The sequence below is a fragment of the Oryzias latipes genome, chromosome 18 (genome assembly GCF_053564925.1).
Source record: "Oryzias latipes strain Hd-rR chromosome 18, Olatipes_Hd-rR_3.1".
NCBI lineage: Eukaryota > Metazoa > Chordata > Actinopteri > Beloniformes > Adrianichthyidae > Oryzias > Oryzias latipes.
The window spans coordinates 9,637,388-9,709,476 of NC_136254.1; the positions used below are offsets into that span (position 1 = coordinate 9,637,388).

Here is a 72,089-nt window from a genome sequence, read left to right on the forward strand (position 1 = left end):
AAGATTTCAAAATAAATCTGCTGGATAAAAGTCACAGTGGTGATTTTCAGTGCTGTGGTCTCAGGAAGGATTCAGATTATAAAAAGTGCAGCAACAGAGTCTCTATACGTGTATCAGGTAATTTCTTATTGTGTTTCAGACAAGACTCGTTTTATGAGAGAATTTATATTTAAAAATGTATTTAATGAATGCCACTGATGCAGCATGATTCTCATAATTGTTATATTGAAATGTCAAACATTGCAGACAGAGCCAGAGCCACACTGACAGCAGCAACAACAACTGTGTCAGTAGGAGACAGAGTGACACTGATCTGCTCTGTGGAGAAATCTGCTGGTTGGAAATATGAGTGGTTCAGAAGAACCTCACACACCTCTGAATACAGAATGAACGATGGACTAAATGGAAACATCAGAGTTTCACAAGGAGGAATCTACAGATGCAGAGGATTTAGAGGAGAACCAGCCGTCTACTCTGATCCAAGTGATGAAGTCACCATTCAAATAACCTGTGAGGGATTTCACTTTATTGAAAGCTTTTCACAATCATTGATTTGAACATTAAAAATGTGTTTTATTGTATCCAAATCTGATGGAAACAGTTTCCAACAAAGTCAGTTTAACCCAAAAACCCAGCTGGTCTCAGATCTTCAGAGGAGAGAGGATCACTCTGACATGTGAGGTTCAGGGAGGTGAAGGAGTTCAGTGGGAGTATGAATGGAGAAGACCTCAGTCACAGACATTCAGGACAAAGCAGAAAGACTGGACTATCACAGCTTCCATCAGTGGAGACTACAGCTGTAAGAGCAGACCCACAGATGATTCATATTCTGCTACAAAGTGGAGTAAAGCTTTAAGGTTATCTTTCTTAGGTAAGAATTTCATACTTAGTTGAATGTAAAGATTTTTTTCTTCTACTTTTACCAAAAATTAGAACTTGTAAAATGTTTCTTAACTTTTCTATAAACAAAAAATAAAATGATTTAAAAATACATCAACACTGATTTAAAAAGTATATCTTTGACAGGATTTTATTTAAAAATCGCAATTTTACAATCATGGATTTAAAAAACTGAGAAAATCCAGTTAGAAACATAAAAAAAAGATTGTTGTCAGAATAATTATTACTAAATAATTTATGTACAGAAATTGTTCATTTTACAACCAAGGAGAATAAGTTTACTGGGTTTTGGCTTAAAACTATGGAAGCGATTCTGTAGCATAAATAAAAAGCAAAGTCAAAACCAGAAATGCTTTTTCATTTTCAAAATGAAGCTGCATTTTTTGACTCAAAATTAAAATGAAAAAGCAATCCACCAAAATGCTTTTTCATTTCCTTCCTCAACACAGCTTTTTCTGTGACAAAATTAAAATTAAAATGGTATTTGACATTTCATTTTCAAGACGTTCTCTGGTAAATGTGTAACATAATTCATTTAGAAATGTTTAAAACGACATTTAAAATGGATTAATAGAAATGCTTTTAAATTTTCAAAATGAAGCTGCATCAAATGACTCAAAATTCAAATGAAAAAGCAATATTTCAAAATGCTTTTTCATTTTGTACTTAAATCCGCTTGTTCTGTGTTATAATTAAAACAAAAATGTAAAGAGGGGATTGCATTTGCATTTTCAAATCCACCCTGGGAAACTTGTTGCAATAATCATTTCTTAAAAGTATTAGCAGAGGGGAGGCGGGGCGATGACGTCACTGCTTTCTCCGTGTGTCCGGCCACTGAGAGACACACACAGACATTCAGGAGCAGACCGTTAGCGGCAGAGAGGACGGCTTTGAGTTGGTTGTGAACTTCTGATGAGTTTCCACAGCTTCTCAGGACTAAGTATCTGCATGTCCGCCTTCTGCGGTCCTCCTCCTGACGCACCGCGGACAAGCTTTGTTCTTCGGACCGCCAGCTGCCATCGCACAGAGGAGCGCGAAGCTCCGATGATCGCTGAAGGCAGAAATGCTGCTACGATCTGAGAAACCATCAAATGAATTTGTGTTTCCAGTGGTGTCCAGAACAAAATAAAGACTGATGTAATTCCCACATATTCACATATTTATTTGCAGCTTCACGCTGAATTTGCTGTTTGATGACAGCCAGAGCCCCATTAACAGATAGCAGATTTCACCATGCTAAATGTTTGCTGGTTGGACAAACACTCACTCAGCGCTAAACTGCAGGAGACTATCTTCTAAATGTGCTTTTATTACAGTTAAGACTATATTTAAGGGCCTGCTCTGCTCGATCATTTGTTTGTAAATCCGTGCGGTCAGACGACGCTGAAGTTTGGTTGCGATTCACAGCTTCTGATTTGCGAGGGCACTAAAGGAACATTCTGCTGCATTTTTCACATTAAGATCACCTAAAACCGGGTCCTGTTCACAAACCGCTGGACCTGAACTGCTCAAACCTGGACTCCTGGATCTTAATAAATCAAACAGCAAATTCAGCACGAAGCTGCAGATAAATTTGTAAATATGTGGGAATAACATCATCCTTTATTTTGTTCTGGACACCACTGGAAATACAAATTCATATGATGGTTTCTCAGATCGTAGCACCATTTCCGCCTTCAGCGATCATGATCAGGAGCTTCGCGCTCCGCTATGCGATGGCAGCTGGCGGTCCGAAGAACAAAGCTTGTCCGCGGTGCGTCAGGAGGACCGCAGAAGGCGGACATGCTGTTATGTAGTCCTGAGAAGCTGTGGAAACTCATCAGAAGTTCACAACCAACACAAAGCAGTCTTCTCTGCCGCTAACACAGTCTGCTTGTGGATGTCTGTCTGTGTCAGTCAGCAGCCGGACACACGGAGAAAGCAGTGACGTCATCGCCCCGCTTCCCCTCTGCTAATGCTTTTAAGAAAGTCAAAGTCAAAGTCGGCTTTATTGTCAAATATGCTGCATCCATAAAGACATACAGCACAGATGAAATTTCTTTCCTCTCACCCCACAGTGCAAGCAGCATATAAAATAATAAATAAATAAACGACTTAAAAAATAGATAAAAAGACAGCAATAAGAAGAAGAATAACAGTAGTCTAAACAGTGCAGAGAGCAATGAGATGGTTAAAGTGGCAGTTTAAAGTGACAACAGTGCTGAGAACAGTAAGTGGATGAGTCATTGATGGCAGTCTTTGGTGAAGGTGGTGATCTGAACTGTTGTGAAAGTTTTCAGTGTGGGCTTGTAGGATGGAGTGGAGGGGCCAGAGGGGGGAGGGCAGGGAGGGAGTTGAGTGTCCTTATCGCCTGATGGAGGAAACTGTCTTTTAGTCTGCTGGTTCTGGCCTGGATACTTTGCAGCCTCCTCCCTGATGGCAGCAGGTTGAAGTGTCTCTGGGATGGGTGGGAGGGGTCCCCTGCAATCCTGATGGCTTTGCGGGTGAGGCGGGAGCGGTAAATATCTGAGAGGCCAGTAAGAGGGACACCAACGATCTTCTCAGCTGTTTTCACAATGTGCTGCAGAGTCTTCCGGCAGAACGCGTTGCAGGCTCCGTACCACACGGTGATGCAGCTGGTCAGGATGCTCTCGATGGCCCCCCTGTAAAAGGTCTGCATGATGGGGGGAGGAGCTTTGGCCCTCTTCAATTTACGGAGGAAGTACAGGCGTAGTTGGGATTTCTTGGCCAGTGATGCAGTGTTTTGGTTCCAAGACAAGTCGTCGGAGATGTGCACCCCCAGGAACTTATTACAACAAGTTTCCCAGGGTGGATTTGAAAATGCAAATGCAATCCCCTCTTTACATTTTTGTTTTAATTATGACACAGAATCAGCGGTTTTAAGTATAAAATGAAAAAGCATTTTGAAATATTGCTTTTTCATTTTAATTTTGAGTCAAAGAATGCAGCTTCATTTTGAAAATTAAAAAGCATTTCTGGTTTTGACTTTGCTTTTTATTTATGCTACAGATTCGCTTCCATATAAACTAGAGCTGTGACAGTGTCAAATTTTTGATAACCGCAGTGATGAACCACCAGGGGGCGCGGTGTCGCGGTTAAGATGGAAACATGTTATGAGTTTTTCTCTATATTTTTATTAAAGGCATCAAAATACATGACAGGAATCCTTTTAGACTATAAAAGTTAACAAACATGTTTCTATCTAAGAAGATGGTCACATATTTTATTTCTTATGTTTTAACAAGAAATCATCAATTTAAAGTTTATCGTGATTTTTCTTGTAAATGTGTTTTAATATTAATAGAATCTGTTTCTTTTATTGTTTTGAAATCTATTCCAGATCCTCCAAAGGCTCAGATAAGTAGAAATGGAGGAACTCTGACCTGTTCTGTGAATCCATCATCATCTGGTTGGAGTTATTATTTTTACAGAGGAGAGAAAAACCAGGAAGTGCTGACAGTGCAAAATACTGATTCCCATTCTAATAGAGAAATCAGGGTTTCACAGGGAGGAGTCTACAGATGCAGAGGAGGAAGAGGAGAACCAGTTTATCACACAGAGTTCAGTGATCCAGTCACCATTGTTGGTGAGTTTCTTTGTGTTTTCTTTCTTCATTATTGAAATAATCAGCATGGAAACTTCCAGACCTTTAAGAAGTTCAGACATTCACATTTATTAGTCATTGAAGTCACTCACTGTTCATCTGAGGAGCTTCTTCACTTCTAACTGCTGGTGAGGAAGTTCTCTTTCTTTCTGTTCTGACCATCTCCAAGCTTTGACACAAACGTTAAATAACTAGACGTCATGTGATCAGATGCAAACGTCAAAGATCCAGTTTGGATCAGGATGGTGGACTAATGTCTCATTATTCAAAGAGAGTCTTCATGTGGTTTAGTGCTGATGAGTCTGGTTACTGCTCTGTTATTGTGTCAGTTGTGAATGGGAGCCCAGATTCCTGAGAAAAGATGTCAAAGATGACAGAGGACAGAAAGTGGGTCACCCCCCCCCCCCATGTTTCTCCATTTGGACATAGATTTTTATTTATTTATTTAAGGATGCCCATTTGTCTTATCCAAAGGTAAGACTACTCTTCCTGGCGTCCGCATTAAAGGAATCACTCAAAAACCTTTCACATTGAATGAACATAAAAAAATTATTAAAAGGTTTTCCACCTGATTAGAAAGCTTTACTTGAACAAAAATGAATCATATTGGTCCTACTTAATGTACTTAGGTTGGGTCAACTTGATGTATTTAGGTTCAACCTAATAAATTTAAGTTGATTCAATTTAAACACTACAGTTGTACTAAACTTTAACTTAATATTGTTGCTCACTCTAATAAGAAAAAAGTTGATCTAATTTAAATGAATCACTACAATTGGTAACACGTGATTGTTTAAGTTTATTGAACTTAAATTTGTATGTCTACCCAACTCAATATAATATGTGGATCTAACTTAACTTGTTTGTTATATTTTCTTTAGTTTTGTTTAAACACTTGAAATTGACACACTTTTCTAAAGTTCAACCTATGGGCCTTGTAATTTTCATATCAAATAGATGAATTAACCAGCAATGTCCCGCATTTCAGGATAGGAGTTCATGTGTAAATATCTCTGTCTTTCATATTGGATCACTGGTGTTTTACTGAACAAGGGGGTTGATTATCATCCTCTCCCAAAATAAACATAACACTTTAAATTACTAGTTAAAAGGGAGTAAAATAGCTAGACAACAAAACACATGGACAAAAACTCACACTTAATCACCAATCTGCCCAGATAGACAAAGAAAATGGTATCCCACAATGCCTTGGGATTAATAATATAATCCAATTTAATGGTATCATGTTGGATCAACATGATTGAATTTAGTTACTGCTAAATTGATTATTTTTATGTACAATCGACATGATTCCTTCACGTATGATTTACAAACATACAATTTTCTGGTTGAAATGACAAGTTACATTTCTGTAAAGTTAATTGGCTGGTAATTTCCTTTTTTTGAGTATACACAAAATCAGCAAAATACATACATGAAAAAACAAATACAGAGGAAATTATATATTCAAAAAAAATCTCAAAAAACAAAAATATGAGAATCTATTTCATTAAAACAAATGACAATTGTGCAGCGAAATTATGTTATAAAATTTCGATTTTTTTAAGATTAACTTTAAAACTCTTTTGGCATTTTTCTACTTTGGTTTCTGAAGGCAGCATGTTCCAGTATGTAATTGACATACATGACAGTTTTTTTAGGGGTCTGGTTCGTGGTAGAGGGAGAGTAAAAGTAACAGAAGCTTTTCTAGTGTTAAATGATGTCTTATATTGTTGGACAACAGCTGCAAAAATAAGCTAAAGGGTTTGTGCAGGGTCCAGATTTTATGCAGAAACAAAATCAGACTACATGCAAACCTGTCCTGAACTTTAATGCATGAAAGACACGGATGCATCCAGTCTGTATTAGTCCTAAAAGCACAACCCAGAGCTAATCTTGCAGCCCTGTTCTGCACTTTCTGAAGTCTTTCAAGGTCATCTTTGTTTGCATTTGACCTAATAGCAGAGCAGTAATCTAAGTGACACATGACCAAAGTCTTTGATCTCTCTCCTTCATAAGTTGATTTAGATCAACATCCAACCAAGGAGCTTTACTAGATCTCACAGTTACTTTCCTTATTGGTGCATGTTTATCACATATGGCTGAAAATAATTTATAAACATCTCTATAAATGATTCTGCATGTGTGTGACATAGTACTTTGTACCATTGCACTCTCAACATTTCACTATGATGTTGTTTATTTTCATAGTTTTTACATTAATGTCAGTTTAATGCATCATTTATAGACAAAACCTCTGATTGTATATTTTTATTAATAATAGATGTTCTTTTTTGTTGTTTCTTTACATGGTAAAATCAAGTTTTTTAATTCAATTGTGTGTTTGTGTTTGTTCTAGATGCTGTGTTGACCTTTGAACCCAAATGGTCAATTATTTTTACTGGAGAATCTTTAACCTTCAAATGTGACATGAAGGAAGGAAGAACAGATGACTGGAAATACACATTGAAGATAAATGATTGGACACTTTATTCTGACGTCACACAACAAGATTTCAAAATAAATCTGCTAGATAAAAGTCACAGTGGTGATTTTCAGTGCTGTGGTCTCAGGAAGGGTTCAGATTATAAAAAGTGCAGCAACAGAGTCTCTATACATGTATCAGGTAATTTCTTAGTGTGTTTTTGATATGACTCAGTTTATGAGAAATTATATTGAGGAGTAAATATCACTGAAACTGAAAAAAGACTTTTCACAAAAATACTCCTGAACACTTCAATAGTTTGATGTGTTTGTGTGTGATGTGTGTTTTTAACATTACTTATTTTACTAATATTGTCTTATTTTTGGTATTATTATTATTAAAAGTAAATGTTTTTGTTAAATACCAGAAGAAAGACCCAGAGCCACACTGACAGCAGGAACAACAACTGTGTTAGATGTTGGCCTCTGTTTAGACGGATAAATACATCTATTTCTGAACTCCACAGCACACAAACCAAAGGCTGAACTGAAGATCACAAAGTCTCCAGTAGGGGGCAGAGTGACCCTGAACTGTTCAGTGAAGCCTTTATCATCTGGTTGGAGTTTCTTCTGGTTCAGAGGAGAGAAACCCTCCAAACTGCTGAGAACACAAGATGCTGATTTCCTCTCAAATGGACAAATCAGAGTCTCACAGGGAGGAGTCTACAGATGCAGAGGAGGAAGAGGAGAACCAGTTTATCACACAGAGTTCAGTGATCCAGTCATTGGTGAGTTTAAAAAGGTTTTAATATGAAAATATAAAATGTTTAAAGTTTATTATTTTGAATAATATCTATAAAACTGTTAAGTTTTGGTTCTAAAGCTTTTCACTCTTATTTTTAAACACAATTTTTTCTTCACTTTTAACTAGAAAGTCACTGGAACAAATTTGTCTTCTAAAAAGGCCAAAATGAGCCCTGCTGTAAATGTAAACACATAAAACTAACTAAAGGATGTTGATGTGACACTGTGTGGTTGATTTGAAAACAGCTGTAAAATTATTTAGAAATCAACAATTGTTCTCATCCTTAACGATTAAACTACTGTTTCCGGTTTTTAAAGTTTTGATCGGCATCTATTAAAATGAACTGAAGGGAGGGGTATTGGTAACCATAGCAACTTAATGACAAGAACAATTCTTGATGAAAAACCAACATAACTGTGGAATAGACAGAATTAAAAATATTGAGTCCATTTCAGCTAAAGAGCCTTGCTGTGTTTCTGTTGCAGTTCCTGCAAAAATCAAAGTGTTGCAGGCTGACAGAGTTGGTCCATCATCTGTAAAAGTGAAACATTGACAATAAATGATCTCTGTTGAAGAGAAGCTGCTGATCATTTCTTCTAATAGTGTAGTTTGTCATAGAGCAGCAGAAGTCACAGCAGAGCAGCAGAGAGGTCAAAACAATCATGAAGAAAGTGAAAAATCTCCTGCTTCATTTCTGTCTGACAGCAGAGTTATCAGAGTTCTGTCAACCTGTGGAGCTTCTTCTATCAGAACCAAAGGTGTCACATGAAAGAGTTTGGTCAGAAACACAACAAAGTCACTAAAAACAACACTATTTCTCCCCCAGAACCTGTCCTGAGAGTGTCTCCATGGTGGTTGAGTCCTGGAGCCTCAGTGACTCTGAGCTGTGAGGTTGAACATGTGTCTGCAGGATGGAGCTTCTACTGGTATAAAGCTGTTCCTGATCTATCACACAAGTCTGGCTCTTACAGCTATGAGCTGCTGCCTGCTAGCTCCAATGGGACTGCAGACAACTCCTACATCATTCATGGACAGACACACACAGCAGGATATGTGTGCAGAGCTGGAAGAGGAGAGCCACACTTCTACACTCTTTACAGTCAACCCCACTTTGTCTGGTCTGGAGGTCAGACTTCTGATTGTTGATTCATTTCTGTCAACACTGAATGATTTCTCTTCACTTTTCTAATGCCGTCAGATTCTGCTCTTTAGTTTGCTTGTTTCCACTTATTGCTAACAGTCAACTCTCATTCAAAATGTTGTAAACAAATGTTTCTTTTTCATTTGCATAGAGCCATTCTAACTCCAAGCCATTGAATGAAAATCCATTGAAACACATTTGTTTTTGTGTCTCTTTGCTCTCCAAATGAAGCTAAAGTGTGCTGATCTTCATCCTGTTTGTTTTCAGATCTTCATCCATCAGCGTCTCTCTCAGTGAGTCCTGACAGAGTCCAACACTTCACCTCTGACTCTGTCTCACTGAGCTGTGAGGGAAACTCTGCTGAGTGGAGAGTCAGCAGGTTTCTGCTTCCTGACTTCCTGTCATTCTGTTCTGACTGGGGAACAATGAATGGATCAACATGTCATGTTCAGAAGATCCAGTCCAGTAATGCAGTGTACTGGTGTGAGTCTGGATCAGCATTCAGCAACGCAGTCAACATCACTGGACACTGTGAGTGGAAACATGTTTGGATTCCTATTTTTAGCTTGACTTTCATCATTGGATTGATTTGAAAGACATGCAGAAGTTGAAGATGGATTTAGATGATCAACTGGATGTCAAAGCAGAATGAAGCAGACGTCAAACATGTTGGGATCATATGTGATGAAGATGAATGTTGATGTTTCCAGATGATGATGAGCTTCTCCTGGTTGGCAGTAACATGTCAGCAAATCTTTCCAGTTGTTCTCAGCATGAACAATAACAGCAGCATTTAGTTCATGAATGTGTCCACTGAGGTTGATTCTAATCCATGATGTGTTCCAGCTGCATCCAGACCTGACAGCTCTTCATTTCCTGTGTTGGTTGTTAGACCAGTTTGTGTCTTTTTACTGATGATCTTCCCACTGATGTTTTATTTCTGCAAAAAGTCAAAAGGTGATAAATGTTCCTTTAAAATCCCATTGATGACGATATGATTGATATTGTTTTGCAATGATGCTGTTGACTTTAGAAACATGTGATGTTGTCATTTACAGATTCAAGCTCCATCAGGTTGGTACTTTTCAGCTTTTATTGATTGATGTCTGTGTTTATTTAGTTATTGATTTCTTTCATCTCAGCAGGTCTGATGAACAAAATCAGAATTGTGTTCCAGATGAGATTGATGCTCAACACAACACATATGCCTCTCTGCTCCATGGTCAGCTTGAAATCTGACTTCTTATTTTTCATGAAGAAATCATTGAATGAACATGTTTGAAAAGTTTGTCTGAAATTTCTAATTTCATTTTCTTCTGGTTTGTATTTGAAGGTGATGTTGCTCTTTATGAGTCACTCAGAGGCCCTGAAGACCCAGAAAATAATCCAGATTATGCCAATATAGGTAATCTGAGGGGACTTTTTGGTTGATGTGAAACAAATAATCATAAAAAAATACTTGTGCATTATTTCTACAGTATTGCAACGGTTCAGTTTGTCTAAGGTCAGAAAGTGACTTTAGAAAATCTGTCAGCATGAGACATTTGAAAAATGAAAACATGTTCCTGCACCAAAATATATGGTGAGAAAGTCATGTGACCTGAAAGAATGATGCAGATGTCAATAATCCTGTGTGGAAATGGAAATATGTTTTCTAGCAAATTAATTCTGCTGCATCACATCAGCTGATCTGTGAAACATTCCTGAGAAAAGTCAGAAATTTTTCAACAGAACAGAAGAATGAGACTAATGCTGGTGTTCTGTGGAACCATTGATGGTCATATTTTGCAGCATTCTAAGGGAAACACATGTCAGGTGTTCTGTTGTTGCAGCTGCAGGACCTTCAATGTTTAATTCTTTACTTTTCCTTCCTCGCAATGAAAAGTCAGTGAAGAAGAAGATTTTTGATTTTTGAAACGTCAATTCAACCAGGAATCAACAGAACACAGTCACATAAAGAGTAAAGAGGCCTGAAAGACTAAAAATCATGAGAAAGTGTCTCCCTTAGGTCACAAAAAGGGCAGCGGTCAGAAACAGTGGTTGAGAACAAAGATAAAGCAGTTCCAAATAACAGCCCCATGTCAGATCCTCCATTGGAGGTCACCAGTTCTCTTCAGTTTAGGAGCTTTTTAAAGAACTCTCCACTACGGTCCATCCTCCCCTCACTCAGTTTTTCAGTCCATGCACTGGAAAGGCGGTTTAGTCCTGTTCAAAGCTTTCACTCGGTTAATATACAACGTCCTCCTGTCTGCACAGTGAAGACAGCTGTTCGAGGGTCAGAACTACAGAGCTGCAAAATGAAGGTCAGGGGTGGTTTCATCACAAATCTCCAACCAAAGATCAACGGCTCCTTTAAGAGCCAAAACAGAGAGGGAGAGGTTTTTATTTATTTCACAACACTCAAACGGTGCAGAGACTTAAAAACACTCTCATACAAAGAAGGTAACCTACGTAAATCTAAAAGTTTAGTGTCCATCAAAAACAGAGAATCCTCCAGCCTCAGACCACTCTCATGCTTCAAGACAGCATTTTGTTGTCTGCTATCAATTCACAACAGTTTAAATAAAGAAATACTCAGAAATGTAGTTTTAATCTGAATTTCCTTCATAAATGTCCTCTATCATGAGAAAAATGCTACAAGAACATTTTAAGACACCAAGAAGGAGAAGCATGTTTTCTATGAGACTCAAAGGTTTGAGCAACACAAGTTAGAAAATTCACCAAGACTCTCAGAATCCATGTGATCTTCCTCAGGAGGAAGAGGATGAAGATCATAGATGGATTTTGATGTTTTCTGCTGCTTTTGTTTGACTCGTGCAGCTTCTACTCTCAGACTGACATTCTTCAGGTCTTTGATGAGGATTTTCTTCTGGTTGAACTTGACTTTGGTGGAACTGATGGATTCCTAGTTTGAATGCTGCCAGTGCTTTACTGTCTAACACAGGGGTGTCCAAACTATGGCCCGCGGGTCTGTTTTTATTGGCCCGCAGCAAATTTTGAAAATATAATTGAATATAGCCCGCAAATGGTGTGGAACTCTGTTGCACTTCTCAGTTTCAACACTAGGTGGAGTCAATCACTGAAAGGTGCTTCTCCACTAAACAAAATTAAGCAAAGAAGAATATTTATGAGTTACCAGAAATGGCAGCACCGAAGAAACGCAAGATAGCAAGTGAATGTAGAAGATTTTATACACGGTGGGAAAATGAATATTTCTTTAAGGCAGTGCTTCTCAAATAGTGGGGCGCGTCCGAAGCGATGCCGGGGGGGGGGGGGGGGGGGGGGGGGGGGCATGGGTGGCGGTTTTAGGCACAGGTAATACGGGCAATTGTCCGGTGCGCAAATGTAACGTGGGGGTGGCGGTGACAGCTGAAACCTTTGAATCCCCGTCCCTACAGCTGCTCCTGTCTGTGTCACACGCGGCTGCATGACAGAGAACGAAAGGGGAGGGGTGGTGTGGGCTCTGTCTGCCAGGTGAATCGGGGCACGCGGACCACTGCTACCACTGTCTGTTGCCCAACACCAGGATCACCACGTGCCTTTAGATTCCTCAGCTCATGCTAATAATGTCATTCTTTATGAACTATTGATTTTTTTTGTTCATAGATGCATATTTTGTCACAGAGTGTAATTGTAAAATGAAGCTTTTTAAATTGTGTGTGTTTAATGTTAAAATTGTCCTTGTTGGTCACCCATAAGCCCCTTTTTTTTGGTCTACTTTTCTGAGAAAACAGTCAACTCTTTATAAACTACAAAATCGTGCACTCTACCAGTCAACCACACTAACGGCTACGTATGTAAAGATCTGCTGGCTTCAGCTGCTCAATAAACCCGTTCTGAACTGCCTGGTTGGAATGAGGTTTCATTGTCTGAGTGAATGTTTCATTTTGACGTGCGCTTGTTTTATGTGGCAAAGATCAGCATCACTGCTCCCACTGAGAGCAATGTTCTTTATGTTCTTTTCATTATAGGTGAGTTAAAAATACACAGTAAACATGTGTCAATATGTCACCTCTTGTGTGCGGCCCGGACCTTTGCTCATTTTTCTTTATTTGGCCCTTGCCAAAAAAACTTTGGACACCCCTGATCTAACACTTAGAGCACAAACGAATCAAACAGCCTTGAATCACTCTGGAATTCTTCAGGACTCACCTGCATAGAATCTCTCACGTCAGAATGAAACATTTTCAGAAGAAAAAGCTTCAATAAAGTCAATGTCTCTGTCATCAGCAGGAGCTAAACAAAAATGAAGAAAAACTGGGCTGTCTGCTTTTCTATCCTGGAACTCCAAGAGCGCCACCTGGATTTAGACTTCTTGAAGATGAGAAACTCCTGAGGAACTCAGCTTCTGACTCTTTCTGCCGCTGCTGAACATGACTAACAAACTGCAGTAAACTTCTTTACATTTGACATGATTTCTAAATCAATTTGAGTCCACACAAGGATTTAGGTCACTGAAAGAACTTTTCTAAAGTTTTTTTCAGTTATGAGTGAAGTTACATATTGTGTTATATGAATGTGTTTTAGATCCTCTGTTGGTGGGCTGATTATTTCTGACTTGTTTTTGGCAGTCGTGCCAGGTATTGCTGTTTAACACATTTATTTGAATAAACTTTATTGAGAAGTGCACATGTAGAAACAGAAAAGACCTGCATGCACTCCGTTGTGTCATGTATCCCTTGTGCTATCCTAGGCACTTCAACATTGGGAGTTGGGTCATCTAGACCCAGAAGACAGTGCTCTGAACCTTTTTTCTTCAATGATTTGTGATCTTCACTGGTGTCCATGGATTACATGAAATCCTTTCACCTTTATCCACCTTTGTCATGGTAGGGAGAACACATCAGTGTAAGGGTGGGGTCATCTAAGATAGCACAAGGGTTAAAGAATTTGCTGCAAACGTCTCAAGTCAGAAGTTGCATCGCCGGTACGTGGTGAAAATTTGGTTTTATGACTTCTGATTTTGGTAAAAGAAATACATTTATCAGTCTATTATTTTCTGAGTTTTGTACAGTAATGATGGAATGCTATGCATATTTATATACATTAATTGTTGATCATTTGCTTTCCGTTTTACTCTTTAAATATCATTAAAACTGCTGACAACGTTCAACGTCTCCAGAGTCGTGATATGAGAAAAGTGTTCAAAACCTCCTGAATTGGGCATTTCTTTATCATTTTAATTAAGTGTCATGAAACATCACAAGTTTCATGGACAGACACAACAACACTAACAGATGTACATGAACACACACAGCTGTTTGGATTTTTGTCTTTTGTCATTTGATTTTCTAATAACTATCAATACTGCAGCCATCTTCTTCTCTTAGGGTGTATTCAGACTGAAAAAGTCTGTTGGTCTGGACCGAGTCCACTTAATTTGGTCTGGATCCAGTCCTGAACCTTCCTTTTGGTCTGGATTCACACTGCCTTTAACCGGACATTTCTATTTTGAACCAAAGCTTGTAAACAAAAGCACTTGACTGAAGATCTCTTCGTTGTGTTTGTTTGTGTTCATTGGCTCATACAAATGAATTTCAAATGTAATAATTCTAAATTGTTTTCATAAATTTTGACATTTTAAATGTTTATTGTTTCAAACACAATGCTTGCAGCTTTCTAGCATCTGTCTGTGTTGCATTCTGGGATCAGTGTTTAGTCTCACAGTAACAACAATCAATTGTCACACAAACTGCAGCTTATTTTAATCTCTATGGTTCCTCTGCTGTATAATAAATAACAAGATATGTGAGCAGTGTTCAGGAGTGTGGCTGTCTGTCATCCAGCTGTCAGCGCCACCATGTGGTCAATTTCTTGCAGTGTCTCCTTGTTTTTCCATTGTTGCAGTGCTGCTGTGTTGGTGTGTTGACAGAGTTTTTGTGTTTTTATTTGCAGGTGTTAAACTGTCCTGTAAATCGTGTGTTGCTGTCCTCATTTGCAGCACGTTGAGATCTTCTGACCTCTGAACATTTGAGTTAAACTGAATAGAGAGAATCTGCAGAGAGAAATCTGGAGGCTGATAGGTAGTTCCATCATATTCATATATGAATTGGACTGATGATTCCTGATGTCACCACAAGGATCCTGACAGGTGTAAATGAAGCCTGAAGGGTTGTGGCCATGTTAGAAATGTACAATTAGACAGGACAAAGTAAAGTGAGAGCTGATGTGAATTTCAAAATAAAAGCACATTTGGCCTGAAGGTGGCGCCAAAGAAAACATTTTCCTTTGTTGGGGAGCTGGATTAATGTTAATCTTTTCTGCTTTCTTTCATCTGATGAGGCGCTGTGTGGACGATCAGGTGGTTTATGGTGGTCGTGTCTCATTTAGGACTTTTGAGTCTGAGGATGAGATGCTGCCTCAGCTGCTGATTCAGGAGAAGAGACAGAAATAAAGCTCTTCCTCTGAGGAAGAAGAACTTGTTCTTACTGGAGAGGAAAATAGAAATGCAGCTGAATTCTGCAGACCTCAAGGTTCACTCTGACGGTCTAACCTGGTTTAAGTCCAGACTGAACCTCTAAGAAAACAGGTTTTAGGGTTTGACCCATTCTGACAGACAAACTCTGTTTTTTTCTGAGTGAATCTTTGTTGGAAGTTTGTACATTAACTTCTTTGAAGGAATTTTGACTGTCAGTTAAAAAGTTTTTAGTATAAATGTTGATTGAAAGAAGAAAATATTGTTTATCACAGAATTGTTGGAAAATGTATATAAGTTATCTCATATTTGCTTTTATGCATTACCTAGCTATAGGTGGTATAATCATGTTTGCAGAAGTGTTTGTTTCACAGGAAGGAAACTCTTGGGGGTAAACTGACTATCTTAGCATCTTCCCGGCATCAACATTAGAACTATGTGTTATCTGTGTCTAGACCTGAATCGAAGGACGCTCTGTGTCAGTTATCCGTGAGAAAAAGGCTTTGCAGGTCAAAAGGTGATGTGTGGAAGGCTGTGAAAAGACAGACATGTTGCAATTAATGTTTTCTGATCATGCTGCAGCCGTTTCTGTTTCCCCTCCTTAGAGCTCAGCGCATGTTTAATTTAGGGAATACCCGACAAAGAGGAGGCAGCAGAATATGTGCCAGAGCGGACAGAGATTGTTGCTAGGTATTATCTCTATCTGTTCTCCTCATCAAGGTACCTTTGGTCGGTTGTCTTTCTTTCCTTATTTTGTAATTCTGATGTTGGAGGTTGTTTTAACCCAACAAGAAGTAAATAAAAAGAAATTTAAATGAAAGTAAAAGTCTTAAGCGTTGACCACAACAACAGTTTACATTTTTTCACCAAAGGTCCAAAGAAGACATTTTTTTGTGTTTCTGAAGTGATCTTTGAGCACTTCTTGTTTGGAGGACAACAATCAGACTGATCTAATCCTGGAACCAAGACACCCCCCCCCCCCCCCCACACACACACACACAAACGTACACACAAATGTGCACACATACAAAGGGTGCCAATACAAATGAATGAGTTCAGTGCAGTCAGGTGACGTGTCACCCTCTGCTGGCCATGTCCCAGATTAAACATACAGGAGTCATTTCTCTCTCTTTTCATAACTTGTCCTGTTCAACAGCTGAGGAAACTGAGGAGAGCGTCAAGCATTTTGTGTTAGGCATATTTTACTTTTGTAATGGGGGTTATGAATCTTTTGACACACTAGGTTTATATTTGAATCATCTCCATTTGTAATTTAAGCTAAACTTGATTCATCTTAATTATATTTATTCATGGGACAGATGGTCTGAGGTCCCTCCTTCCTTGTGAAATGCATGTGTGTGTGTTTGTGAAGGTGTGTGTGTATGTGTGTTTGAATTGGAGTGTATATTTTGAGGGGTAAAGGGTGTGTGTACTAAAGGGTGTGTAGTTAAAATTGGCGGGTAGGGTTTTCCATACGGCAACCATGAGAGGGGGACCACTGCCAAGTAGCTCCTGCCCCAAGGTGCATCGCAGGCTGACTCCCCCCCCCATCACCCTAATAAGAGATTATATGAGTCTCTGACAGCTGGTAGACTGTCCTCCAGTGGTAAAACAGCCCCCCCCCCCCCCCCCCCCCCCCCCCCCCCCCTAGCATAGGGCTCAGGTCTCCTCAGCCCAGGGGTCCCATCATCCGAAGCACCGACCCTCCAGGCCCCACACCACCCATCCCACACAGGTACCGCCCCTGGGAGAGCTCGAGTCAAGCCTCTACGGGACCGAGGCAGCCAACGAGTCGGGGTGACCGCCAATTGCCTCAGTGGAGGCCCCAACCCGACAAACCTCTAAGGTCCCGTACCGATAGTGGACCCTCCGCCTCTACCAGGTAGCCCCCCCCTTAGGAAAGGGCCAACAAGCCCCGACCCCCCCAGACCCCACAGCCATGGTAGGTGTCAACTAGAGTGCCCGCGGGCCCCAAGAGGATTGCCCCACCCTGTCCCAGAGCCAGGGAAGAAGTGATCCCAGCCCTAGGTGCAGATGGACAGCCCATCCAGTGTCGCTGCCTCCCCTTTTGAGCAGCCCCCCCCCCCCCCCCCCCCCCCCCCCCCCAGCACAGGCAAAAAGTACACCCCCCAAGTCAAGCCAGACCACCACTCTACCCCCCCAACCCAACCCCAACCTCAAGTGAGTCGCAATGCATGAAGCGCTAAGGAGGAGAAAAGTTGGGGCCCTCTCGGCAGTGCCTGTTTGCATGTTGTTGAGTGCAGCAAACAGCGAGCTGGATCTGAAACAGCACATCAGCTTTCCCAGTCTTGGAGCCAGGGGGAAAGGTAATCTGGAATTGAAGTGAAAAGAGCAGTGAACAGCTTGCCTGGCAAGGGTTGAGTCGCTTTGCAGTACCGATGTACTCCAAGTTACGGTGGTCTGTCAAAAAAAATGAGTAGCAACCCCCCTCCTACCAATGCCTCCACTTACCAAATGTCGCCTTCATGGCCAACAGCTCTCGGTCTTCCACGTCATAGCTGTGCTCAGCATTGGTGAGCTTCCAAGACTAGTAGGCAGGCACAGGGGTATGTTTCGGCCGGCTAGCCGTGGCGTTGAGATAGGACCACCTCAATGCTGTTACTAGCGGAAACTATATCTACAATGAATGAGGACGTAAAGCATTTGCTGCTTCATTAACATTGTAGCTTTGATCCTTCTGATCAATTAAGTAATCTGGGTATGTTTGGTGATTTGTCCCCATTTTTAACGATGTTTAAAATTTCCAGAACTCTTTTTACATTGTTTTTATTTTTGTTAAGCAGAATAATAAAGTTTATTTTTTTGTAACATGGATCTCTATTTATTCTCTCTTGATCTTTGTTTAAGGAATTGTTTATAGAGGTTATTTTTATTTTTAAATGCGTTTTGTAGACCAACACCAAACCAGAATTCATTCCCCCCCCCCCGGTTTATTCCTGTTGCTCCAATTATAGGGGCAGTTGGAGCATTAATGGTGTCCAAATTTGTTTTTTCGCGGAGAAGCCGTAGTGACTTAAGGCTGGGAAACCGTCCGCCGGTAGGATGAGCCGTGTCCCACTTGTAAAACCAAGGAGAATCACATTTCTTTATGTGGGTGTGCTCTGAAGGACAGAAGTTTACATTTAACTGTAAGCAAGGATTTTTTGTTTTTACATGACTTGAAAGATATAAAACCGATGTTATGTATTCTCCGAGGGCTGGCAGCTACACGCTAACATAGATGACCCGCGACTATTCATGACATTATGGAGTGGTAGTAATGTCCAAATATTAGGTCACTTTTTCCATAACTCTCGTCTTGGAGGGATAAATTAAGAGGTAGTGAGAAGCCCTAAGGGCAGGGAATGAATGTGGATTTGGCCCAATATTTAACCAGGGACACTTTCAAAGAGAAGAGACTTATAAGAAGTGTCCACGTTCTTTAATTGTTCATAGAATTCCAGTTTAATCTGGAAATCATTATTGAGGGAGCTCATTTTTTTTCATGTGATTTTTTCATGATTTCATGTGATCACATCAGGACATCTCTCCTCAATATTACATCTGAGATCGATTCTCCGGGATGGTGTTCTTGTAGGTGAGTTGTAGGTGATTATGGTGCTCAAAAACATGAAGGCTTCAGCTTTAGGGACAGCACGGTTGAATTTAGCAACTAAAGGGAAGTAGTTGATTTTTATCAATAGTCCTTCAACTGTTTCAAGAAGGTTCTATGTTGCAACCTTACCACAGAACCACATGTGGTTTTATGTCTGATGAAGTAGGCTGACAGTTAAAACATTGCTCTAACATGCTTTTCAGATATTAAGTAGGACTTTCTTTTAACAAATATTATATAAATGTGAAGAAAAATTATATACGTACATTTTCAAGTTTTTAATAGATTTACTAGTCAGACTTTAGACTCAATGGTTTCTTAATTACAGGAGGAAACAGGCTGTCCACAGGTGAAAATGGGAAAAACTTTGAAAGATATACAAGTTGCATGCACAAAATTGTAGACCACAAGGTTGTAGAAGTACTGGTAGATGATTTTTAGCTTTTAACCCTCTCTTCAAAAAAATTGACGCTGTTCATATGAAAAGTGTGCAGCTTGCCTGTTAGAAATGAGGATATTACACAACAATATCACGCGTATCTTAATTGCATGCCTTACAAATACTTTATAATACATTTACCACACAACAATAGTATGTTCCACTTTCATGACGTCCTTTGAGGTGCCACCAGGAGGCTTAAGGGAACACATACGCATCCAATTAAGATGCAGCCGCTCCTCTCTACAACATATCATGGACCTGTACAACCCAAACTGCTTCGCACCTGTTCGGGTGCAAGAGACTGTGCCTTAAAGCAAGTATTTTTTTTTAAACACTGAAAAACTTAAAACTAATATTTATTCCATAGTTTCAACTTTGTAACACTTTACTCATATTTAAAGGACATATGCTCTTAAATGTTTCAAAAGAGGGGGAAGGCCTGAATCACGGGCAAACAATTAAAGAAAGCATCAGGGGCCTAGTTTAGAAAGAACCAAAGAGATGAGGAAGACAAAGGCTCCAACAACAAAGGTATGCTGGCAGGGTGGACTTACCCTTGCAGAAAGGTAGGCCATTACCTGGGGCCCTCAACTCTCTGGGGCCCTGAACTAATCACTCAATAAAAGTGTCTACAATAAACTTAACATCCATAATCATTTAACTAGGTCGGGGGTCGGTAACCCGTGGCTCCGTAGCCGGATGCGGCTCTTTAGCGCCGCCCTGGTGGCTCCCTGGAGCATATTCAAAAATGTTTTAAAATGTAAATAAATAGATGGGAGAGAGAAATATACTTTTTGTTTTAATATGGTTTCTGTAGGAGGAATAACAAGACACAAGCATTCTTTATTTTTTCCAATGCTGAAAGAGCTTGCAGAATTGATGATGCACTGCCCAGCAGGTACGTCACATGCTGTCGGAAAACGGAAGCCACTCTGGCTAAAAGTTGAGATGTCAATCAACTGATTGCGACTTAGCCGCACGAGTCCACAGAGAGAAGGGAGTAGAGATGAAAGCCAATGGAGGGAGTACAACTGGAAGCCAAATGCATACTTGACTTTCCGTCATTACTATTCCCAAATTGTTTTGAAGTGCATTATGTTTAACATTGCACTGTAGTGATCAACCTCTCTCCCTTCCACACTCATGGTCCAACAAAAAGAAACAAACATAACAGGAAGAATAAACTAAGGTGGAACAACAAAACTGCCATATGAAAAGAAACGTGGGCAAACAGAAACGCTCATGCTGAGCCCTAATTAGATCAGGAAACTGCGTCCCACAATCCCTCGCTGCTAACAGACCTAAAATGCACATGACCGCCACTAGCCCCGCCTTCACCTCCTAAGGCTCATGGGAAGTGGGAGTTATAGGGTAAAACCTTGAGTAAGAGTGTTGTGAATTGAAAGTCATGTCCATGCTGTTGTGCTGATTTTAAGTACTGGAACGAATGGACTTTAAACAGAGAAGGAGAATTTGCTTCTCCTGCTAGCAATATGTCGTTGAAACTGTTCTGGGTTGTAAGTTGTTAAAGATACGGACTCTTAAAAAAATCTGTCTTGGTAACCGTTTTAGCTGCTGCTGCACCACTTAGGTGACGATCCGGCTTACGACACACGTTTCTACCAGTGGGGCTTTTTTAATTTTCAGCGGACCACTAAATAGCTGGCTGATGTAAATGAAACTACCGTCAGTTCCGTGCATTGCTTGATGAAGTTGAAAGTGAAGTCCGATGGCTGTCCGGGGTGACGCTTTCCGTCACTTTGTCGTCTGTTTAGAACACGTGAAAACATTCCTGAAAAGCAACGACCAGGGGCCTCATTTATAAAACTTTGCGTAGGATTTGCGTCAGAAGTGGCGTACGGATGAAACATAGGATGTGCGTACGCACAGAAATATTTAGTTATAAAACCGTGCGCACGCACATCCTACGCATCTTTCTCTTAATAAATCACAACCAATTCTAAATGCTGCGCAGCTTTTGCGGCCTCATGACACATCATATTTGTCCTACAGCAAATATTTATTTTATAGATGGATAGAACACTCTTCTTGTTTATAAATTATTCATATATACTGTAAACAAATTAAAGTATAATACAGATGTGTTCAGCACACATTTGACCCTCAGTAACTATTTCTGATATTTTTCAAACTTCAAATTCTGGAGCTTTAAACAGTTATCAAATGTCTGTGAAAATGATCATAAAAATAAAAGAAATGATTTTACTTACATTTTTATCCACTTACTCCAATGTTATTTTTAAAATACAAACATTGAAAAACATGTTTGGCCTTACTTTTTGAGTCCATGTGTCGATCCTTCTCCAGAAAAAGCTTTATGATCTGTTGGAAAAGTCTTCCTTATTTTCCTTTATTTTATATGAGTTTCTTTCTCTCAATGGAGACAGGCGTTCTTTGTCTTTTTCTACGGCAACAGTGTAGCTACAAAGCAGCTGTCAGCTCACGTCTGCCCCCTGCTGGTAAAGCATTGCTTCACCTGAAGCCCTTTCTGCAGGCCTATACTAGTGTTTCCACCCTACGTCTCTGTTAACATTGAGTCCTGCCGTCAGACTGTGGCACAGCGCTCCCGAGCCTCACCAGGGGCCTGTTTCAGAAAGGAGGTTCAACCAACTCTGAGGTTAAACTTGAACTCTGAGTTGGTCAATCGAGAGCTTAACAACTCTGAGTTTTCTGTTTCAGAGAAGCTGATCGGAGTTAGGTCAATCAATTCTGAGTGGACTAATTCGGAGGTGAGCGTGCGCACTGCGACTATAAGAAGCCATTACCAATGGAGCGCAGATATCACGAGTCACCATGGCAACCGTGAAAACAAAGAGGTCTGCGTATTTTTCGCCAGCTGAACTTGACGTGCTGCTGCAGAGTTACAGTGAATATGAGCACATATTCCAGAAGAAAAGCAACACCGCTGCATCTGCAAAACAGAGACAGTTAGCGTGGGAAAACATAGCTGCTCAAGTTAATGCGTAAGTTTGCATTTAAGTCATTGTTGTAAAATATTGGCTGTAATAACTTTTTAAATAGCGTAAGGTGTGAAATAGAAAATGGCGATATTTAGGTGTACTTTTGAAGTGTTATTCCTGGTGTAATTTTATGAAATGCTGCATAGTGTACAGAACCAATCTGGGGGAAAATGCATTTAACATCTGTAATGTTTAGAGGACTTTTTTGTTAACCTTCCCTTCTTGCAAACGTTAGTCAGTTTAATATTAATACATGCAACTGTGTCTTTAAAAGTGAACCTTTGTCTACTGTTGAACCTTTCGCTGCGCGAAGACTTCTCCTTTCTTTTCTCTCGTCTTTCCGATCGACCGTGGTCAGAAGCCCAGGGGAGATTTCCTTCAGGGCTGAAGGGAATTCTCCTTCGGGGTTCACTTCCCGTTGGAAACCCTCAACCTCCAGAGCGGATTAAGAATGACTCCAAAACAGTTATTCTGGGAATGACACCTTCTCTTTATTTAACTAAGTGCTCCGTCCTCCAAACACACAATATATACCATGTCCCTGATTTCATTTTCATGTAGATGCAATCCTGCAGGAATTAAAAGAACATGGCAGCAGCTAAAAATGAAGTATAAAAACATAATTCAATCAGGTCAAATTTGAGCATGTCATGGATGGAGGCTTTGTTGACAATATTTGACATATGAAACATCTACATAGCAATATCTAATGTTGTTTTCATTGTATATATGTAATTGACTGCAACGAAAAACGGTAAAGCTCAAACAAAAACGTATGGGGAAATGACAAAAAATCGAGTCTTCTCAAAATCCTCGCACGAGGTAAATATAATTCTCTATGAATGAATGCAGCCTCCTCGTCTATTGGGTCCTCCAAAAAAGGACAAGCCATTCTTGTCACTTAGACCGTCTCTGTGTGACAGAAATGTGGGCAATGAAGGTTAAAGCGAAAAATACCGCTTCGTCTTTAAAAAGGGGAGGGGACCGGCAGAAACATGAGTTTAGAGGATAAAACCTGCTCCCGACCAGGTTAGGTTCACAGCATAAGTAACCATGGACACTGACTCAGAGTATAAGTTACCTCTCTTTCAGAAACGGGTTTGACTTACTCTGCTTTCTCTGGTTTAACAAACCTCCCATTCTGAAACGGAAAACCCAGGGTTTCCCTGATTTCAGGGTTAACGCACTCAGAGTTTACACTTAACCTCCTTTCTGAAACAGGCCCCAGGAGTTTCCGCTCCGTCTGTGATCGCGCAACACTCAAATTCGGCAATTTTAACCTCAGAAACTGTGAAAAATGGGTTGAGATGACTGAAAATTTATATTTAACACAGATCAATGGAAAAAAAAAAATCTAATTAATTTACCTTTTTCTATTTTATCATGATTATGACTGGTGAGGCGCTGTCTCACTTGCCTCACCTGACCGCACGTCACTGATGGTGGGGCCCCCACAACCGCTCCTCCAGTCCGTAGCCCTCCCAGTCATTAAGGTACTGCAGGCACCTGCCTGTGTGACAGGATCGCAGCAGGTGATGTACTGTGTAGGCTGGACCACTGTCAAAGAACCCGATTGGGGACAATGGGTTCACAGAGGGGGGCATCATTGGACTGGAGATCACTAGTTTACCCGTGACACATGGAACGTAGGATGGACCCATAATTGTCTCTGGAGGCAGTCACACTGCCACAGGGTCAACTACTCAGAAAACAGGAAATGGAGCCACAGAGTGGAGTCCCAGGTTTCAGTTTTTGAGCCACAAGGGAGGGTCGCCTGAGGACAGCCAGAATCTTTGACCTACAACATATCGCACAATGGTATTCTTGTCAGTGTACCTCTTGTAGCCAGTGCTCAGCAGTGTCTGTCGGGTGATATTCCATGCTCTGTGATAGCTTCAAAATGAGACCATGGGAGAAGGTATGGTCGCTTCCTTCTCCTGGAATTCAAACAAGAGTGACTGATAACCATTAACCTCCTGAAAGGGAGGCAACCCTGTGGCAGAAAAAGGGAAGGTGTGATGTGCGTGTTCTACCCATACCACATTCTGGGCCCAAGATGAGAACTAGTGGCCACAGGACAGTCGCATGGATGTCTCCAGCTGCTGGTTAAGTCTCTCCATCTGTCCATTAAACTGTAGATGGAAAGTGAAAGAGAGACTGACGTAATCCAAAGAACTTCGCAGAATTCTTTCCATAACAATGAATTGAAGACCCCAATCAAATCTGTGAAGTCTTTAAACATGCTTCACTAATAATAATAATGCCAGTGAGGGTGATGGCTAGACGAGCAGAGGTGGGTAAAATGAAATCTGGTTCAGGTTTAGAGTCACAGGCGTCATTTAGCAACGATCAGAAATATACTCTCTAAAAGTGATGCTGAGAAGCTCATCCATGCATTTGTTACGTCTAGGCAGGATTACTGTAACTCTTTGTTAGCAGCGTGTCCTAAGAGTTCCTTAAGAAGTCTCCAGCTTGTTCAGAACCCAGCTGCTAGATTGTTAGCTGGAACTAGCAGAAGAGAACACACATTACTCCTGTGTTAGTTTCACTTCACTGGCTCCCAGTTGATCCTGCTCACCTATAAGGCCTTTCATGGAATGACCCCATCCTATATGAAAGTCCTCATAGTGCCTTAGCACAGAAAAATTCACTCACAAAATGCAGGACTGCTTGTGGTTCCCAGAATTTCTAAAAGTACAGTTGGAGGTAGAGCCTTTAGCCACCAAGCCCCTGTTTTATGGAATCAGCTCGCAGCTCATGTTAGACAGGCTGACACAGCTTTTATATTCAAAGACTGAAAACATATTTAACTTACAGTGAACATGTGTAACCCTTGTGCTATCCTAGGTACTTTAACATTGGGAGTTGGGTCATCTAGACCCACAAGACGCGTCGCTGAACCTTTTTTCTTCAATGATTTGTGATCTTCACTGGTGTCCATGGATTACATGAAATCCTCTCCACCTTTATCCACCTTTGTCATGGTAGGGAGAATACGTCAATGTATGGGTGGGGTCATAGGATAGCACAAGGGTTAAATTAAACTTAGCAATAACAATTAGTTGTTAATAGGCTGCTAGAAGGTTAAATCTAGGGAAAATATGCTGCACTTGTTGGGTTAGGTTATCAGTGCACCTGCACTTGGCTGCGGTCCTCAACCCTGGTTCGTCTGTGCCCCTGTACCTGACCGTGTACCTTGTCTCTACTACTGCTCCTACACCTGGCTGTAAATCCTGCATCTGGCTCGTCTTGCGCCCCCAGCCATCCCCCAACTCCATCTGGATGAAGCCCATCTGCTGGACTATTCAAACATGTAGTTGTAGAATTAGATATGTTAATTCTTCTCTAAGAGTACTGGCACATCACCTGTCCATCCTGGGGGACGATCCCTCCTTCATGTGGGCGGTCCTGAGGTTTCTTCGTTTTTTCTGGAATCCGTTTTTTTTGGAGATTTTCTTTCCTGCAAAGGAGGATCGAAGGGCACGGATCCCCAGTTTAGTTTAGTCTGTTTAGTTAGAGTGGATAGTGGAGGCAACCTGAATATGTGGATCTTACCCACAGAAACCATAACCCTAGGAACCTTGTGGACTTAAGGTAAATGTCGCACTTCTCTGCCTTGACATATAACTGATTTTGCAATAGTCATCTCAATACCTTTCGCACTTAAATAATGTGTCCTTAATTAGGATGCCATAGAGATAGTCAAATAGAAACTGGTTCAGTATTTCTCCCAACACAATGTTGACCAAATTCTTGAACACAGCTGTGGTGTTTGTGAGATCTAAAGGCATCACAATGTATTGAATTTGTCCCATGGGAGTGTTAAACACAGTTATACACTCATCCCCCTCTATAACAGGCACTAGACTAAATGATAAGCAGTGTGAAGATCTAGTCTGGTGAAGGTGTTGGTGCCCTGAAGTAATTCAAAAGCAAGAAGGGGACAATGATTCTTTACAGTGACTTGGTCTAAAAGAAGCAAAACTACTTGACACAAACTCTTATCCTCCTTGACAAAGCTAAACCCTGCCCTTGCAGGAGTAAAAGAGGTATTATCAACCCAGCAGGGATTCATTGCTGTTGCCCTGGTTAGCTTTGCATCCAGGTGTCGACAGGGAGTAAAGGTGACCTCTAAACGGGGACGCACCCAATAAGAGGTCAATGCCACATTCATGAAATCAAGAGGGAGGCAGCGAAGACACACACACACTTTATTAAACACCTTATGAAGATTTTGATACACTGTAGGAACCATAGACTAATATAGGAAGGACTTCTGGCTAGAATGAGGACTGTGAGGTGAGGACGCTGCTTGGAGACAGCATGATAAGCACTTTGGTCCTTTGAAAAAGGTAGAAAATTACCATACGAGTATATGGCATTTACCATTTATGACCTTTGTATGTGTTCTTATGTTGTGTTATGCTGTGTTATGTTTGATCTCAAGTCAGACGAGACGACCTGCTGAATTTAGACCTGCTGAATTTAAGTAGATTTTTAATCAGAGAAAGAGAAACTATCCAGGATTCCCTCAGCAGCATGGAGTTTTTAGTTTAGCGGATCTAGCATATATAACTCATTGGGTCGGAAAACTTTTTGTGGTATTAATATAAAAACACTAGATTATGTGAATGCATATACTGTAAGTTTTGGTAGGATATTTACTTATGGTGTTGCACAATATTTCCTTTTATTACACAAAATAATTTTTGGAGTAATCTCAGGTACTTGACTTAGTTCTTTATGTTTTAATAACACTTGGAAAGTTTTTATATTTTTTACACTTTAATATAATTACAATTGTTTTTACAATATAATTAAAAAAGTTAGATTTTCAAATAGGGAAGTAAAAAATAAAAGATAATTTATTATTGGTAGTTCTGGCTAATGAATCACTATTTTGATTTTTGTTGGCTATTTTTAGATGACTTTTTGGATAGAAAACCATGACTATCTAGGAGCACTGACGGATATTAATGTGAAATGATTTGTTTTTATTCATTAATTTCAAGTTGTTGCATGAATAGTTAGCATAATTGTGTGAGAGGCTGTAAAAATACGAAAAGACAAAAGAAATAAAGCAAGACATTTGTTGCCATCCTTCCAAAAGTGCTGGAAAACAGACACAATAGGAAAAAGAGCAAAATCAATGACATTGACAAGTCAAGGATAAGAAATTTGACAGAGAAAAAAGGAAAGGCAAAGTGACAGACAAAAAAATGGCTAATGCGAAACGTTTCTTACTTTTCTTGTTCATGCCACTCTATAAGGTTAAGCTACTGTTTTGTTATATCATTCAAGTAGTTTTGCTTCTTTTACCTTCTTTAGTAAAACCTGACAAAATAAAAAAAAAGACACAAGATCATCATTTGTTCCTAGTAGGAAGTGAATTAGTGCATTTTTAGTGCCTTTTTTTCTAGTTGGTTTTGAAGAAACACACCAGAAGAGGAAGCAGAAATCGTTGCTATCCCCCCTGCAATGGCTGCCTGTCGCCCTCTTTGTCTGAGTTACTTTTCCTCAAGCGTTTTGCTGCTTCTCTGGCTCTGCCACCCCGGTGAGTTTTTACACTTATTCATGCAGTTCTACCTTAAACTTCTCAGCTCTGTCACATTTATATATTTAGTACAGTGATGAACTACATCTTTTTCCTATCTTTAGAACGTCTTGACATGCACTTGGCTCAGGGCTTACACTTTCAGATGTGTGGGTGTTTACTGCAAAATTATTTCAAAACTAGTACAATGCTGTATAAAAACTCTTAAACTCCTAAATGGATTTAATACCCAACTGTCCAAAAGTCCTTTTTATCACCCCACAAACGCGTGGAAAGAGCATTTTTTGTTACAAATGCATTTCCTTTACTGTTTTGGTGTTTCTGTTCACTAATGGAAAAACTTCAGAATGCCTGACATGTCAGCAGATTTCCTACCGCATCTTCAGGTAAAATAAAAGAAGGATCGTTAAGTTTCTGTTACTTCCCTTTTTTATAGAATGTAATAACTCTTGAGTAATTGACTGTTTCTGCTGATGCCTCTCAGAATGTACCAGTGCTTCTGCAGAGTGCAAGCATGGCTGCAGGTCTTTAATGTAATAGTTGTCCCAGCTTTAGAAAGCCTTATATTATAAAGGTTATAGAAGGACATCAAAATATGTCTGTCTCTGATTCTACAAGTTGTATCACTTCAAAAGATGGTAGAGATCTGTTATGTTCATCATAGACACGTATCAGCTGTGAGAGACTGAACGTAAAACATACAAAGAATCAAGGAAATCACATTGTATGACTTTAAAGGATGTATTTGTTTAAAGGTACAGAAAATAAGTATTTAAGCTGTTACTTCTTCCTTAAGAAGCTCTTAAATCATACACTTGTTACCTGTTTTAATAGAATTGGTCATTTGTATAAATGTACATGTCCACTGTTACCACTTGTCTAGGGCGGAGGGGGGAGGGGAACAAAAATAAAGACCCGAGGGTGGGGGAACAGACCACAGTCCACCCCCACCACCCCCATAGAAATGAAGATGCCTCATTTGAAAGCCATCATCCTACAATCGCAATCCAGAGCACCTGAAACTAAACAAAAAGAATTTATCCAACAAACAGAACTCTCACTCCATAAAGACATAAAGATAATTCACGTCTGCTGCCTCTCTTTTAACAAACGTCAAATTTACTGCTCAACACCAAGGACAAGATTGTAGACCTTAGCAAGACTGGAATGAACCAATCTCAAATAAGCAATGAAAAGAAATCAACTGTTTGATGATAGTTAGAAAATGACCGAAATACGAGATGAGTGAGAATCTACCTCCACCTGGGACTCTGAAGAAGATTTCACCTGGTGGGTACAATTATCCTGAGAACGATGAGAAAACAGCCCAGAACCACACGGGGTACCTGATCAATGCCCGAAAGGGAGCTGGGACCACAGGAACAAAGGTTATTATGGAAACACCACAGCTTTCTGTTCCTCTTGAGCGATATGTCTTAAACTTAAACTCCAATGACAATGTTAGTTTTTGCATGTGTGTTTTTAACACGTAATTGTGGTATTTTTCTGATGGAGGACAAATATAAAGAAAATTAAGAATAAAATCGCGTTTTTGAGCATCTCTTTATGGATCCTGCTGTGAATCAAGAGCAGATGAAAAAATGCTGTTTGAAAAAACTGGTAGCTTTTAGGTAGAAGCTGCATTGGGCGGATCACAAGCCCCCTGCTCTGCTTCATTCTGATCCATCCACTTGTAGGCGACTAGATCCATCTTCATTTTCCTTGTCTGAGCTGGCATGTGGCACAAACTTGTACAGCTGAAGAACTCCAATTTTACTTCCTATTTTTGTTGCACCACTAATGTTAGCTTGGGGTTGTGAGATGCTGTAAGCTAGAGGCAGAGAATGTAAACAGATGGAGGATGAAAAATAGAAGTGGGCTTACTCTGCGCCAACAGTCCAGTTCACAATTCAGGGGCAAATTTCTAATGAAATCCTGCTGCTTTGCAGAAACTTTGTCCTGGAAAATTAAACTGTTTTTTGGCTTTGGCTAAAATGGCATAATGATAATTAAACGACCACTGGGAACACTTTTACAAAATTTAAAAGATGATCGGAGTGGGACTTTAACACTTGTGCTATCTTAGATGACCCCACCCTTACATTGACGTGTTCTCCCTACCATGACAAAGGTGGATAAAGGTGGAAAGATTTCATGTAATCCATGGACACCAGTGAAGATCACAAATCATTGAAGAAAAAAGGTTCAGCGCACTGTCTTGTGGGGTCTAGATGACCCCACTCCCAATGTTAAAGTGCCTAGGATAGCACAAGGGTTAAGAAATGATGTCCAGATAACATTTTTGGAATCATTCTTGATGAAAGAGTCTTCACACATATGTCAGACACTTTTTTTACTGCGTCGTTGTACTGATGTCACTGGTTAAAACAAGAACTGTGAAGGAGCTGTAAAAGCAGAAGCAGTGTTATCTACCAGAAAATGTGTTGTTTACTAGCAGGTCTTTATTTGCATCGCCTTTCTCACCTCCATCAGAATCTGGGTTTTTTCAGGTTTTGCTTCCATCCATTTCCTGTAGAAACGTATTGCCTTGATGGCCGTGCGTAAAGGCCAGCTATCAGCTACTTAGCAGAGGTCGGCCTGGTTAGTCCTGGGATAAAAGATTCCCTAAGACAAGCAGGTGCTATAAACACTGCAAACACATTGGAGCATTATCCAATGCTAGAATGAAAAAAAAAAAAAAAACTCAGCATTCTTATTAAACAAAAGCAAACAGCAAAGCTATAATTGATTTGAAAATGTTAAATATATTTCTTTGCCGCACGGTTGTGTGGTGGTTAGCACTCTTGCTTTACAGTGACAAGGTTCAAGTCCAGAATAGGTCCCTTCAATGTTTACAAGTTCTCATCGTGCTTTTGTGGTTTTTCTCTGAGCACCTGTTCTTCTCCTCACAGTCCAAAACATGACTCATTTGTTGACCGGTGGTGACATGAAGCCTCTGCAGACATTTAGGTCTCTCTTGGTTTCATGGTTCCTTTCTTGAGGCTTCAAATGAACATGAGAGACCCCTGCTGGTGTCTGATGATAAAACCAAAAATGTTTTAAAGCTTTATTGCATTTAAAGCAGGCTTTGTTTGGACTTTAATTTTTACCTTACATGTAAAAAAACGGCTTATTTAGTAAGTTGGTACTTACTAAATACTTATAATAATGGTGGTTATTTACTATGACAAAGTAAAAGATCTAAAGAAGGGAGTTGAAATGTGCAGTAATGTTGTGGACCCAAAAAAGTGTTGAAAACATAAATAGTAGTTTGGATTTAAGAAAAGTTGAATTCTTAAAACTAATCTTAAAAATATGAGATGTGTCAGTGTTTGTGGAGTGGTGGAAGTTTGGTGGAATTGACAGCAAGTTGGTGAAGTTTCTCAATTAGTCAGGTGACATCTTGAAATTGATACTTACCAAAAAGTACCATCCTTGAAATTTATATTATAAAGTAATCTTGATTTAAGTATAGCAAGTAGACCAAATATGTAGTGTACTAGGAAGTATATGAACAGAATACTTCTTCAGACTAAATGGGAACATTTAAAGTTTACAATATTTAGATAGCATGTAAAAAATAAACATCAAGTATACTAAGTATACATAAGTAGTAAGGTGGTAGACTAAGTATACTTTGGTAAACTTAAAAAGGAGTCATTGCATTTGGACTTAAACGTCTTAATTAAAATGTTTCACAGCTCATCCAAGTGGCTTCATCACTCGGCCATTAACCCTTACACAAACTGTATACATTATTAATGTGATAATTGATAAAAAAAAATGACTATTCCAGCTGCAGATGATTGGTTTTTGGTGCATTATCTACATCTTATACCATGGTCCGGTTGAATACTCGATTCTGATTGGCTACTGGGTGTGCGTTAAAACCTGATAACCGCACGGTGAAAAAAGAAGTTCCGGTCACCTAGCTTAAATGTTTTGTATCACTGCGCCGGCTTCTTTAAAACAACCTTTTGCTTCGCGTCTGACAGTTCAGACTTCCACGGTGTACGTTAAAAAGTAATAACGCACACTTCGTCGGCCATGAACCCTTACGTGACTGGAGGCCCATTTCTAGCAACCATCACTCCAGTGTTCTAATGGTACAATGTGTTTGCTCATAGTGTCAGAAATGCTAACAGATGATTAGAAAACCCTTGTTGTTAGCACAGCTAAAAACAGTTTGGGGGTTAGAGCTGCTATAAAACGGATCTTCCTTTGAGTAAGTTGAGTATCTGCAGAATCACATTTGTGGGTCAATTAAATCCTCAAAATAGCCAGAGAAGAGAACTTTCATGTGAAACTAGACAGTTTGTTGTTCTTAGAGATGAAGAGTATTCTATGAGAAAAATTGTCAAGAAACTGAACATTTCCATCAACCTTCAATGTTGACACTGACGTTTTACGAGTACTATTTAATGAAGCAGTCAGTTGAGGGCCTGTGAGGCGTCTATTTCTCAAACTGGAGACTCTAATGTACTTCTATTCTTGCTCAGTTGTGCAGCGGGGCCTCCCACTTTCTGTTCTACTCTGGTTAGAGCCTGTTTGTGCTGTTCTCTGAAGAGAGTAGAAAACATCTTTGAGAGAAAGAATGTATTTCTGATTAATTTAAGTTATCTTCTCTGAAAAAAAATAGTGCTCTTCTTAAAAAAATTGGAACATTTCTAAGTGACCCCAAACTTTTGAGCAGTAGTTTAAGTGACCCAAATATGAATAAAAAAAAAACTTGTATTCAATGACTTATGCCTCTATTTCAGAACAAATATAACAAATAAAATGTATGTATTAATTTTTAACATGTCCTTTTTTCTCATTCATGGTTATTTCTTTCATCAGAGGATCTGTTTTAAATCTCTTCATTCTCTCTTTATGTTTCTGCTTCTTGTTTTTCAGGTTTGGTTTCCTTGAAGACTATTTACAAAAAAGTTGGAGACTCAGTGGAGATTTCATCAGAGCTTCCAACTGAAGGAGTTGATAAAGCAAGGTGGAAATATGAAAATCAAGATGTTGCAGACAGACGTCGCAACATTACTAACCACAAATTTGGCAACAGATTAAACTTCAACACCACCACCCTCAGTTTAACTCTAACAAAGCTAACTCTTCAAGATTCTGGGAATTTCAGTTTTATTTCTCAACAGAACAACAAACAAAGGAAAACTGTCGTCGTTACTCTTCAGGTTTATGGTAAACCCTTGTTTTTCTTTCTAGTTCTTTATGAAACTCTATAGTTTTTGCAGTTACTGCAAAGTAAGAATGCAAGATCTTTTTTACATAACAATAATTTCTCAAAAGTTTCAAATAAGGAAATGTTTAAAACGTAAACAGTAGAGCCAATTTTCAGATATTAAAATAATGTTTAATGCTTGAAGTCCTCAGACTTTATCTAAACTTACTGACTTTTAATTTCTATGTAAAGTCTATGTAAAGTCATACCTTTCATTTGATCTTATAAACATAAACATAAAATCAAACTACAAACAGCTAAAGTTGTAATGCTTACCAGGGTTTTAGAGACTATGGATGCAATGAAATCTTGTGTTTTCTATTGTTTTCTTTTCTCTCCTGTCTGTCCTCAGAGTCCATAACTGAAGACCCCATTCTGACTTCCACACACGTTTTTAGTGATTCCAATCAATTCTGCACAGTTTTAGTGACCTGCAGTTTAAAGTCCACCAACAATGTCCACTACGAGTTGATTGTTGGGAATCAAACCTACGATGGCTCCAGTCTGCAGCAAAACATCAGGAAGCAGGGACAAGTGCAGAAGTTCACATGCACAGCCTCCAACTATGTCAGTAATAGAACAGGATCCATAACTGCCACGTGTCCGGACTATTTAACTGGAGGTACGTTCACACACTATTGATGAACAGCAGGTATTGTTCATTTTTTTTAATTATGACTTTTTGGATTAGTCACAATCAGAACTCTGTTCAATTTAAATAGCACTTTGGATCAGAACACAGTTGGATCAGACTGCAGTTGTCTGGACTCTGTAATGCTAATGAGTCTCTAATGCTACGTTCACACCGGGAATGTGATGCACATTCCTGAACACACATTTAGGTCATGCTGTTCACACTGGACTACCCGATACTAGAGCATGTTTGCCACCTATAGTTGGAAGAGGCTTGGTGTGAAATGTTAAAGTGATGCAAATCTGCTGAATCTTGCTCTAAGGCTTTTTAAAATATAAAAGAATTTGATCAAAAATCCAAACGTGTACAGAATGTAAATTTTAAAGTATGTAAACCATAATGTCTGGAATCTGGAATGAAGGCCTAAATGAAGCTTAATTAAAACACTAGGGCAGGGGTGGCAGACAAGTTTTACACAAAGAACCGTAATTTTTAACTATGAGAGTCAAAGAGTCACACCACGCCCTGCCAATAATAATAATAACAATAATGGCTTAGATTTATCTGTGTATTTTCTTGGTGCTCAAAGTTCTTACAATGTGTCCATTATTCATTCACTCCTCTTTCATACTTGGTGATGATAAGCTACTGATGTAGTCTCAGCTGCCCCGGGGCAGGCTGACAGAGGCGTGGCTGTCGGTTCACGCCTACGGTCCCTCTGACCATCACCGGGATCATTCATACACATTCACACACCAGTTGAGCTGCACTGGAGGCAGGGAGGGTGAAGTGTCTTGTGCCAAGGACACAACGACAGCTGGCTGGGGGGAACGGGGAGCGATGCTTTGATCATTGGACGACACGCTCTACCACCGGAGCCACTGCGCTGTATTCATTTTGATGGCAGCCTTCAGATTTACGCCCCGCAAAGATGGAAAGTGGGATGGATTGCTTTTTTGAATGTGCACTTTGAAAAGCTTCAACTTGTTAATAAAGGAGAATACACTTTGTGTGAAATCAGGAAGAGTCTTTAATTTCCCCTGCAGGTCCAGGTTTAGTTTATCCAGGTTTGAAAGCATGACCGCCATAAAGCCAAATCCAGAAGCCAGTTGGGTCTGAAATCATGGGATACCCTTTGTCCCTTTCTGCCGTGAACAATTTTAATGCTTCCAAAAGCTCAGAAAAACATGACAGCACTCTACCTCTTGAGAGCCATCTCACAGAGCAGTGGCAGGTCACCATGCAAGTCTGCGTAAAGTCCAGCAATGAGATTTTTGAACTGCCAGTGATTAAGGGTTTGCGTACGGATGTGCGGGGCTGGTGAGCATGAAGTACCCAAAATGCAGAGACGGGAGGCACACGGTTCCAGGGCAAGGGGTTTATTAACGTAACAAAAAGCACTGCAGAGCAGTGAAACCTAAACAAAACTCACTGTGGGCATAGCATGAACACATGGCAGAAGACAAGAGGAGGGCAGAGACAGGACTTATTTACAGACAGGACTGACAAGACACAGGTGACAACGATCAGGAGAGATTGGAACCAGGGAAGTAAATCTCAAAACCATGACATAACAGTAAACCTTTCCAAATAAAACAGGAAACAGAACTCAAACATGACAGAAACAAGACGGAAAGCAAAAATCAATACAAAGAAACCCAAACCATGACAGGATGTAGTTCACAATCTCTATCGCAGGTTTCATGACGTGGTCTAAATTAAGTGTTTTGGACACGAGGTGTTAGGTTTTAATGCACGTGCACGTTAAAACATACCAGTAAAACATGCATGTTAGTGCGTGTTTAAAAAAAGGCAGTGGAAGCACAACTGAGTTGGTTGTGATTTATTTTTTCATTCATCAATCAGCATCCCAAAATCCTTGTCCTTTGTAGCTGGGCCAAATTTCTATCAAACACGCCAGGTTCCCTTTTGTCATTGTCAGAGTCTGTCTCGTTGCCGTGCGACTCCTCGTAAATGATGTTGGCTTTTCTGCACTTCGAAAGCAGTGCAAGCAGACACGTTAGCCTGAGCTTCTTCAATCCATTCACAAAGTGTGGCGTAACTCGCCCAGCGCTGTGTCCCAGTAAAAGGAGCGGAAGATGAACAGCTTTTCATTGTAATCAGCTGGTCGTTGCTGCGCAACTGTAGTTCTCGCCTGAATGGCAAGATGGCCCCGTTTCATCAAACGAAAGCACCAAGACCTCCTTGAATATGTTCAGTTTTCTTTTCCTCTGCCAGCATTACTGCCTTCAGTCAAGTTGGTCTCGGGCCACCTGGTATTAAGGTAAAAATGTGTCTAAAAGGACGAGCTCATAGATTTGATATGAGAACTTGTAAAATAATTTGTGAAAACTTGTTCACCATAAATCTGCATCTGTGTGTAAAAATCTTCTGCTCTGAACTAAAAAATTCCCATTTGCATGTGTTCATTCAGAGTTACAACGTCAAATCTGTGATTACAACTGCTTAAATGTGCTTCTGCGTGAATCTGCTGGCGCAAATCACAAGTGCGCTACAACTGCGCTCTGACTTCTGACACATTCTTAAAAGATGGAACATTAAAGATGGAATTTCTCACAAATTGTTGATTGTAGCATGAATATGCTGATGCGTTTTCATTACCAGCTCATATAAATGTAGACATTTATACAGAATGATGTTTTCACGGAGGTTACACTTTGTTGACGGTCCCTTGGCAGCCGTGCCGCTGGTGCAGTGTCTGCATGTACAGCTCGATTTCTCATTAAAACGCAGGAAATGCTTTCCTTTTCTTTAGAAATGTATTTATAGTTCCCTCTCTGTGTTAATACAAAAGGATTGAGATACTTGCTATGAAATTTGAACGTTTATCAGAAGAGTTATTGAGCAGGAAGTCCGAATCTGTGAAGCTCTTTCTAACTTTACCAAGTTCTCCGAGTCCTGCACTCTGATTGTTTTTTTTTTTTTTTTTTTTTTTTTTTTTTTTTTTTTCTAACTTGTCCTGTCCAACAGCTAGGCAGACAGATGAGAGCTGAGGGCCTCTTGGGTTGGACATATTTTACTTTAACAAGAGGGGTTATTAATCTTCAGACAAACCAAAGGTATGTCTGAATAAACCCCTTTTGTAATTGAGGCCAAACTTTATTAATTTCAAACATGTCTGAAAATCTTTGGTGTTGGACCGGACGGAAAAGGAAAGAGGGGAAGAAGAAAGAGGGACGTTAGAGAGAGGGGGGGTAGGGGGTGATAATAGGAGGGGAAGGGGGATAAGACCATGAAGCAGCATAAAGCAACAAGTTTACTGGTTGTTAATCATTATGGTAAGGTTCAAATGTAAAAAAAAAACAAAAAAAAAGGGCGGAGCCTGTCCACACACACACTCAAATGTTATAAACACACTTGTTAGTTGCAAAAATGTCCACCTGTCGACATGTACACAAAACAGATAGTGTTCACACGCATACTTATGCCTTAAAACCAACTAGTGTGAAATATTTCAGTCATTCAGTCTGTTGAGCTGACACCTGTGCTCAGGTGAGTGTTTATGTTCTTCTAAAATGGATGGTGGAACGTGAAAAGAAGGAGGGAGAGTGCCCAGCCATCCCCACCCCAAGACCCCCACCGCACCAGCAGCGGCAGCCGGACTCCCCCCAACACCACACGGGAACCGGCAGGGAACAACCGCCGCCCGGGCGACCAAGCCCGCCACCCAGGCCAGGGCCAGCAGGGCCGCCGCAAGGCCCCCAGAGCCAGAGAGCAGGGAGGCACGGAGGGAAAGAGGGCGCCGCCCCAGCCCAACCAGGAGAGCAGCCCCCCCGCCGCGCCGGGAGAACCCAACGCAGGGCCCCACCGGAGAAGGACGCCCATAGCCCCAGACGAGCACCCCACCACCACCCAGGAGTTCCGGGCATCCCCCCGCCCCAACCCCAGGTACGGGCCAGGACCCCCCAAGGGAGACCCACTCCGCACTCCAGGCAGCCATCCGCCCGGCCAACGGTTGGCCCAGGGAGGAGCGAGGCAGGGGCCCGCCGCCCCCGCCCAGGAGGGGGGAACCCCGGGGAAAAAAGAGGGCCCACAAGGGGTGTTGTAAATATGGCCCGACCAGGCTCGGCCACAGTTGGAAATTTGGCGGGGCCCAGCACTCAGGAGCAAGGACCAGAACCCACCCCCCAGGGACACGAACACCCCCGGCTCAGATGTAATGTGAACCCCCCCACCGCGCGGAGAGAGCACCGCCGGGCCCAGGAAGCCAGCACCCCGGGGACACAGCCGCCGTTGCAAAGGGGCCCGTACCCCCCACCAGGGAAGAGGCAGGGGACAGATGGTCCTAGGTCCCACCTTCCTTGCAAAATGTGTGTGCGTGTATGTGTGTTTGAGAGAGTGTGTGTGTGCATGTGTGTGTGTTTATGTTGGGATGTATATATTGAGGGGGGAGGGGTGTGTGTACTAAGGGGGGTGCGGTTAAAATTGGCGGGTAGGGCACTAAGGGGACGTCTCCTGATTACTCACAGTGACGTCCCCTCACCCTCCCCACCAAGGGGCCCTAAATGTCTAAGGTGCGGTTAAAATTGGCGGGTAGGGTGCTAGGAGGACATCCGCTGCTTGCTGGCAGTGATGTCCAAGCACCCCCCCTACCAAGGGCCCTACATGTCTAAGGTGCAAATAAAACTGAAAGAGGGGGGGCCCACTCCATACGGCAACCACAGGAGGGGGGTCACTGCCTAGTGAACCCCCCCCCCCAAGGCTCATCGCAGGCTAAGCCCCCCACCCCCTCACCCTATTATGAGGTTATATGAGGAAGGGGGTAAGTTGGGGACAGATGATAGACTGTCCCCCGGTGGTCAAACAGCCGTCCCCCGCCCCCCCCCCCCCCCCAGCAAGGGGGCCAGGCCCACCCAGCCCCGGGGCCCCACCCCCGGAGGCGCAGACACCCCAGGCCCAGCACCACCACCCCCACACAGAGAGAGGGGAGCCAGAAAGCGCCGGCCCCCCCCGGAGCAAGCCCAGGCCCCCACCCCCAAACGCCGGCCCTAGAAGAGCTCTGGTCAGGCCTCGACGGGACCGAGGCAGCCAACCGGCCGGGGAAACCGCCGATGGCCTCAGCGGAGACCCCGACCCGTCAACCCCCCCTGCCCCGTACCAATAGGGCCCCCCCCTCCCCCAGAATGCCCCCCCACAGGACAGGGCCGACAAGACCCCCACCCCACCCCCAGACCCCGCAGCCGAAGCGGATGACACCCAGAGCGACCGGGGGCCCCAAGAGGGTTGTCCCGTCCCGCCCCAGAGCCAGGGAAGGGCCGATCCCAGCCCCAGGTGTAGACGGGAAGCCCATCCAGCGCCGCTGGGCCCCCCCCCCCGAGCAGCGCCCCCCGCCAACCCCCCCCAGCACAGGCAAAGGGACCACCCCCCCAAGCCAAGCCAGACCACCACCCCACCCCCCCCACCACGCACCCCCACACCCAAGCCCAGAGGACCACGCAGCGCCCCAGGCCGCCCCACCCAGGCGCCGGACCCGACCCCCCGACCAACGGAGCCCCCACCACCCCCGGCCAGGCACCGGAGGCCCCGACCCCCACCCCGGCCCACGGCAGAAGGGCAAGGAGCAGCGACGACCATGCCCCCCCCACCCCCTAAGTCACGGAGTTAGCTATGGGAGACCAGAGAGACCGAATTCTTTCAAAGTTACTTGAACTTTGGGCTGACATTTTTTCCAAGCTGATATGATCAAGCAGCAGATTTCTGTGTTGACTTATATTTATATTTTTTTTGCTTTTCCAATTTATTAAAATAGTTTTTTTAGCAATGCAAAGAGTTATGAAAATGATAGAGCCTAATCCTCCTTCTACATCGATGGCACTCATGTCACCAAGCACACAAAGTGACGGTGAAGCTGTGATTGAAACCTTAAGCCAGACTGATAGATCGGCACATACCTGCTGCCAGAGAGCCTGGACAGGCGTGCAGAACCATAGTGCATGCATGTAATTGTCGGGTAGATTACTGTCACAGTGCTGACAAATGTCTGAGTTACTGAGACCCATCTTGAACATCCTCTGTCCAGTGTAGTAAATTCTGTGAAGAGTTTTGAAATGGATTAGCTGCAGATTTGGATTTTTTGTCATTTTAAAGGTGTTTAGACAAAGTTCTGACCAAAAACTTTCATCTGTGCTGATGCTCAAATCCGCATCCCATTTTGTTGTCGGAAGTGAAATATTGTTATCTAAATTACATAAAAGTTTGTATATTTTGGAGAGAGTTTTATTCATTGAGAAATTGATCAGAGTGGTAACTACATCTGGTAGCTTTAAATCGTTGTCTCTGTATTTAAACTTTTTAGTAATAATTGATTTAAGTTGCTGATATTCCAAGAAGTTATATATTCCATGTTTGTCTTGAAGTTCCTGGGGAGTTATGAATCTTCTATCAATAATTATGTGCTCTAGTTGTTTTATGCCCCCTGCTTGCCAATCTGGGAAGTGGATAATTTTTTTGTTTATGAGGATGTCTGGGTTGTTCCAGATGGGTGTCATTTTGCACGGTTGAATTGATGATTTTGATATTTTGAGAAATTCCCACCAGGCTGTTAAAGTGGCATTTATATTAATACTTTTGAAACAATCCTGTTTTTTAACTATTTGACTAATAAATGGAAGATCTGACAGGTTGATCTTTCCACATAACGCCTGTTCCAAGTCTAACCATGAGTTGGTTTCTGGATTATTTTTTAACCATTTTAAGATGTATTGTAATCTATTTGCAAGAAAGTAATTGTGGAAGTTAGGTAATTCTAAGCCTCCACAGCTTCTTGCAGATTTTAAAGTTTTTAGACTAATTCTTGCAGGTTTATTGTTCCATAGAAAGCTTGATATGGATGAGTCTAATGTTTTGAACCATTTTAATGGCGGTTGTGTGGGAATCATTGAGAAGAGATAATTAACTTTGGGTAAGATTTTCATTTTAACCGTGGCTACCTTGCCCATAAGGGACAAAGGCAGGTTGGTCCAGCGTGTTAGGTCGTCCTGTATGTTTTTCAGTAATGGGGTGTAGTTTAGCAGCACCAGTTCTGATATTTTGGGGGAAAAATAAATACCTAGATATTTTATATTGCCTGATTTAACTGGTATTGTGAGTCCTTGCTCCGCATTACTGTTCAGTGGTAATAAAACAGATTTATTCCAATTAATGGAATAGTCTGATATAGAAGAGAATTCATTAATGATTGTTGCCGTTTCATTTACAGAATGTATATTACTTAAAAACAGTAATATGTCATCTGCATAGAGACTAATTTTATGATGGCTGTGTTTGGTTTTAATTCCTTTAATACTCTCATTCTGTCTTATTGCTGCAGCTAGAGGCTCGATAAATATTGCAAAAAGCGAGGGGGAGAGTGGGCAACCCTGTCTAGTTCCTCTTCCAAGAAAAAACCTGTTGGAAGTCTGTTTATTAGTTCTAACTGATGCATTGGGGTTGTGATATAATATTTTGATCCAATTGATGAATGATTCTCCAAACCCAAACTTATGGAGGGCAGCAATGAGGAACTTCCAATTTACTCTATCAAAGGCTTTTTCAGCATCCAGTGATAGTATAGTCATTTCCTGGTTTTTGATGGTGGCAAAGTCTATTATGTTAACGAGTCTGCGGACATTGTCATCCGAGTGTCTGCCTTTGATGAATCCAGTTTGATCAAAGTCAATTATGTGAGGAGTGACTTTTTCTATTCTCTGTGCTAGTGCTTTGCAGATAATTTTTACATCTGCATTAATTAAAGAAATGGGGCGATAGCTTGAAGGACTCGTGGGGTCTTTGTCTGGTTTTAGAAGAAGGATAATGTTGGCAGAGTTCATGTTAGGTGGTAGAGATTGGCTTTCATTGATAAATTTTACCGTTTTATAAAACGTTGGTGCCAGTTGTTCCCAGAATTCCTTATAAAACTCTGCAGGAAAGCCGTCAGGCCCTGGTGCTTTACCATTAGGCATAAGTAACAGAGCTTCATGAAGCTCAGACAACGAGAGCGGAGAGTCTAAATTTGTGATTTGATCTTCGTTTAACTTGGGCAGGTTTATATTGTTGAGAAATGAGTTGATGCTTTGTTCTGATGGATTGATCTGTGGAGTGTATAAGTTTTGATAAAAGTCTTTAAACGCATTATTAATTTTTACCGGGTCATGGGTGACATTCCCTGTTTGGTCCATAATCGAAGTGATTGTTGATTTTTCTTTATTAATTTTAAGCTGATTAGCTAGAAATTTGCCAGATTTATTTGAGTTTTCATATCTTTCCAGTCGAAGCCTTTGTATCTGGAATTGTGTTTGTTTATTGATGATGTCATTTAACTGCAGTTTTAAATTTTTCAGGTCGCCCAGTATGTGTTCCTGTGCAGAAGCAGCATAAGCAGTCTCCAGAGTTTTTATTTTATTTCCTAATTCTAATAAATCTGCTTTCTCCTTGCGTTTTTTATGCGTTGAATAAGAGATGATTTTCCCTCTCATGACTGCTTTTGCTGCTTCCCAAAGAATACTTGGTGATATTTCAGAAGTATCGTTGAATTCTAAGAAGGTTGCCCACTCTTTTTTAAAGAATTCAATAAATTCCTGGTCTTTTAACAGAGACGTATTAAACCTCCAGGTTGAACCCGAGGGTCTGGGTACTTCCCTTGAAATAGTAACAGAAACTGGTGCATGGTCACTGATAATAATTGGATGAATGTTGGAACTTTTAATTTCTTTCAAAAGGGAGTTACTGACTAATAAATAATCTAAACGAGATTGTGAATGGTGAACTGGAGAAAAAAAGGTGAACCCCTTAGTGCTTGGATGACATGAGCGCCAAGCGTCGCAGAGACCCAGATCATTCATGTACTGCTTTAGAATACTTGCAGACTGCCATGTACGCTGGTTTGCTGCTGTGCTGAGTCTGTCAAGTTCAGGGTCCAAAACAAGGTTGACGTCTCCTCCTATAATGATTGTGGAGTCAGAGTGAACTGAGAGTGAGGTGAAGAATCTGTGAAAGAAGGAAGAGTCGTCAACATTCGGGCCATAGATGCTGGCGATGCAAAAGTCTTTATTCTGAATGGATATATTAATGATTACAAATCTGCCTTCTGGGTCAGTAACTGTATCCTTATGAGTAAATGTAACATTTTTATTAATCAAAACTGCAACCCCTCTTTGTTTGGAGTTGAAACTGGCAGAATACATAGCTGGATACTGGGAACAGCACAGGAGTTGACCAGCTGATAAAGATAAATGGGTCTCCTGCAGCAGAGCTATATCTGCTTTAAGATAATTCAGGTGATTTAACACTTTCAATCTCTTTGAAAGATTGAAAGTGTTGAGATTTCTGCACTCTGATTGGTTGACTCCCCCCTCCTCTGACCCTCCCTCCCCCCTAGTTCCAATAGTGGACACAGCTTTAACTGGGATAATGATGATTGTGTCTTTTGTGGAAATGATGTAAAAACTGTGAAACATCTTTTCTTTGAATGTTTGCATATAAAAGAGTTTTGGTCTTCTTTTCATAATTGGCTCAAATCTAAAAATATCATCATTAACCGTTTAAATTGGAATACAATTAAAATTCGATTACAATTAATTGACAAAAATCTGGATTTTCTGATTAATGTACTAATTTCTAAGCATTTTATACATACTTGTAAATTCTTAAAGGTGAAACCTCACATTAATGGATTACTAAACCGTCTCAAAGTAATCTTTAAATCTTTACATTACATGAATCATAAGAATGCCCAGACATTGTGTAATTTATTTGATCTATTTAAACTTGTGTAATAGCCCCTTATTTTTATTTATTTATTTTTTTAAGTTATATTTGTTTTCACATTTGGTTTTTGTCTACCTTTATCTCAGCATTGATATTGTTATCATTGACAGAAATGCCGCGATTGTTTGTTAAATTGTTCCTTCAATAAAAAAAAATTTAAAAAACTATCGGACGCTGATCAGTTTTGACACAAGTTTCTTGCAAGGAATGTGTCAGAATTCAGAGTGCAGTTGAAGTGCACTTGTGATTTGCACCAGCAGATTCACGCAAACCCAGAAGCACATTAAAGCAGTTGTAATCACAGAATTGACGTTGTAACTCTGAATGAACACATGCAAATGGAAATTTCTCAGTTCACAGCAGAAAATTTTTACACACAGATGCAGATTTTTGGTGCACAAGTTTTCACATTCTATTTTACAAGTTCTCATATCAAATCTACAAGCTCGTCCATTTAGACAGATTATTAACTTCAGTCCTCGCTTTATTTCCATGAAAACTCAGCTGCGTCATCTTGTCTTGTTAGAGTTTGTTTTCCACCATCCCACAGTTGTGAAACATGGATTCATTCATCTTGATTTCTCTCACAGCTTTTCATTTCCTCCGCGTAGCTGATAGCTTGCAGTTTAAACTGAGTTTGAGAAACGTGTCTCTTTGCATTGTCAGGGTTTCCGAAAAGATGTTGATCTGCATTATGCACATACCTGCACTTTGTACTATTTGGGGGGTGGGGGATGTCTTCTTTTACGTCCCCACTTCTCTCCTTACCGTTCTCATGCTGTCCTCTCCTAGGTCCTCTTTACCAACAACACATTAGGTGCACCGCAATATAGTCGTCTGGTCGTGAAAATACGCTATATAGAAAATATGGCAAGTTGTATGCTGACACGTCTCTGTAGCATTGAGTGGCAGACGAGAACCGTACAATTGGACCGGCAGATATGGTGGATCCCCTATTCAAGAAGTGGGACCGGAGGTTGTGTTCTAAATAAGTGGGAATCACCCTCCTCAGCCTCCCTGGAAAAGTCTATGCCAGGGTACTGGAGAGGAAAGTTCCTCGAAACTCAGATCCAAGAGCAACAGTGCAGTTTTCCTCCTGGTCATGGAACAGTGGAACTTAGAGGAGGCGTTCGACTGCGTCCCCCATGGTGTCCTGTGGAGGGTGCTCTTGGAGTATGGGGTCTGGGGAGCCTTACTTAGGGCTGTCTGGTCTGTGTGTGACTGGAGCAGGAGCTTGGTTTGCATAGCCAGTACAGTAAGCACTGCTACACTTTAGCACTGGTTCTGTTTATAATCTTTATGGACAGAATTTCTAGGTGCAGCCAGGGCCCTGAGGGGGTCTGGTTTGGAGACCACAGGATTTATTCTCAGCTCTTTATAGATGATGTTGTCCTGTTTGCTTCATCAAGAGCAGGACCTCCAGCAAGCATTGGGGCGGTTTGCAGCCAAGAGTGAAGTGGCTGGGATGAGGGTCGGCACCTCTAAATCTGAAGCCATGGTTCTTAAAAAAAAGGTTTTCATGTACATAGTTTGTTATTTGTCTTCTCCGTTCTTGTTTTCACACAGAAAAGTACCAATACGAATACCAAAAAGAACCCCTAATTTTTACTAATAAAAATAGGCTGTCGTGTTGTTATCAGCTTGTTCAGCTGCTGGACAGGACAAGTTAGAAAAAATAGGCTATTATACTGAACACATTGTTGTTTACTGGTGTTACATTTTTGAACCACGACTTGTCGGTAAATACTCCTTATAAATGATAGATATACAGTAGAAACATACATTTGTAGATGTATTCTTATGATTTTCTTTGTTTTTTAACAGAAGTTTCACATGCTCAGCTGAACCTGCTGGTGATTGGGGCAGCTTTTAAAGCGGGTCTGCTGATCATAATTCCTGTTGTAGTGGTTGCTTGTTGCTGCAAACAAAAGCAGGAAGGTAAAAGATCAATGAAAACATCCGTTGTTGTTTTTTTTCCTCTCTGTTACTGTGACTTGTTTCAGTTCTTGTTGTTTTTTTTCCTCTCTGTTACTGTGACTTGTTTCAGTTCTTGTTGTTTTTTTCCCTCTCTGTTACTGTGACTTGTTTCAGTGCCTGCAGCGCCCACACCAACAAGCTAAATGTGTTTGTTTGTCTGCAGGCAGCAACTCAACTGAATACTGTGTACCTGATGTGACTGACCATCACGTAAGTCCCCTCCCTTTTTTTCACTTCCCATAAGAACTTTTTGTCAGGATCTGAAAGAAGGTTTGAAAATCTCTCACAGCTTCTGTCTGCATGCAAATTTACAGATTAACACCAGCCAGGCTTCATGCTCGTTGTAATGTGAGGGAGAGGGCTCCACTTACCTAACATAAGTTCAGGTACTCTTGCACATCAATGACACACGTAACATATTTAGTATTTTGTTCACATATGCTTTTATTTCTTTGAGCTCACTTCCTGTAGGTGTGGCTGTGAGTCCACACACGGATACATCCAAGAGGCCCAGAGGCTGAGATTGGTTGCCGGGGCGATCTCTGAGCTAAAGTCAAGGGGGGAATGGATCCTTGTTTAATTTGTTACATTTTGGTTGACTTATTTTGTTATTTGTAGTTTATGGAGTGATATTTCTGCCACCATGTTGCACACAAAACTTTCTAAGTTTTTTGCTCAAAAATTTTTTTTTTGCTCAAAAAATTTTTTTTTGCTTTCAAAAACGTTTTTTGCATTTGCAAAACACATTTTTTTACGTGCGTTGTGTCAAATCTCGCTTTTGTCTTATCTTTGATTTTGCTGACTACTTTGAGCGCGACTTAGCGTGATATGACTGCCACTGGCATCGCCAAAAAGAAATTCGCATGCGTTGTGTGTCATCTCACTTTTTTCCTATCTTTGCTAAGTTAAGTTTCGGTTTGACGTCACCAAGCTGCCATCAAACAGCTGCAAACTGAGTTGAATGCCTTTAGTTTACTCACCTTTTAAGGTGTATGCTAACCATGCAGGGCTGTAGTAACTATTTCTACTTTTTCCACTTTATTGATAACAGTCAATGTCTCTGTCATCAACAGGGAGCTGAAGAAGAATGAAGAAAAACTGGGCTGCCTGCTTTTCTATCCTGGAACTCCAAGAGTGCCACCTGGATTTAGACTTCTTGAAGATGAGAAACTCCTGAGGAACTCAGCTTCTGACTCTTTCTGCAGCTGCTGAACAAGACTAACAAACTGTAAAAAATGTCTTTACATTTGAAATGATTTCTAAATTGTATTTGAGTCCACACAAGGATTTGGGTCACTGTAACAACTTTTCTAAACAAGTTTCATGGACAGACACAACAACACTCACAGATGTACATGAACACACACAGCTGTTTGGATTTTTGTCTTTTGATTCTGTAATAACTATCAATACTGCAGCCATCTTTTTCTCTTAGGGTGTATTCAGACTGAAAAAGTCTGTTGATCTGGACCGAGTCCACTTAATTTGGTCTGGATCCAGTCCTGAACCTTCCTTTTGGTCTGGATTCACACTGCCTTTAACCGGACATTTCTATTTTGAACCAAAGCTTGTAAACAAAAGCACTTGACTGAAGATCTCTTCATTGTGTTTGTTTGTGTTCATTGGATCATAAAAATGAATTTCAAATGAAATAATTCTAAAATGTTTTCCTACTTTTAAACATTTTAAATGTTTATTGTTTCAAACACAATGCTTGCAGCTTTCTAGCATCTGTCTGTGTTGCATTCTGGGATCAGTGTTTAGCATTACAGTAACAACAATCAATAGTCACACAAACTGCAGCTCAATCAGCACAGAACTTCATATTTTAAAATAACCTAAAAATCTACACAGATTTTCAAATTAAAAGTCTCCAAAAAGGTGCAACTATCACATGTATGTTTTTGGAAACATACTTGATGATGCATGTTCTCCACTTGAGTGATCGTGGTAAATTAGAATATTATAAACTCTTTGTTCCCTGTATAACAATAGAATAATGATACTATAACAAAGATAAACTGTATAATGTTATTTTAATCTCTATGGTTCCTCTGCTGTATAATAAATAACATGATATGTGAGCAGTGTTCAGGAGTGTGGCTGTCTGTCTTCCAGCTGTCAGCGCCACCATGTGGTCAAATTCTCGCAGTGTCTCCTTGTTTTTCCATTGTTGCAGTGTTGCTGTGTTGGTGTGTTGACAGAGTTTTTGTCTTTTTATTTGCAGGTGTTAAACTGTCCTGTAGATCGTGTGTTGCTGTCCTCATTTGCAGCACGTTGAGATCTTCTGACCTCTGAACATTTGAATTCAACTGAATAGAGAGAATCTGCAGAGAGAAATCTAGAGGCTGATAGGTAGTTCCATTATATTCATATATGAATTGGACTGATTCCTGATGTCACCCCAAGGATTCTGACAGGTGTAAATGAAGCCTGAAGGGGCGGGGCCATGTTAGAAATGTACAAGGAGACAGGACAAAGTAAAGTGAGAGTTTTACATATTACATGGCATAGAACGAGAAGATTTAGTGAATTTCACTGAAATGATTGTTTTTGGAATTCAACAAGCTGGAATTTTTAATCTTAGTTTAAGTAAAAATGTAACTCCAGGTAATTTAACTCCACAATACTTCTTTTTTCAGAATAACTGAAAACATAAACTCAAAACAAAGAACAAACAGCTCCTATGATGCATTTAAAAAGAGATAAAATAATCTCCAAATCAGTTCTAGTTTTAATAAATCAATGGCACTAATAAATAAAATCCTGTGACAGCATCTTTATTTAGGAAAACTTGGCTCATCTAAGGCATAACACATGTAAACGGATCCAGAACATCTTTCTTTTTGTTTCTGAAGGAAAGTGTGGATGTTTTTCTGTAGCATTATTAAAAATAAAAGTCAATACCATTTTTCATCTTAAAAAAAAAGTTGCATCTGTTGACTCAATATTAAAAGAAGAAAAAGCAATCTGCCAAACCGCTATTTCATTTTCTTCTTCAACACTGTTGTTCTGTCACCTATTTAAAATGTTCAAGAAAATAGTATTTGACATTTCATTTTCAAAAATGGATCAACAGAAATGCCTTTTCATTTTCACAATATAACTACATTATATGACTCAAAAACAAAATTAAATTTCAGTCCTTTAAAATGTTTTTCATATTCTTCTTCTTTTCTTCTTGTATTTCTTTTAATTTTTATAACTTGTCCTGTCCAACAGATAAGCAAAAAGGTGAGAGCTGAAAGCCTTTTGTGTTGGACATATTTTACTGTTACAGTAGGGGTTGTGAATCTTCTGACACACTAGGTGTTTTTTGAATTGTCCCCTTTTTATTTTAGGCTAAACTTAATAAATCTTAATTATATTTGTAACATTTTTCTGTGATTATAGAAGGGGGTAAAACTATGAAGAAGCATACGGGAACAAGTTGGTGGATATTTATAATTGTTAGGGTTTGGTTTGAAAGTGATACAAATCTATAAGGGCGGGGCCTGTCCACACACACTCAAAAGTTATAAACATACCTGAAGGCTCCAAAAATGTTCACAGGTCAACATGTACACAATACAACTAATGTTCACACACGCATACTTATGCCTTCAGACCAAAACGTGAAATATTTCAGTCAGTCATACAAAGTATTTGTGCAAAGGTGAGCTAACACCTGTGCTCGGGTGGATCATTATGTTCTTCTGTGGATGATCAGTGGCGGTTCTACCCTGAATTATTCCCCAGGCGAGAGCCCCCCCCCCAAAAAAAAAGAGTCACAACAGAACTTTGTCCATGTCAGCTGACATGTTTTTTTGTCATTGAAATTAAGAAATTGATACAAAATACGTTTATCAGAACTCTGCACCGCATTATAAATAATTATATTATGTAAAAATAAAAGACCATAAGCATGGCAAAAATACAGTTAGGTAGGAAAATATGTAATCAAACACAATATTGAATAAACAATATAAAATAAACATTATAAAGCACAAATCTTTTATCACATAAATAACACGCTAAAATAAACAAAAAAATAATTAATTAAAAAATACTCAATGACGTTATTTGCAACAATTGGGCCTACTTCAGCTTTGGTCATCGACCAAAAAACATTAGCATTAGAAAACGTGCATCTACCTGTGAGGAAATACCCTTTTCTTTATCTTTTTTCTCCTTCTCTTCTTTTCTTTTTTCTCTAAATTGGGCACCAGATGGCTTTAACCTTTTTTTGTCCATATTCCAGATGTTTTTGGCATTTAGCAATAAATGTCCTCACAACGGCATCAAGTCCGTCGACTAAACCAACTGTCACCTTAGTGACAACATTGTTTTGTGTTCCCATTTTTTATTTGGGCATTTAAATTCAAAAATAACCCAAAAAAAGAATGATTTTTTATACCTTTATTAAAATGTAGGTTATAGAATGTCACCGTATGACTGATTTTTAAAAAAGTTTTTAAAGTAGATTCCACCCCCGTCCTTGACCCCCACCTGGCCACTTCATTTGGAAGTGACCCACAGTTGAACTGATTCCCTGCAGCCCCCCTCCCCGCTTTTTCTTCACACATTTCCAGCAGGAGTGCGTGCAGCTGCAGCCAGGGGTGCCAGTTTGCTACATGTTGGCGCAGTCGCAGTTTTTATTTTTATTCTTTCATCAAGCATTGAGCCTGGGCTGCATGGTGGCGCAGTGGTTAGCGCTCTTGCCTCACAGCAAAAAGGCCCCCGGTTCAATTCCCAGCTGGGGGGACATGAGAAACACAACATCAATGGGGGACCTTTCTGTGTGGAGTTTGCATGTTCTCCCCGTGCATGCGTGGGTTTTCTCCGGGATCTCCGGCTTCCTCCCACCGTCCAAAAACATGCTACATAGGTTGATTGGCAACTCTAAATTGTACATATGTGTGAGTGTGCGAGTGAATGGATGTGTGATTGAGGATATTCCACCCTGCAACAGACTGGCGACCAGTCCAGGGTATCCCTTGCCTACGCCCAAGTGACCGGGATAGGCTCCGGCAACCCCGTGACCCCGAAAGGGAATAAACGGCTAAGAAGATGAATGAATGAGCACTGAGCCGCGGCCTGCGACCGTCGCCCTCCTTGAAGATGATCCAGCCAGGATGAAGGGTATGTAGTGATATCTCTGCCACCACGTTGCACACAAAACTTTCTAAGTTGAACACAAAACTTTATAAGTTTTTTGCTCAAAAATGTTTTTTTTTTGCTTTCAAAAACTTTTTTTTGCTTTCAAAAACGTTTTTTGCGTTTGCAAAACACATTTTTTCGCGTGCGTTGTGTCAAATCTCGCTTTTGTCCTATCTTTGATTTTGCTGACTACTTTGAGCGCGACTTAGCGCCACTGGCATCGCCAAAAAGAAATTCGCATGCGTTGTGTGTCATCTCACTTTTTTCCTATCTTTGCTGAGTTAAGTTTCGGTTTGACGTAACCAAGCTGCCATCAAACAGCTGCTGATCGGTCCAGATTCTAACCAATCACATTGCCATATGAATCTAACATGGTGTTTTTGCTGATTTCCTGTGACTTAATTTCCGGGTGAGCTATTCCCAGTGCTAGTCGTGTGTGACTGCTGTCCTCTTGTTTGGCATTAGCCTTACTACTATTGCTTACTCTAAGGGTTATCTGGGTTAATATTCACATCTAGTACCTTTTATTAGCGAATTCACCACTATTAAACCGCTTTCTGTTCACTTTCTCATTTTGCTAAATAAACCACTTCTCTTTACTTAAACACCGCTAGCCTTAGCTTAGAACCTAGCATGGCCACCACTCCTTCCGCCTCTCCTCCTCTCTCCTGCCCCATGTGCCATATGTTTAGTGATGACCCTGCCTCCTTTAGTGAAGATAGCGGTAGGTGTGTTAAGTGTAGTCTTGTGTTAGACTTGGAGGCCAGGCTTAGCTTCCACTGGCTCCGCACAGTGGAAGCTAAGCCGGCTAGCCAGGTCGTTACTCGTAGCGCGGGCTGTGCTAACAGGGCTAACTTAGTTAGCACCCCAGCGCCCTCCCAACAGCCGGGAGACAGTCAGGGGTTTGTACCGGTTGGGAGGAAACATAGTGCTAAACGCAAAAACTTAGAGCACCCGAGACTAGGTAATAGGTAATAGGTTCTCCCCCCTCAGTGACACACCCGCTGAACACTCAACTCTGGTTATAGGCTGTTCTGAAGTTAGAAACGTGGAGCTCCCAGCGGCTACAGTCAGGTGTTATCCGGGGGCCAGAGTTGGTGACATCAAGGGGAACCTTAGGATGTTAGCTCAGAGTAAGTCCAGGTTCCGTCGAGTCGTGATTCACGCAGGCGGTAATGATGCCCGACGGAGACAGTCAGAGGTGGTTAAGTTAAACGTAGCTTCGGTGTGTAAACTGGCTAAGACGATGTCCGACACTGTAATTTTCTCTGGTCCCCTGCCGAACTTAGTCAGTGATGAAATGTACAGCCGCTTTTCAACATTTAACCGCTGGCTTTCTACATGGTGCCCAGAAAACGGCGTTGGTTTTGTGGATAACTGGAGCGCGTTTTGGGGGAAGCCCGGTCTCATGCGGAGAGACGGCGTCCATCCCACCCGGGACGGTGCCGCTCTTCTTTCTAGAAACATTTCTGCTAGCCTTAGTCTGTTAACCTGACAATCCAGAGACGAGACCCGGGCGCAGAGCAGCAGTGTAAAACGCTCCTCTCAGCCTCCCTTAGGGTTAGTGCCGGTGCAAAACCCATGCAGGGAAAGTCAAGCAGGTCCGAGCTTTAGCTTATGTGCTGAAAGACAAATGAAAGGAGCGCGTCTTAGAAACCTTAAAGTGACAGACAGCAGTTCTCACAAGCAGAATTATAATAATAATTATAATTAAAAATTAAATAATAGTAATTAAATGCGGTTTATTAAACATTCGATCCATTTCTTCCAAGTCCCTCTTAGTCAATGAGTTAATCATTGATAACAACCTTTAGTCTTTTAGCCTTAACAGAAACTTGGCTCCATCAGGATGACTATGTTAGATTGAATGAAGCAACCCCCCCCACTTATGCTAACTATCAGAAATCCAGGATTTCTGGGAAAGGAGGTGGTTTGGCAGTAATATCACAGTCTAGCTTACTTCTCAGCCCTAAAGTTAAAGTTGCTTATAATTCATTTGAAAACATCATATTGTCTATAAATGACCCGAACAGGAAAACTCCAAAACCTGTTTTACTCATAATTATTTATCGCCCCCCCGGCCCATATTCAGAATTTTTAACTGAGTTTTCCGACTTCCTATCGACTATTGTCTTAGATTCTGATCAAACTATAATATTAGGGGATTTTAATATTCATGTTGATGACCCCAGTGACTGCTTAGGAAAGGCTTTTGCAGCTTTATTAGATGATGTTGGTTTCACCCAAAGTGTGAATGAACCCACTCATTGTCATAAGCACACCCTGGATCTTGTTCTAACCCATGGGATAGAGATCAGCCAGCTGAGTGTCCTTCCTCTTAACCCCATCATTTCCGATCATTTTATGATTACCTTCCAGCTTACACTGGAACATCCTTCTGCCCCAGTGAATAAGAAACAGCTTAGAAGAACCTTAACTGACCGTTCTGTGTCTGAGTTTAAACACACAGTTCAGCCAGTACTTAGTGATATTCTGAGAAAATACTCTGAGACCAGCTCCCATAGCATCAGTCCTAGTATAAATGACCACTTTGTTAATGATGCCTTACAAGCCCTCCGGAGTACACTCGATGTTGTTGCACCCTTGAAACCTAAGTTCGTCAGACAAAACCGAGTAGCACCGTGGTTTAACGCTGAAACTCGTTCTCTTAAACAAGAAACCCGTAAGTTGGAAAGAGAATGGCGCCGCTCAGGTTCAGAGCAGTCTCTGGATATCTGGAAACAGCCTATTAAATTATAAAAAAAAGCTCTGCGTAGAGCTAGAAGCCAGTACTATTCAACCTTAATATCAGAGAATGGAAACAATCCAAGATTTCTTTTTAGCACTATTGCTAAATTAACTCGCAGTCAGAGCTCAGTAGAACCACATGTTCCTGTTTCTCTCAGCTCTGATGATTTTCTTACATTTTTCGATAGTAAAATCTCAAATATTAGACATAAGTTAAATCAAGTTATTCCTACTATCAGCCCAGAACAGGCTGAAGCGGTAGAAATGGAGGCATCCATAGAAACCTCTATAACATTGGACTGCTTCACTGCTGTGGATCAAGCGGAAATAACATCAATTATTACGTCCTCCAAATCCTCAACGTGTCTGTTAGACCCAATTCCCACTAGACTTTTTAAAGAAACTTTTCCCCTAATTAATGATCCCATATTAACAATGATAAATGCCTCTCTGGAAACGGATCACGTGCCACAGTCTTTTAAATATGCAGTTGTTAAACCTCTTCTGAAAAAGCCCAGTTTGGATCCTAGCATCTTGGCCAACTATAGACCGATATCAAACCTGCCCTTTATTTCTAAAATCCTAGAAAGAGTTGTAGTTACGCAGCTTTACTGCCACCTACAGGACAACAGCCACTTTGAAGACTTTCAGTTGGGGTTTAGACCCCACCACAGTACGGAAACTGCACTAGTTAGAGTCTCTAATGACTTGTTATTGGCCTCAGAAAAAGGACTACTTTCTATTCTGGTCCTGTTGGACCTCAGTGCAGCCTTTGACACTATCGACCACAGTATTTTACTCCATAGATTAGAGCAGGACATAGGGATCAGAGGATCTGCTCTCCAGTGGTTTAAATCCTATCTGTCCGATAGATATCAGTTCGTTAATGTAAATGGCCATTCCTCTCAGTGCACTCGAGTCAACTATGGAGTCCCACAGGGCTCAGTCTTGGGACCGATCCTGTTTACGCTTTATATGCTACCCCTAGGAAACATAATCAGGAAACACAACATTAATTTTCATTGTTATGCCGACGATACGCAGTTGTATTTATCCATGAAGCCTGACCAGAATGACCAGATAGAGAAACTGAACGCCTGCATCAGTGACATCAAGACCTGGACGACAATTAATTACCTCCTCTTGAACCCAGAAAAAACTGAGGTCATTATACTTGGTCCTAAAAACCTCAGAGATGCTCTGTCTGCTCAGATAGTCTCCCTGGATGGCATAAGTATAGCCCCCAATTCCACAGTTAGAAACATTGGGGTTTTATTTGACCAGGATTTATCATTTAAGGCTCACATATCTCAGGCGTGTAGAACTGCCTTTTTTCACCTGCGGAATATTGCTAAGATCAGAAATATACTTTCTAAGAGTGATGCTGAAAAACTCATCCATGCATTTGTTACGTCGAGGCTGGATTACTGTAACTCTTTGTTAGCAGCGTGTCCTAAGAGTTCCTTAAGAAGTCTCCAGCTTGTTCAGAACGCAGCAGCTAGATTGTTAGCTGGAACTAGCAGAAGAGATCACATCACTCCTGTGTTAGTTTCACTCCATTGGCTCCAAGTTGATTCTAGAATCAAGTTCAAGATCCTCCTGTTAACCTATAAGGCCTTACATGGAATGGCCCCGTCCTATATTAAGGACCTCATAGTCCCTTACCATCCAATAAGAACACTTCGTTCGCAAAATGCAGGACTGCTTGTGGTTCCTAGAATTAGTAAAAGTACGGTTGGAGGTAGAGCATTTAGCCACCAAGCTCCTGTTTTATGGAATAAACTCCCAGCTCATGTAAGAGAGGCCGATTCAGTTTCTACATTCAAAGTTAGACTGAAAACATTTCTCTTTGGACAGGCTTATTGTCAGACTAGTTAGTATTCAGAGATTATTTAACTTAATGTTAATTTGTTTAAATTAAACTTAATAATAACTATTTCTTTTAAAAGGCTGCTAGAAGTTGAAGCTGGGGTAACTATGGTGCACTGGGGTTCGGGCCTCTTTCCTTTTTTACTTCTACCCTTCCTCTCCCCTATTCTTGATCATAATTTATCATTTAGTTCTCCATGCCTCTGTTTGGTGCAGTGCGATTCATGTATTGTCCCTCTTTCCCTCTCCCCTCCTGGGGAGTGGGAGTGCTTCCAGACTCCAGTTGTTTCATCCGTGCTCCAGTTCCTGACCGTTTACCTCGCCTTTACTCCTACTCCTACACCTGGCTGTCATCTCTGGCTCGTCTCTGCTCTGTACCTGACAGAGTACGTCGTCTCTGCTCCTGCTCCTACACCTGGCTGTGGTTCCTGTCTCCGGCTCGACTCGCGCCTTTGACTGTCCCCACAACCACGGCTGGATGAAGCTCGTCTGCTGGACTTTTATATATGTAGTTGTAGATTTAGATAAGTTAATTCTTCTCTAAGAGTTCTGGTAAATCGCCTGTCCGTCCTGGGGGAGGATCCCTCCTTCATGTGGGCACCCCTGAGGTTTCTTCGTTTTTTCCGGAATCCGGTTTTTTTGGGAGTTTTTCCTTACCGCGAAGGGGGGTTTAAGGGCAGGGATGCCAGTATAGCTTAGTCAGTTTGTTAGTTCATTTTAGTATTTTTCTATTGAACTCTTTGTATTCGTGATCCTTTTGATTTCATGTTTAACTTCGAAGCCCATCGAGACGACTGTTGTTGTGATTTTGGGCTATACAAATAAAATTGAATTGAATTGAATTGTCTGCTGCCGAGGCTCAGAGGCTGAACCAGCTCTTTTTACCGTCATTTTTGTATTTTTTGATAAAGACGTTTTAATTTTTTTTAAATATAATTTTAACAATAATTGATACTTTCTTTTTTTAGCATTAGTTCATTTTTATTAAGTCAGATTTTTGAATTTATGGCTGAGGATCTCCTGAAACTGTCATGTTTATCTGCTGACATTAAATCAACAGGCCTGTGTGTGATCTGTGAATCCTGCAGAGCAAATTATTAGTGAAAAGTGTGATTTTCTTTAAGGTCTTTTTGTTAAAATAAAACAATAAAAGATTCAAAACACATATTATTTAATGCTGCACACATGTTTGGGATCAGATGAACAGCAGTAATAAGCAGAAGAATGATGGCTCACCACAGTAAACTCAATGTATATAACACAGAAGAGGCATTTTTTGACCTTTATTATCATTTATGTTTTAGAACTTGTGAGCGTTTGTCCAAAGTTAAAAAACATTAGTCGTAAAAAATGCTATTTTCTCTTAATATTTCAACCATTTTTGACTAAAATAAAACAATTGTTCAGATACAAATCTTAAAAAGTGTTGCTTCTCTGCTGGACGGAGTCAGAGCTCGGACGTTTTTTTCTGCTGCAGACATTTTAAACACGTTCATCACTACACTGACATGAATAAATACTAAACTCTGTTTGATTTTAGCTGCTTTGCTGCTCCTTCTGGATTTTACTCTCAGAGAAACGGGCCAGAATCGTTGAAACCGGCAGAACCCCGTACGAACAGAAACGACACAAAGTCCAAAGTCCATGTCTGCTTCGGAGTACTGTCAGTATGAGGCAGAGACACCTGATTGGTTAGAATCTGGACCAATCAGCAGCTGTTTGATGGCAGCTTGGTTACGTCAAACCGAAACTTAACTCAGCAAAGATAGGAAAAAAGTGAGATGACACACAACGCATGCGAATTTCTTTTTGGCGATGCCAGTGGCATTCATATCACGCTAAGTCGCGCTCAAAGTAGTCAGCAAAATCAAAGATAGGACAAAAGCGAGATTTGACACAACGCACGCGAAAAAATGTGTTTTGCAAATGCAAAAAAAGTTTTTGAAAGCAAAAAAAAGTTTTTGAAAGCAAAAAAAAAACATTTTTGAGACAAAAACTTAGAAGGTTTTGTGTGCAACGTGGTGGCAGAGATATCACTCCATACAAGGGCGCTCACAGTGCGCCCTTCACCCCGCGCCCTTCACCCCGCGCCCCCTCCCTTCTCCTTCTTCTCACACACTTGCGTCTTCTTCTCAAAGACAGGAGAGCGCACAGCTGCGGGGCGGGGGCGCCGCCAGGTTTCAGGCTGTTACAAACTCTGTGACATAAGTATCCCAATAGTAGTGCATGTATTTTTTTTACAAGCTCTGAGCCGCCGGCGCCACCCCCCCTTCATTCCCGCCCCAGGCAATTGACCGTATTGCCTGTGCCAAAAATTGCTACTGGGGATGATGGAATGTAAAAGGAAGGAGGGAGAGTGTCCAGCCATCCCCACACCAAGAGCCCTGCCAGAGCAGCAGCAGCTGGAACCCCCCCCAACACCGGCACGGTAGCAGATAGAGAACAAACGCCCATCGGGTGACCACACCGGCCACCCAGGCTAGGGTCAGCAGGCCAGAGCCAGGAGTCATTTCTCTTTCCTGAAGTAGATGTTAAGATCTGAAAACTTCAGTCAAAAAGTTCTTGAAAAGATCAGTTTTAGTGAAAAGCAGAAGGCTTCAGCACAGAGGGAGCGACCAAAACAAAAATTAGACTTAAATAGGCATGAAAATAAAGTTGATTTAGATTTTTATTCTGTGAATTTTATGTTACTTAAAGATTTGCAGATTTTTTTTCCAACATCAGATGAGTGTCATGGTCAAATATAGAAGTTTGAAATCCCAGTTTTCCTCAGTTCTTCTGGGAATAAGAACTAAGTTGTGGATTTGTGTTTGGAGCAGTTCTGAGCGTTTGTCCCACTCTCTTTCAGCTCTGATGAGGAATGTGTAAGTTCCTCATCTGGATGACCTCTCACCACCTCTGTGACCTTTGACCTGAAGCAGCTGCTGCAGTCAGCTCCACTTCTGGGCTCAAAGCGAGGAAGTCGACTCTCAATTTGCAATCAGAACAACCTAAACTCACACATCAAACAAACCACAAACATGAACACACAAGGTCTTGGACTCTCACTGTGAGTCCATGCTGTAGGGTTGGAGCCGCCCTGGTGGCTTCCAGCTGAACCAGGACGGGTTTGAACATTGCGTTTTCCTCCTCTTCCTCCATGTGAAATGAGCCTGTCCTTCCTCTCAGCGTGTCCAAACCATCTCAATCTGTTTCCCTGCATTTAACATCCAACATGATCTGTTCCTCTGATGTATTCTTTCCTGAGTCTTTCCATCCTCGTCACTATCAATAGCCGCGGTTCCATCTGCAAAATCTTTTGATCGGATCAAAGATCGGATTATAATTCAACCGTGTACAAGAGCCCAAAAAAATTTTTTTACGATTATAACAAACGTTCACATGGTCACACTTTGGGTCGGAATAAATCATTTGGACATGCGCATTTCTCTCTAAAATACCAGAAGAGGAAATGAGTCCCACTGTAAACAAGCAGAGCTGCCACATACATAGATATCTGGCAGCTCTGTAATATACGAGATGATCTTTGAAATGTGCTTTTATTATCGTTATGGTCATTATGAAGCGTCTGTTCGCTCATCATTTTATTTAAATCCATGTGGTCAGTGCTTTTTTTGTGGCAGAACGGAGCTGGAAAAAGTGTTAGGAGAAGGCTAACACGCGCTAAAAACAACATTAGCTTTGGATGAACATAAAATCCATGCGGGAAACGCTGCAATCTGCATCTTGGCTGCACGTAAATATGTGGGAATAACATCAGCCTTTATTTTGTCGGGACACGACTGGAAACACAAATCCACGTTGATTGTTTGAACGGCTTCTAAGGACTGAGCGGCATTTCTGCTTTGAAAAGCTCACACACTGGCTTTGGCAGACCGAGCTCTGCTCTGAGACAAAGTTCTGCCGAGAGACCCGGTTTTCCTGAATTCATCTGCTCGTTCACCTAGAGCTGCGGGACGGATCGCAGTCCGAAGCCTCCAACATGTACCAAAGCATCCTCCCCTCAAACACAAAGCTATAAGTCCGGCTGCTCTGCTCAGAGACACAGTTCACTCGGTCTCCCTTCCCTCTTTCTCCAAGGAGAAGGAGGGCAGAGCCGTCCGCGCGTCGTCGGTCCTGTTTGAGCTCCAAAGCTTTCTCTGGAGCGAAACACCTTCTATGCATGACGTAAACCAGAGCAGTAGTGACACACGATCAGAATGAACTATTTACATGCACAGCAATCGGATCAAAAATCAGCATAACCCAGCTATCTCAATCAGAAAGAAATTTTGATCCGAATGAGTCTGATCGGGGCAAACTATTCTGAACGGCGTGTTTACATGATGCAATTTTCTTCCAATCAGGCGTTCATTCCGTTTACTTTTGTCCATGTAAACGCAGCTAAAGAAAAGCTCAACATCTCCAGCTCTGCCTCTTGTCTCTTTCTCAGTTTCTAAACCAACAACATGGCTGCTCTCACCACAGTCTTCTTCACTTTTCCTTTCATTCTTGCTGAAACTCTTTAGTCTGAAGTCTTCCTCCACCTGTTCCAACCTGCTTCTGGCAGAAACCTCTTCCTCTGGCAACTACTTAGTGTACATTTAGACTGGAATTATTTGGTTTGTTAAAATGAACCAGAGTGTGTTTCCCCTGATAATCTGGAACAAACTTTCAGTCTGAATACACCCAAGCGGACTCTGGTCTGGGACCAGGAACTGCTCTCTGACCCGTCTTTCGTGTTGGTCTTAGTATGTCTTAGTTGAACTGAGCTTCAGTTCTCCCTCAGATTTCTCTCAGTCTGAAAACACTAAGTGGCCAGACCACGTGTTGGATCAGAATGGCCACTGTAGCCGGTCATCATGTGATGTAAACAAAGAAGGAAAGAAGCAAAGGATGAGTCTTAGAGAAATATAAAGCAACCATTGTCGTGTTATCAACCAGAAAAGAGTCCAACTGTTTATTTGAGAACGTCTATTTCAACACAGCTGAAAACAATTCTGACGTGTTTTTCTGTGTCTTGATTCGCGGCACACGGCTGTGACGTCATCCTAAAAGCTACTTTGTAGTTTGTTACAAATTGTCTTAAACAATGCAGTAACACCACAACAATGAGACACAGCAACTCATTGAAATCTGCAGAATCATTCATACAACTTTGCTTCTCACTGTTGTCCTGACAATCTATGAACACCTTCCAGCGTACCTTCTTAGCTGTCTTCTTGCCAGTAACCGCCCTGCAGCACGCCTCCACCAGACCAAAATTACAAGTAAAAAGTGTATCAAACATTGATGGACGTTCAAAATCAGAAATTATCCATGAAAATGAAAAGTTCTGTTGATAAAACATCTGAGGTTGATTCATTCTGTTGTTCTGTGTCTCTGTTCCTCAAGAATGAACATGTCATATTCAGGAAATGATGCAGCTTGTTGATGTTTTGTTCTTCAAGGATCTCTCATCAGCTCACAGTGAAAACTGAATAATGTTACAAATAAAAATCCCAGAATCACAAGAACAGAAATGATGAAAACAATCAAAAATTCAAATTTGACAAAAGCTTTTATTGATATAAAAATGTCCAATGAAGACTCAGTTAAGGTATATGTATATATATTTATACATTTTTCATCACACATTTATACATGAAAAGAATATATATTTTGATTATAAATGTAATAAAAAATCTTAAAAACCAAAAAAAAAAACATATCTTCCTAAATTTCAAAAACTAGGATTTTCTTTGAAGTTGTCTGTTATTAATGTTCTTTTTTTATCATCTGTTAGCATTTTAAAGACCCACTCTGATGAAAACTGTGTTTATGGTGTTTTAAACATGTTTTTACAGTATTTCTCTCACGATGGAGGATATTTATACGGTAGATTAAGTTTAAAATTGCATTTATTATTCTAATATTTGTGAATGAGGAGCAGATGAAAAAATGCCTCTAGAAGAACCTTGTAGGTGTGATGTAGGTGCTACAATCTGTGGGCTACTAGCTCCCTGCTCTGCTCCATTCTGATGCATCACTTGTAGACGACTAGATCCATGAACGTCTTTGTTTTCCTCGTCTGAGCTGGAATCTGGAGGAAAACTGTTGGGCTGGATAGTTCCAGTATTGCTCGCCATTGTTGTTGCACCAATAAAGTTAGATGAGGGGCTGTAAGCTAGCTGGAGAGGGTGTAAGCAGAGAATGATGGGAAAATGGGATCAGGCTTACTCCACGTCAAAATTCCTGCCCACAACTGAGAAAACCACATAAGTTTATTGATTTTGGCATAAAATGGCGTAATAATATATTCAAAGACCACTGGGAACACTTTGAGAATATATCAAAAGATGATCAGAGAGGGACTTTAAGCTGAATCTGTTTGGTTAGTAAAGTTAAAGACATTTTACATTATAAGGACTTAAAAAAGTACATTAGAAGTTTAAAAAAAGTAATTATGGAGAAGAATAGTCTCAAAGTCTGACCATATAAGGACTCACACTCCTTCTGCAGCGTTCAGTTCAACAACAGAACAAGTCCAGTTGTTTCCTGATGGTTCTGGTGGAAGTAAGACTCTGTCTGAAAGTCCAGACTGACCTGGATCTGGACGTCCAGGATCTTAAAGGACAGAAAAGTCTGAAGCTCCATGTTGTTCATGATCAGCCTTGATAGAGCAGACTGTGTGAACCAGAGACATCAGCTGATCCTGGACTGCAGCTGCAGACTTGGTTGATGTTGGAAAAACTAACAATCCAGAGAAAATCTCAGCAGATTCAATTCTTCCCTGAGTTCCTTTAGGATTATATGTTAGGCAGCTGCAGGAAAGTTGTTAAGATCACATATGAAATAAAAAAAACTGAACAAAAATACTAAAATGAGAGCAAAAGAGAGGCAAACATTTGGAGCCCAGCAAACGTGCAGCTGTCCTAGCAGCGCCACCTACAGGTGAGACGTTTGTTCATCACATTGATGGATGCTGCTGGCTCTGTGGATCTACAAGAAAAGCCAAAATGCAGAGTTACTCAGCAGCTGAGGGTGGAGCATGGTCTTGATGCAGAACCTACATCAACAAATTCAAGTTTCTATCTTTTCTATCAGATTTGATCTCTAGAGAATCAGATGGAAACTTACCAAGTGTTTGTCCTCATTGAACTTCAGAGTAAAGCATCTCATCAGCTGAATGAGACCATTTTCCTGTCAGAAAATCAAATCAAATATTAAAACAACAAAGACAGTTGTGTTCATTTCACATTGTGACAAGTGAATGACTTGAAAACATTGACTTGAATGAATCCTGCAGTTTCCTTTCCAGCAGTTTTCAGTCAGTGAAGTTACAAAGATGAAGATTTGACTTACCTTTGTTTTTCTTCCTGATCTGTGCATACAGCTGACTGCCATCTAAAAGCAAACAACATCCAACATGACAGAAGCTGACAGCCTGACAGTCATTTGGAAAGGCAGCTGCATGGATGGAGAAGATGTTTCCATGTAGTGGCAGATCTTACCTGCAGACGCTCCTGTCTTCACAGAGTAAACTGTCTCCTCTGCTGCTTTCTGTCTCTTTTCTGTCAGAAAACATTGGATTTGACTCAACTGGTTCATAAATCTATCTTGAAGCTTTTTTTGGATAAATGTTGAATTAATGCTTTGATTTTCTCACTTTTCTTAGTGACGGTTTTAAGCTTGATTGAAGAATATGTAACCTTCCTGGATTCACCTGAAACATCAATTATTCATATTTTTATATTTGGATCATTTCTGCTTTCATCTAAAAGTCTACAATAAAAATATGTTTTCTTTTATTTGTTTTTTATATGTCTGATAGAGAAAAACTGTCATTTTTGTACCACAGAATAATAATTTAGATGTAAATGAACAGATAAATGTTCTTAATCTTGACTGATTCTTTCATTTTACCTTTGTTTTCATCTTCTGGATCAGTTTGAATCTCCTCAGGACCTTTGTGTGATTCAAACAGAGACGAACCACCTTAAAAAGGAATTTCACAAAGACAGAATCAACCTCTTCTAAACCAACAGGAACAAAATGTTTCCATCAGTTTCCAGATCAGACATCAAGAGAGGAAACTGTTCTGTTCAGTTCATTTGTTCTAAAGTCAAACTTCTAGAATAAATCCAGATCAGTCAAAGTTTAGACTAACCATGGAGGAGCATGGAGTCATTTCTGTGCTGAGCTTCTCTGTGGTCTGCAGCAGAGCTCTGGTTGTTGTCCTGAGAGCTGCTGGAAGAAAGAAATAGAAAGATTAGAATGATTGAAAACATCATCTCCAAGAAAATCATCTATCACACTTTAAACATAGAAACACAGAGCTGCACAAACCTGATGATGTCTGAATCTGGAAAAGAAAAAAATCTGTTATTGATTAACATGAGATTATTATGAATATTATCTAATAATCAATAATATTTCTCACCTCTTGATCTTTTGTAGAGAAACCACATCATGAATAGAAAAATGACCAAAACTACAGAAGTTAGAGCAACAACCAAGACAGGAAATGAGGAGCTGTCAGGTCTGGATGTAGCTGTAAAAAAACATGTTTTATTCAAATATATGTAAATATTATCACCTAAAGGATTTACAATGAATCAATAGAGATTTGCTGACATGTTACTGCCAACCAGCTCTGTGGTGATTCTTTTCCTGAGGATTGACACTTGTAGAAGCCTTCATGAGACTTTGACACTGCAGGGATGATCATCTCCACTCTGCTCTCACTTTGGATGATTGTGTCATTTTGATAGAAAAACACTTTAGAAAGAAGATTTTCTGTCCTCAACTTGCAGCCAAGAGTAACAGAATGTCCCTCAGTCACAGGATGGACAGGACTCAGCAGGAGAAGCTCATCATCATCTGGAAACATCAACATTCATCTTCATCACATATGATCCCAACATGTTTGACGTCTGCTTCATTCTGCTTTGACATCCAGTTGATCATCTAAATCCATCTTCAACTTCTGCATGTGTTTCAAATCAATCCAATGATGAAAGTCAAGCTAAAAATAGGAATCCAAACATGTTTCCACTCACAGTGTCCAGTGATGTTGACTGCGTTGCTGAATGCTGATCCAGACTCACACCAGTACACTGCATTACTGGACTGGATCTTCTGAACATGACATGTTGATCCATTCATTGTTCCCCAGTCAGAACAGAATGACAGGAAGTCAGGAAGCAGAAACCTGCTGACTCTCCACTCAGAAGAGTTTCCCTCACAGCTCAGTGAGACAGAGTCAGAGGTGAAGTGTTGGACTCTGTCAGGACTCACTGAGAGAGACGCTGATGGATGAAGATCTGAAAACAAACAGGATGAAGATCAACACACTTTAGCTTCATTTGGAGAGCAAAGAGACACAAAAACAAATGTGTTTCAATGGATTTTCATTCAATGGGTTGGAGTTAGAATGGCTCTATGCAAATGAAAAAGAAACCTTTGTTTCCAACATTTTGAATGACAGTTGTCTGTTAGCAATAAGTGGAAAGAAGCAAACTAAAGAGCAGAATCTGACAGCATTAGAAATGTGAAGAGAAATCATTCAGTGTTGACAGAAATGAATCAACAATCAGAAGTCTGACCTCCAGACCAGACAAAGTGAGGTTGACTGTAAAGAGTGTAGAAGTGTGGCTCTCCTCTTCCAGCTCTGCACACATATCCTGCTGTGTGTGTCTGTCCATGAATGATGTAGGAGTTGTCTGCAGTCCCATTGGAGCTAGCAGGCAGCAGCTCATAGCTGTAAGAGCCAGACTTGTGTGATAGATCAGGAACAGCTTTATACCAGTAGAAGCTCCATCCTGCAGACACATGTTCAACCTCACAGCTCAGAGTCACTGAGGCTCCAGGACTCAACCACCATGGAGACACTCTCAGGACAGGTTCTGGTGGAGAAATAGTGTTGTTTTTAGTGACTTTGTTGTGTTTCTGACCAAACTCTTTCATGTGACACCTTTGGTTCTGATAGAAGAAGCTCCACAGGTTGACAGAACTCTGATAACTCTGCTGTCAGACAGAAATGAAGCAGGAGATTTTTCACTTTCTTCATGATTGTTTTGACTCTCTGCTGCTCTGCTGTGACTTCTGCTGCTCTATGACAGAGCCTCTATGACAAATGACACTATTGGAAGAAATGATCAGCAGCTTCTCTTCAACAGAGATCATTTCAATTTCCATTGTCCACAAAATTTCGTATCGTTTAAAATTACTTTATCTATCAATCAATTGTTTTAGTCTCTCAGTCAGGAAGAAAATCATTTCACAACTGATTATCCCGACTTTAGATTATGGTGACATCATTTATCAAAACACTACTCTTACTAACCTCCGTCCACTAAACGTTATTTATACCAGCTTGTGTCGGTTTATTCTTCGTTGTCCATTTAGAACTCACCACTGTCTTATGTTTCAGCAACTGTCCTGGCTTCCCCTATCCTCTCGACGTCAGCTTCATTGGCTATTGTTCATTTTCAAATGTATTAACCTTAGCTATCCAGACTATCTCAAACAATATCTAACTCCTTTTCAGTCTTCTTATAAGAGTTAAAAAATAAATTGGAAAATATTCATTTAATTATAAGGCACCCTCCGACTGGAACAATCTTCCTCCATCCATTCACTCTTTAACCTCATTCTTTGCATTTAAAAATGCCTGTTTAGTACATCTCCAACACTCATGTAACTGTTTTTGATTTAATTTGATTTCTTTTCTGCCTTTTATTTATTATCTTATTTCCTTACCTTAAATTAATTACTAGTAGGTGCATTAAATGCCTATGTTTGTGTGTGTGTGTGTGCCTGTTTGTTGTCTTGTAAATTTTAAGTTCTTTTTCGTCTTGTTTTGATATATGTAAAACTTGCTCAGCTGTATCTGTCGGTTATTTATTTGCTTGTTTTGTTGTATTTTGAGGACCCCCTTGAAAACGAGATGACACATCTCAAGGGGCTTATCCTCTAAACAAATAAATTGAAATTGAAATTTATTGTCAATGTTTCACTTTTACAGCTGATGGACCAACTCTGTCTAGACAGTGATCTGAACCTTTTTTCTTCATTGATTTGTGATCTTCACTGGTGTCCATGGATTACACGAAATATTTCCACCTTTGATATGGTTGGGAGAACACGTCAAGGTAAGGGTGGGGTCATCTAAGATAACACAAGGGTTAAACTCACCAATGGTGACTGGATCACTGAACTCTGTGTGATAAACTGGTTCTCCTCTTCCTCCTCTGCATCTGTAGACTCCTCCCTGTGAGACTCTGATTTGTCCATTTGAGAGGAAATCAACATCTTGTGTTCTCAGCAGTTTGGAGGGTTTCTCTCCTCTGAACCAGAAGAAACTCCAACCAGAGGATGAAGGCTTCACTGAACAGCTCAGGGTCACTCTGCCCCCTACTGGAGACTTTGTGATCTTCAGTTCAGCCTTTGGCTTGTGTGCTGTGGAGTTCAACAAATAGATGTATTTATTGGATATTTTACGTGTTTTCCATTGTTTGAACAAACGTAAAAAATACAAAAAAGACTAATTTACCTGAAACAGACAACCTTGAATCTTTACTCCAGTTTGTTGCAGAATATGAATCCTCTGTGGGTCTGCTCTTACAGCTGTAGTCTCCACTGATGGAAGCTGTGATAGTCCAGTCTTTCTGCTTTGTCCTGAATGTCTGTGACTGAGGTCTTCTCCATTCATACTCCCACTGAACTCCTTCACCTCCCTGAACCTCACATGTCAGAGTGATCCTCTCTCCTCTGAAGATCTGAGACCAGCTGGGTTTTTGGGTTACACTGACTTTGTTGGAAACTGTTTCCATCAGATTTAAAACCAATAAAACACATTTTTTTTATGTTAAAATCAATGATTGTGAAAAGCTTTCAATAAAGTGAAATCCCTCACAGGTTATTTGAATGGTGACTTCATCACTTGGATCAGAGCAGACGGCTGGTTCTCCTCTAAATCCTCTGCATCTGTAGATTCCTCCTTGTGAGACTCTGATGTTTCCATTTAGTCCATCATTGATTGTGTCTTCAGAGGTGTGTGAGGTTCTTCTGAACCACTCATATTTCCATCCAGCAGATTTCTCCACAGAGCAGATCAGTGTCACTCTGTCTCCTACTGACACAGTTGTTGTTGCTGCTGTCAGTGTGGCTCTGGCTCTGTCTGCAATGTTTGACAAACACATTTACACTTAATAATTATGACAATAATGTTGCATCAGTAATATCTAAAAGCAGTTTATATATTTAGGAATGATAATGTAAAAACATCCATTTTAAATAGATGCGTTAGTTTGTTCAACATGAATAAATTCTGAAAAAATAAATTTTCTCATAAAATGAGTCTTGTCAAAAACACACTAAGAAATTACCTGATACATGTATAGAGACTCTGTTGCTGCACTTTGTATAATCTGAACCCTTCCAGAGACCACAGCACTGATAATCACCACTGTGACCTTTAATCAGAGGATTTATTTTGAAATCTTGTTGTGTGACGTTAGAATAAAGTGTCCAATCATTTCTCTTCAGTGTGTATTTCCAGTCATCTGTTTTTCCTTCCTTCATGTCACATTTGAAGGTTAAAGATTCTCCAGTAAAAATAGTTGACCATTCGGGTTCAAATGTCAAGACAGCATCTAGGACAAACACAAACACACAATTTAATTAAAAAACTCAATTTTACCATGTAAAGAAACAACAGAGAACATCTTTTACTAATAAAAGAATACAATCAAAATGTTTTGTCTATAAATGCTATTTAAACTGACATTAATGCAAAAACTATGAAAATAAACAACATCATAGTGATATGGTGAGAGTGCAATGGTACAAAGTACTATGTCACACACATGCAGAATCAGCTCTGGAGAGATTTATGAATTATTTTCAGCCATATGTGATAAACATGAACCAATAAAGAAAGTAACTGAGAGATTTAGTCAAGCTCCTTGGTTGGATGTTGATCTAAAGCAACTTATGAAGGAGAGAGATCAAAGACTTTAGTCATGCGTCACTTAGATTACTGCTCTGCTATTAGGTCAAATGCAAACAAAGATGACCTTGAAAGACTTCAGAAAGTGCAGAACAGGGCTGCAAGATTAGCTCTGGGTTGTCCTTTTAGGACTAATACAGACTGGATGCATCCGTGTCTTTCATGCATGAAAGTTCAGGACAGAAAATTTTAATTTTATAACGTAATTTCGTGGCACAATTGTCATTTGTTTTAATAAAAGAGATTCTCTTATTTTTAGGGCCCGAGCACGGAGTGCAAGGACCCTATTGTAATTCGAATGTTTATTATTATTAGGGCCCGAGCACGGAGTGCAAGGACCCTATTGTAATTCGAATGTTTATTATTATTATTATTATTATTATTATTCTACCGGAAGAGTCGCCTTTTTGAGGCCTTTAACATACCCCAAAACTCACCAAATTTGGCACACACATCAGGAGTCGCGAAAAATTTCGTATTTTATAGGAGATTGGCATGGGCGCACAAAAACGGCTCGATAGCGCCACCTACAGTGACTTTTGTCCCGACGCCCCGCATACGCTTTAACGTACAAGCTTGATTTTTACAGGGCATGTTCTTCAGATGGAGACCTACAAAAAAGTCTGAAAGGACCCACCTGTCAGTCGCACAGGAAGTCTGCTATATTGAGGTCAATATGTCATTTTTGCTTCATTTTGGACATTTGCAGGCCTCGCTCTAGAACGAACTCCTCCTAGAGATTTTGGAGTAATGACTCCAAACTTTGGTTTTGTAAACTAGACACATGTCCGATGTTAAATTGCGAAGCTTTTAAGTTTTTACGGATGTTTGTGACCGTGGCGGCGCGTCGAAAATGGAGGTCATTTTGAAAACACGCCATGAAAAGAAAAATGGCCATTACTCAGCCATGCAAAATCCAATCTGATCCAAAATTGATATGCATGATTGTAGTCTGACCCTGACCACATCAGAAGTGGAAAAATCCAGAACAGGTGTAGCTCCACCTGCTGGCAAGAGGAAATGACATGTTTTACTTGGAGCATCGCTGCTCCGAGTAGGATGAGCCGACACACCTGAAAATGACGTCCACCTGTTGAAAAGCCATTGAAGTTTACTCTGACAAAAAACCATAACTTTCAATGCGGGGGTGTGGTCGTGACAGAGCGGCAAAGTTGGGCATCTCGCCATGCACACAAAAGTTGCTCTCACGTGCACATTCCTTGTCCAATCTCACTGAAATTCAATGGATATGATGAAGCTTCTATTCTGAACCCATGGATATGACAATCTTGGACGAGCTCTATAGCGCCACCTAGTTATTGCATTGGGCACATTCTGCCCTGTATTTTCTCTTTGCTTTGTCCGATGTGCATGAAATTAAAACTGGAGATACTCTGAAGGGTCCTCTCTCATAATCTGAAGTTTCATGGGTGTACACCTGACGGTGCCTGCGTAACAGGAAGTGGTCGATTATGTGCACCCAAATAATAGAAATTTATTATAAATCAGCCGTTTGTCTCAGGAAGCTGAGATTTCAGAATTAGATGCCTTTAATAACCTCCAGCTTTGATATGTAACACTATAGGGTCTACGAGAAACTTCATCACTTGATTTTTTTAATGAAATTTTGGACTGAACAAAGATTTTTAGCATAAATTCTGTTTAGGTTATCAGCACCAAGAATTCAACTTTCATAGGCATTTATGTGCTACAGCTTCCTAAAAAAATTCAGAATTATTGAAGTTACAGGTGAACTTTTAGACAACATTTCATCCAAAAAGGTCCGAAAACGTCTTTTTAGGCAAAACTGCAAACACCTATTTTTTTGCATAACTTATCTTTCAAATATCAGCACAAAAAAATTAAAAACGGTAGGGATCTGTGTTTGCTGCCTTCCATATTTTTTTCAGACTTAAAAGTGTAACAGATGATTTATAAAAAATCCTTTTTCATCCAAAAACCTGTGTTAAATCTGTCTAGACTCCAAACAAACGTTTTTTTATGGTAACTTATGTTTCAACAATCGACACCAATTTTCACAGACCTATAGCTAAACATGTCCCATAGCTACCTGAATATTTTCATAGATATAAAATGAACTGGTCATTCTAACATCTGGCATTCTAACATCTAACATCTTACATGTCAAAGCCTCTCTCAGCCTGGCTCTGCTGAAGGAGTCGTGTTACAACCCCGCCCCCTCCTGCTGGGACCCCTGCTATGTAAATTAGCAAGCAGTGAACAGAGAGATGAGAAGTAAGAATGGCCATTACTCAGGCATGCATAATCCAAAGACAGCCAGTTAAACACTGAAAGACATATTTTTTCGGTATGTCTTTCATACATCTTTAGTATTAAAAACTCTCCAAGATGAATGTGCCTGACTCCACCTGCAGGTGGATCACAGACTTCCTGACGGACAGACAGCAGTATGTGAGGCTGGGGAAGCTCGTCTCAGATACTCGGACCACAAGCACCGGATCCCCCCAGGGCTGTGTCCTTTCACCCCTGTTACTCTCCCTGTACACAAACAGCTGCACAGCTGGTCACCTGTCTGTCAAACTCCTGAAGTTTGCTGACGACACCACACTCATCGGCCTCATCTCTGACGGAGATGAGTCGGCCTACAGGAGTTAAATAGCCAGGCTGGTGTCATAGTGCAGCGCTAACAACCTGGAGCTTAATGCTCTGAAGACAGTGGAGATGACAGTGGACTTCAGGAAGGCCCCAGCCCCCCTCCCCCCTGTCATCCTCTGTGACTCCCCGGTGACCTCTGTGGAGTCCTTCTGCTTCCTGGGAACCATCATCAGCCAGGACCTCAAGTGGGAGCAGAACATCAGCTCCATCACTAAGAAGGTCCAGCAGAGGATGTACTTCCTGAGGCAGCTGAAGAAGTTTCACCTCCCTGAAAAGATGCTGGTAGACTTTTACACCGCCATCATCGAATCCACCCTCACGTCCTCCATCACAGTCTGGTTCGCTGCGGCCACGGCCAGAGACAAGGCCAAGCTGCAACGCGTCATCCACTCAGCAGAGAAGGTGATCGGCTGCCACCTCCCGTCTCTCCAGGAGCTGCACATCTCCAGGACCTGGAGGCGGGCAGCCAGGATTGTAGCCAACCCCTCTCATCCAGGACATAATCTCTTTCGGCCCCTCCCTTCTGGCAAGAGGCTCCGGTCCATCAGGACCAGGACCTCGCGCCACAAGAACAGCTTCTTCCCCACTGCAGCCAGCCTGCTGAACAGAACCCCAACTCCCCCAGGTGACCCCCCCCCCCCCCCCCGCCCACCAAAGGACTGTCGGTGCCACTTACAGGCCCCACCATCCCAGCCCATCTGTGCTCCCACTTTAATTCACCTTACTCTACTGTATATAGTGTGTTGTTGTTGTTAACTTAATTTTTAACTTATTCTTAATTGCACTATACACCAAGTCAAATTCCTCGTTTTGTAAAGTGCGCTCTACTGAACCTGGCAATAAAACTTTTTCTGATTCCTGATTCTGATTCTGATTCTATTAATCATTGTTTTTTATTCATTCAAAATGCAATTGAATCAATATTTTATTTTTTTTCTTTTCCTTTTTCTTTTTTTTTTATCTCTTATATCCTTTTTATAATCAATGTTTGAACTTCTTTTCCTTTCTATTGTCATGGTTTCAGTTTGTTGTCTTGTTTTTCGCTTTAGTTCTTGTTCTGTCTTGTTTGGTTCTGTTTCCTGTTTTATTTTGAAAGGTTTCCTGTCTTGTCATGTTTCTTGAGTTTTACTTCCTTTGGTCCCCATCTGCCCTAATCGTGTTCACCTGTGTCTTGTCTGCCCTGTCTGTATATAAGTCTTGTCTCTGCCTTCCTCCTGTGCTGGTCCATTAACTTC

At 40.8% G+C, this 72,089-nt stretch overlaps 2 protein-coding genes and 1 long non-coding RNA gene across 3 annotated transcripts; 2 read left to right on the forward strand and 1 right to left on the reverse strand.

Moving 5' to 3' along the window:
* Nucleotides 1-591: 591 nt before the first annotated feature.
* Nucleotides 592-8,286, forward strand: LOC144987323 (low affinity immunoglobulin gamma Fc region receptor II-like). The gene is made up of 3 exons (XM_078936666.1): nucleotides 592-871; nucleotides 6,864-7,130; nucleotides 8,219-8,286. The coding sequence occupies exons 1-3, from the start codon at nucleotides 592-594 to the stop codon at nucleotides 8,284-8,286; spliced, it is 615 nt and encodes a 204-aa protein (XP_078792792.1).
* A 19,494-nt stretch (nucleotides 8,287-27,780) lies between these two features.
* Nucleotides 27,781-33,974, forward strand: LOC144987390 (uncharacterized). Its single transcript, XR_013651271.1, has 3 exons — nucleotides 27,781-27,882; nucleotides 32,779-33,072; nucleotides 33,465-33,974. It is a non-coding gene; the product is annotated as an uncharacterized LOC144987390 (long non-coding RNA).
* Nucleotides 33,975-60,847: 26,873 nt separating this feature from the next.
* On the reverse strand, nucleotides 60,848-65,270 carry LOC144987381 (uncharacterized). The gene is made up of 10 exons (XM_078936746.1): nucleotides 64,811-65,270; nucleotides 64,265-64,528; nucleotides 63,840-64,085; nucleotides 63,646-63,756; nucleotides 63,552-63,567; nucleotides 63,373-63,452; nucleotides 63,129-63,170; nucleotides 62,872-62,928; nucleotides 62,343-62,776; nucleotides 60,848-62,204 (listed from the first exon to the last, which is right to left on the reverse strand). Exons 1-9 carry the CDS (start codon nucleotides 65,169-65,171, stop codon nucleotides 62,610-62,612), a joined length of 1,344 nt encoding a protein of 447 aa, XP_078792872.1. The 5' UTR covers nucleotides 65,172-65,270; the 3' UTR covers nucleotides 60,848-62,204; nucleotides 62,343-62,609.
* Nucleotides 65,271-72,089: the final 6,819 nt, after the last annotated feature.

What these genes read in the sequence shown, in the direction of transcription:
- LOC144987381 (XM_078936746.1), bottom strand. Translation starts at nt 65,171, where the DNA reads ATGAAAGAGTTTGGTCAGAAACACAACAAAGTCACTAAAAACAACACT. An exon ending in TCACTTTGTCTGGTCTGGAG is followed by an intron (nt 64,529 to 64,810) that starts GTCAGACTTCTG and finishes GTTTGTTTTCAG; the next exon opens with ATCTTCATCCATCAGCGTCT. An exon ending in TGACTCCATGCTCCTCCATG is followed by an intron (nt 63,171 to 63,372) that starts GTTAGTCTAAAC and finishes AATCACACAAAG; the next exon opens with GTCCTGAGGAGATTCAAACT.
- LOC144987323 (XM_078936666.1), top strand. Translation starts at nt 592, where the DNA reads ATGGAAACAGTTTCCAACAAAGTCAGTTTAACCCAAAAACCCAGCTGG. An exon ending in TTTAAGGTTATCTTTCTTAG is followed by an intron (nt 872 to 6,863) that starts GTAAGAATTTCA and finishes TGTTTGTTCTAG; the next exon opens with ATGCTGTGTTGACCTTTGAA. An exon ending in AGTCTCTATACATGTATCAG is followed by an intron (nt 7,131 to 8,218) that starts GTAATTTCTTAG and finishes TTTCTGTTGCAG; the next exon opens with TTCCTGCAAAAATCAAAGTG.